Raw genomic sequence first — 71,125 nt, forward strand, 5'->3', positions numbered from 1 at the left:
ACTAATTTAGGCACATGAAAGGGTACAAATGAATCGGTGTGCTTCAGGAATGTTTTTTGCCTTTTGAGGTTTGCTGTTCTTGATCTTTGATAAAACAGCTACTGGCCATGACTATAATAATAATGATGAAGTGAACAAACACAAAACATATGTACTTTGATTGGCTGCTTGTTAGTTATGCCTTACATCAGATAAGTTGTGTATGTGATGCACACTTGTACCTCTTTCTGTTGAAGGAAAAGAGATTCCAGGCACTGTGTTTTGTGAAGTTATGTGGTCATTATGAGATGCACATCATGAGAGGAAACATGGTCCAAATAATATTTTAATAATGGAAGTAATAGTAACCACAAGAACCACAATAACATCATAATCAATATCACCATTTATGCAGAGTTGGCCACTAAGGACAAAAAGAAATCTTAAAATAAAAACAGTCAAATTATAATTTACATTGTTTACATTAGAAATGTTATGGAGAGGTTCATCACAATATGCCACTATACAAAAGTCATACAATACACGGAATAATGGTGTCCTCTTCCCTTTTTCTCCATTCAATTAGTCGATTGATTTAAAAAAGCCAAATATTCCCTGATTCTAGTTTCTAAAATGTGCTAGTGCTTTTTCTTTATCTTTTTTAATAGTAATCTAAATATTTAAATTGATCAACTTTGTTTGTTTTTGCTGTTGGTCGGACAAAACAAGACACTTATAGATGTCACCTTGGACATGTAGTAGAGTAAAGGAAAGTACAAAACTGGCAGATAAATCGATATAATGAAAATAGAAAACAATCTCCCCCAAAAAGTAACTAACAATGATCAAAAGATTAAACCAATCCAAATATAAAATGCAGCTTCTACTTTAAACCTTATAATATCATAGTCACTATAAAAGGTATTTATTAGGTGTACATTAGCCTGTCCTAGTGCTGAATAACGTTGGTAAAAAACATGTTTATCAAAGCATGCAGTATAACAAGTCAGTTGAATCAGTTTCTGTTGCCAAATGGCAGGCGGCATAAGAAATAGACATTACAAGATGACATTACAGGCAAAATGACTAGACTAAATGAGTTAAGCAAAATCTAGTGTAACTAGGTCGTGTAATCTGTACCAAAGATGGTCTTTGTGGTCATGTGCCCAGTTTTGTCATGTACACACATAATGGGATCAGTGGTAAGGGGAGAGTTGGTAAATTAATTTGCTATACGTCTGTCAGTGGTTCCTCATCACTGTGTCACACTGTAGATTCTTTATTATTACTCTTCAGTGCATTCGTTTGCAACCTACTATATTCTATGGCAAGAAATGCATTGTGTTCTTTGTCAAAATATTCTATTGAGGTGATGTGCCAGACTTTTAGATTATTAATATAGTCTACAACCTTGGCCTATAAACAACTAGGACTTGTTTTATTGCTGGTTTTCCTTGCCATCACATACAGGCTGGGGCATAATGTACTAATCAACATCTGGAATGTATGCGCGGGATGAAAAACATAAAGTTCCCTTTGTCAACCAAATCTTAGATACTTGTTGCTTGTGTTGCACAAATTAAACCATAAACTGATGTGATATCTATTTTCAAATTATGAAAAAGATGGCACAATACATATCCACTCGGTCTAGTATGGTAGAAACTAAGGATCCTGCTGTGAGTCAAATTGCAGCCAACATCAGGACTGTGAAGTGAAGAAGCACCATTGTTACTCAAAAGATGATTGTAGCCTTTTGCTCTGTAGGTTATTTAATTTGGGTAAAGTTGTCCTCATGTGTTTATTTATGCATGAATGTTATTGTATTTCTGGTTTCTCCCTTGTAAAGCTCTACATAAATAAGCCTCATTATTATTAATAAAAAATATTTTGCCTTTCCATAAATTAAAAATGCTTTATCCCACAAATGCATGACACATAGATCTAGAAGTCACTGTATAATATTACCATTTGTCTGCTCTACCAGATTGTAAATACTGTCGGTGAAGTTGCCAATTATAAGTCTCATATAAGTCAAACGGTAACAGGTGTCATGTTTCAATTTCAGATAATGTATACAGATCGCCTTGAGGGTCCTTTGATAAAAAACAACAACAACAGAAGCCAAGTCATTTGTTATATACAGTTACATTTGCTATTTACAGTTACAGTATTTGTTTTTTTTAAGCGCTGCTCATGATGGGACTGAGGGCAGGATTGTTTCCCGTGGAGCCCGGATGCTTTTATTCTTTCCTGATATTTAACTGAAGACTGGAGCATGTAGAGCAACAGGAAGTCGTTTCTTCCTGAGCGACTAGCGGACGCCTGAAATCACACTCAAACGTTTGGGTTTTGAGTCTTTGAGACGAGCCCGTTGCTTTTCCTTCACCCTTCATCATGAAGTCCTCGCCGCTCGTGGACCGGATCACGTTCTTCTGGATTCTTCCGTTTTCAACATGTCGCCCCCCCGTTCTCTGTTGCCTTTAATGAACATAATCTGTCACGTAACACACAGAGAGGCTTCATCTTCTGCAGTTTATATCTGAACAGACTGCTGGTTCTCTCTGCATACTAAGCTCCTTTATTTTCAGAGGTCAGAGGTCAGACCTGACTATTAAACCTGCACTGAGCTGCCAACACGTCGAGATGATTTCAGGCCCAGTTCCAAGTTGTATTACTTCGACAAAAAGAAAACGGACCAACACTACGTTATTGTTTTTTGCAATACTTATATAATAAGAGATCCATACTTGGCGTCCGTGTATCGATACAATATTGTTACGCAAGATATTAAGATATTATGCTGCATCAATTTCTTTCCCCCCCCGCCCTTCCTGTTTATGTACAAATCAAACAAACATGACATGTTCGTCAGTGATCTGTTGACGGGAGCGTTTTTAACTTTGGACAGAGCCAGGCTAGCTGTTTCCCCTTGCTTCCAGTCTTTATGCTAAGCTAAGCTAAGCTAACAGCTTGTTGTGCTGCGTCCAAGAACTAAATTTAAAGCTGCTGTAAACGGTCTCGACCGCCGTCCTACGACCTGAAGCTTGAGCGGTCTAATATCAGATGTACTGGGAGACTTTAACCAAGTGACATTAAACAAACGTTACATCGTTAGCGCCTCATCGTGATCTAAATACCGTTATTTTATTATTTGATGCATTTTAGAAAAAGGCAACAAAAAGTAAGTTACAAAGAATGTTTGACTTAAATGAATCAAAGCCGGATGGAACAATCTGTGTATTTGACTTTTTATTTTTATTAGAGACATGACCGTGTTCTTTCTTTTGCAGGTAAATGACTTCAGTTGTAACTAAAGCGATGCAAACATTATTAGTATGTTTTTCTGCTTGATGAATATTTAATTTTGCACTTTAACTCGACCGACGTCACACTGAGCCTCGTTCATCTCGTTCATTTGTAAAGAAAAAAAAAAAAAAGATTTCTAAAAAGTAACCTCAGCTTTGTTTTAATATTAATATTTGTGAACGATTTTACACAGACGAGTAGCGTGAGCCGCATCAACACAACGTTTTCTGCTCATTTACAGAAGCCGCAGAACGTTCTGGAGGGTTTCTGAGCGTCTTCATAACCACCGTTGTCTCCTCGTGAACAAACTTTATCGCTGTGCTTTTTCTTTCTACATGATGCCGCGGGAAACGACCACGTAACAGATTTATCATTGTGAAGTTTGATTTTGCTGTACAGATAAAAATTTGTCAATTTAATAAAACCGTCTGCTGACTTTCGTATCTTTGACTCGAGCTCAGTTTTTATTTTAATATTCCTGATGTCAGGGTTTATCAAACTGTTTTATTATAAACTAAATATCCATCAACCAGTCATGTAAAGTAACTAAGTACATTTACTAAAGTACAACATTGAGGTACTTTTTCCACTTCTACTCCTTTGTATTGTCGTACTTTTCAATAGTTACATTGCAGATTCTGATAAATATTAAAATCAACAAATACATTACGATGTCATATTATAGATTCAAATAAAACTTTATTGATCACAAAGAAAGTCATAAGCAGATAAAGTGAATAGTTATAAATTGCTCCACTTTTACCAGCAGCAACATTAAAATGAACTCATTTATGCATCAATAATTATAATCTAATATTATGAAATGATCCATTCTGCTCAATGTGTTGAAGTTTTGGTACATTTTGATGCTCCGAGTCTGCTGTCAAGTAAATATTTGAATGCAGGACTTTTAAGTAGTATTACTACTTTTACACAAGTAGAGTTGTGAGTACTTCCTCCGTCACAGAATAAGAACTTTCAGACGGTCTGAACATTTAACAATAGGTGATGTTGTTGTTATTTGAACCACCAGGTGTCACTGGTGTTTATGATCATTGTAATCAAGGTTAAGTTCAAACTATGATGCTCTAAATACTTGTTGGACATGTCAGGGTATATATATATATATATATATATATATATATATATATATATATCCAACTTTGAGTCCCGTAACATCATCAATGGAAACAATAGAAAACAACTTTTACCTCCAGAACCAGAGGCGCCTAAAATATCTCCTCCCAGCTCTAAACTCTACCACATGCTTACCTGAACACTCTGCAGGATGTTATATCATATATATATGTTATACTGTCACGACAGCACGAGGACAAAAGAGAAAAACCTCCAGCTGCAGAAAGCTCTTTATTGTTGCTTCCCGCTTTACGTTCTGTACACGTTATAGTTTCTTAAAGCAAAGGAAAGAATGAAGAAGCAGGTCTGTAGTGTTTTAATGATCCCTTAGGTGGGTTAGCTGTCGGGATGCTGACATCAGCAGGACAGAGGAGGCTCCTCACACACAAACCACAAACTTACACATAGAAAATACCCCAAAACCTGACAGAATATTATCACTTATTATTCCAGATGTTTGAAGTGCGTGTGCTTCGTGATCGCAAAACTAAACTAGCAACAAGAAAATCGAAACAGTCAGCTTTACTGAAATGAAGAGAGTTTGCTAAATTTAAGAGAATAAATTAGAAAGTAAGAAGATTTGACTATAAAAATGCTATTCTTTAAAAAAAAAAAGAACCGGTAGCGACAGTTTACAGGTCAATAATCAAAGTTGACTTCATATAAACATACAGCTAACACGTTAAAAAAAAGAGGGAAGAAAGTGAATTCAGTGTCGCGCCTAAAAACCTACAAAATAACTGAAGCGAACCGCCGTCGAGCTGAACGAGCCAATCAAAAGCTAGAACACTCTAAAGTCCAGGTACCGGGAGATTCTACTGGTTTCTACTGGGAGCGGTGGCTCCTCGGTCAGACACTTAAGGCACCGACAGTCTGTTCATCGGGTTTGTTTCGTCTCTTTTGATTCAAGCAGCTGAGCGGAGAGGATGATGAAGATGAAGCCTCAAGCTGCAGTTCCTCAAACGGCCACTAGGTCAAAGACTGAAAACTACTGAAAAAAGTCCCACATTTTCTTTTAAAATTATATTTTCCCCACAAGAAGTTCATTTTATTTAATAAAAATATAGTTTTATGCCGACGGGTTGAGAAAACTACAGCGAGCAGCCGGTTAGCTTAGCATAGCATTTGGACCGGAAACAGACGACGGATTGTTACACAAGTAGTTAAGCTTGTAACTGGGTCGTGACTAGAAGTTGACCCACGAGTTGCAAAAGATGAGCAATAAACTCGAATGGTTAACTTTGCGGTTGAGTTTTTGCAATTTTAGACACACGACCGTGTAACTGAGCATTCGCTAAGTCCCGCCTCTCGAACGCAGACTGGCCAATCATAGCGTAGCATCAGCCAGCTCCAACCAGGTTCCCGACAGCTGGGGGCGGGGCTTAGAGAAGGTTCAATTAGTTGTTTCTTGCCAAAATGCATCCTGGGAGTTTGAAACTTTGACTTTTTAAATCAGGGAACCAAATATTTTCTAAAACAGTAATCTTTTGTACCGGTGATTCAAATCAAGAGTTTCTGCAAGAGTTTTCTCGTTTAACATTCAATTAACAAAAATTAATAAGACTTTTAATTCCAAAAGAAAGTCTTTAAACTTCCAGTCTTTATGCTAAGCTAACAGGCTGCTGGCTTTAGTCTTACGTGAGATATGAAAGTGGTATCCAGCTTCTCATCCAACTCTGCAAGATTCATCAATTTCTTTCAAAATAAGCATGTGTTTGATTGACAGATGTTTCAACCAATCACAGTCAGCCCTGTTGATGACCTCACCCAGGTCTTGTCCTCTTTGTGTACATGTGGATTTTCTGACTCGAGTAAGTGAAAAAGATGCCGAAATCCACAACGTCCCGTGTTGTGTTGTTTGAGTGTCTGTTCGTGTCGGCAGGACTCCGGACTTCGACCTCGGTCTGAGGCTGATTTTCAAAAACACAGCTCAAAGAAAAGAAAAACAAACTCTGTGACGAGTTTTATAGTCAGTTGCACAAACCGTCTGGTTTCACCGTCTACACGTCAGCTTCTCATTGGTCCTGGCATCTCGAGTGTAGTTGTACCGTTGGCTGGGTGACCGGAGAGGGGCGGGCCATCAGGAGGCGGCGGCCTGGACGTAGTTGGCGGGGTAGAGGCCGGCCTGGCCGCCGCTCAGCTGTCCTTTACACCAGCCCTGCTCGTCCTCCTCACTCATCTTCAGCAGCTCCTCGCCTGGAGGGAAGACGGTGGTCAGAAACGTTCAAGCAAAGCATTTAGATACTGCGCACTGAAAGTGTGAGGATGCCATCTGTCCCTGTTCATCAGTGATCTGGACCTGGTTCAGGGTAAGCTTTTATAAACTAAGGTCCCTCCCTCTGCGGTCCCATCAGGTCCCATTAACTCGGTGTCCCTCTAAACTCACGAGGACGGACTACAGCTCCACAGAGCCGCCTGGTGAAACTCAACCAGGACGTCAGCTGAGAAGAGTCTCCACACAGACCTGAAGGAAGTGTTTTAGCCTCATCGTTGGTCTACATATTACTACGGAAGCCCTGTGAGGACAGTGAGAAAGATATTCTGGTGCTCAATTATCTCAACAGGTGAATACAACGTTTAGTCAGGATAATCTTTCAAAGTATCTCAAACGTTTTTTTAATCTATGAAATAAAAAACTTTTGTCAGAAACATTTTTAATGTTTGTTGTTGTAATACTCACTTTGGCCACAAGAGGCTGAAGTGCACCACTTTCCCATGTTCTAACTAAGACTATACGTTTTAACTTCTCCATGCACTCTAACCGTATACTATTGTTATTAACATATTGTGTGTTAGCAAGTTATGTAAATCAAAACTCACATGGAAGAGAGCACGATGCTTATAGTCTTACTCAGAACACGGTGTCGAGGTGCGCTTCAGCCTCTTGTGGCCAAAATGAGTATTACAACAGCAACCACTTAGAAAGATGATCCTGACAAAACTCACAGCTTTAAATATATAATAATAATAATAACAATAATAATCCTCCAAGCATCAGAACACACAAAGAAGAACAATCGTACACATCATTTGCTGATGAAAGCCATTCATCAAAACAACAAATAAACTGAAGTCTTATTGTTTTACATTGTATTTCTTCATAACTGTGCGTAAAGTCTTTATTCACATAAAAGAGACTTTACTTGACTCACAGACAGACGAGGATGTTTATTGATCGTTAGTTTAAAACATCCAGCGGAGGAAGTATTTAATAAAGTGTTTAAACTAAAACAGGAAACTAGAGCAGCAACTCACTCCATCAAAATAAAAGCATCAGTCCTCTGACTTTCTGCTTTTATTTCCAAAGACGACAGATGACGTGAAGCTGCTCACACATCGGTCACTCGCATCATGCAGAGAGTTAGAAATCATTTGACCATTTCTGCCATAATGAGCCAAGTCACAGAAATACATGAGTTTAATATCTTATGTATGAAGACTTATTCTCTTTGGTGCATTTGATCATCAGCACTCATGAAGCCACGTGTTCGACATGAGTGTGTGTGTGTGTGTGTGTGAAGGTGTTAAGACGAGGCATCACAGGCGAACAAAGAGACAAAATAAAATCATATTTTCAGGCTCTTAAATATTAACTTTCTTCTGTTCGGATGTGTAAATATGTTTGTTTTTGAAGCTGTGAATTCATAAAAATGTGCAAAGTTAATAGAAAGGAATTAATTCTCTCATTTAATTGTGATAAATATCTTTAAGGATAAACTAAATATCTTTTATATTCATCTTTTCAGAGTCACAGTATAAAGTACACAACAAGTTCACAACAAGTACACACGGCCATATGTAGTTTAAAAGTGCTACTTCCTGTCTTTACATTTACCTTATTATGTTATTAAGTCAAATTATTAACTACATCAATGTTTAAACAACATAAAGCAAACTGCATGGAAACTATTTATTAAAAATAATATCGTTTTTTGAGAATGAATTCAGTATCACAAAACATAAAACAGTATCTCAATATTTTCTTACATAGTATAACATCCTGAAAAGAGCCATTCTGCATAATGATTACTTTTAGTACTTTAAAATACTTTGGTGGTAATACTTTAGTACTTTTACTGAAGCACTGCGTGCAGGACTTTAACGTGTAACAGAGTATTTATATTCTCTGCTTTTAGTACTTTTATTTGGATGAAAAGTTTTATTCTGATGTTTTTAGTGCCGCTGATTATTTCCATTGTTTCTATCGTCTGTTTTGCACATTTTAATGAAAATGACAGAAGTCATAAAACTAAAACCGATCAATCAAACCAAAGATCCCCCCCCCCCCCCCCCCCTGTAAGCATTAGTAGGTGTTAATACCTGCTTTAAAGCTGAGCTCATCGGCCTCCTGGCCCGTGTAATCATAGAGCGCTCGGACTCGCACCCCCTCTACCTGATCCTCCTCCTCCTCCTCGTCCTCCTCCTCCCCCACGCCGTTCACCGCCAGCTCCTTCTTAGGACTCTCCTCGTCTGACCAGTCCGACGAATAATCTTTCACCCTGAGAGAGAGACAGGAAGTCACACAGACACAGATAAACCCGGTCCCAAATCTCCACAAAGAGAAAAACCATGTTTCAACAGCGTCACGAGTTACAGAAACACAACGTTCATCATGAAACATTCTCATCAGTAAAGGTGTCGATACTGTGAAACCTTTACTTTGAAATATTGTATGTTCTTAAAGTGAGACACGACACAAAAACATGAGACACTAGAAACGTGTTCTTGCACATTTAGCCACATTTGCATGAAGGCAGAACATCTAAACACACAGTGCTGTGATGCACCGCTGTACACCTGAAACCTGAAACGTCTCTTTGTGAAGCTAAAAGACCCGGAGCACAGGTTTAACACACTGTGTTATCAGTGTTTGGTGGAGTTTAATGTGACTGCTTCCTGTGTGAGACAAAGAGGACAACCTCTCCAGTGTCCTCCCCGCTCATTTGAGACTCCAGTCAAAAGAAATGAAGCTAAATGTGGACGTTTCACAGACGTCTCCTCCAGCAGAGGGAGGGCCGGTGGTGCGTCTGTGGAGCACCGTCAGCAGCAGACGTGATGGGATTAAAGAAAGAAGTAGAGCAAGTGAGTTACAGCCAAATGTCTGCTGCTTTGGAGGAAACGTCTCTCCTTTACGCACGCACGTGATATAATATATCATTAAAACTACCAATGACGACATTTGTTTTAATCCATAAAAATGTAATCTTTTGTTTCCTTATTATTAAATTGTTTTAATGAAGAAGAGAAACCCTTTAACTGACTATAACAGAGTAAAAGGTGAACATTTAGAATGTTCGCTGGTTTACTGACTTCAGCGCGTTGAGATGAATGTAGAGCAGCTGTTATAATCAAACAAAGACAGCCTGTGTCTGTTAATGTGGATCATTAATGATCAGCAATGAGCATCTGTGGCAAAGAAACGTGATCAGAGATCTAAAAGGTGTATTTTATACTTGGGTAGTCTCCATGCTACCCCTCCTACATGAGACACGGTGATCACGGCGGTGAAGGTTTGAGTGGAGGCGTCCTCCTACCTGCCGGTGTCCAGCGTGATGGGACTCGGTGGGACGTCCACTCCGCCCGAGGACACGATGTTGGTGAGGGTGACCACGTTGTCCTCGGAGTTTCCACCTCGCACCTTCCTGCTGATGGAGCGACTCGCCTCCGGAGACCACTCCTACACACACACACACACACATCAAATGATCACATGAACAGGACTTAACTTAAATAACGGATTCTTACTCTTACAGATGAAAAGGATTCAATACTGTGAAGTAAATATTCTCAGCTTTTAATTCTAATGCATCAATGTGTTCATCACTGTTTACGCTTTACATAAAATATGATCGGAGTCTGAGGGGATCAGAGCATCACACGGACACACTTCGGCCACGATAACAGGCTGCTGACAGAAGTAGGTGGCCGAGGATACAGTTACCGGTAACACCCTCAACTATCATCACTACAGGAAGTGTGTGTGTGTGTGTGTGTGTGTGTGTGTAAACTCAATGTCTTCACAGGCGTAGAATTCACACCACACAGGCAGACTGTACCTCTGATGTTACGGCTCCCTTTCTTACATTTTTAAAGTATAAATACTCAGCAGAGGAGTTACAGTTGGAGTTATGAATGAGTATACTCAACAGAGAGTCCTCACAAGTACAGAAAGACACACGTGTGTGTGTGTGTGTGTGTGTGTTGGACAATGGCTCTCTGTTAGCGTGTCGGTGGCGCTGTGGGAACGCCAAGAGGACATTCCTCAGAGGACAGAGAGATTCATTTCTTTCTGCCAACATCTCTCTTTCTCTTTCTAAACTCTTATTATTCAGTTCTGGAAACACTGTGGAAGGTAAACGGTGATAACTTTGTCCCGTTATGAAAGATTGTCCCTCCCGAGGTGTGAAGAAAATCTCTTTTGACACCTCAAGAAGAGTGATGAGGATGATGTTCCTCCTCCAGGAGACTTTGTTTCCTGCATGACTTTTAAAGAATCCAGATAGGTAAATAATATGTTTATTTAGTTTTATAGGACTAAATGTATTCCACTTTCAATTCTCTGGAAAGAATACAGAACAATTGGCCCCTCTGGCATGTTTTCATTCACTTATAAACGTTCCCCCTGCTTGAGTATTTGAGCCTCTTCGTCCTCTCCATCGCTGTCTCCGCCTCTCGAGGCCCCTTCAGAAACTACGTGACAATGGCACCACTGCTCTAAACCATAGAGGCTGTATTGTTGTACGGGTGGAAACAGTAGGGTGTGCACACGGTGTGCAGAGCTACAAACAGGTCGGTAACAGAAAGAAAAAAGGTGTGAAAATGTGTCAGAAATTCGAGAGAATAGAACAACACGAGTCTACAATCAGCTCACACACACACACACACACACACACACACACACACACACACACACACACACACACACACACACACAGTGTCTCTGCCTAAAGTAAAAGTGGAGGGCGGGAATCCAGGTGATTGCATCTCTATTGTGACTTGACATTGGGTCTGCAGATCTTTTCACAGACAACACATGGATTGAGGACCAGAGAGTGATGATGATGAGGGTGCAGAAACACCTGCGTGATGAATGATAATCAGTGATATCATCACTGAGGCTGGACTCTCAGAAACCTCCCAGCAGACGAAAGAACTGAGAGTTTGTATTTATTATGTTGGGGAGAGTCTGCAGAGCTGCAGTGAAATCTGTAGATTTCTACCACAACATGAGAGTGTGTGTGTGTGTGTGTGTGTGTGTGTGTGTGTTCAGACATTCCTGACCCCACACACAGCTCTCAGTCACACAACAAGGCTTTCACTGGAAGCCTGTTTGATATTCAGTCCGTCTCTCTGAAACACACACTGAACCACGACTGCAGTCCTCACAGTTCTCCTTCTGCTCAAGAAACGTGAAGGAAAAAAAGGAGGAATGAATGAAGTGATGTAAATAGTGCCAGGAGTAGATTAAAATAGTGTGTGTGTGTGTATATGTGTGTGTGTGTGTATATGTGTATATGTGTGTATATGTATGTGTGTATGTGTGTATATGTGTGTGTATATGTGTGTATATGTATGTGTGTATATGTATGTGTGTATATGTGTGTGTGTGTGTGTATATGTGTATATGTGTGTATATGTATGTGTGTATATGTGTGTGTGTGTGTATATGTGTATATGTGTGTGTATATGTGTGTGTGTGTGTATGTATATGTGTGTGTGTGTATGTGTGTGTATATGTGTGTGTGTGTGTGTATATGTGTGTGTGTATATGTGTGTGTGTGTATATGTGTATGTGTGTGTGTGTGTGTCCACACACACCTCAAACTGTGGCCAGTTCATGCTCATGCCCGGTCCGTGGGTGTTCCTCCACCATCGCAGATCTTCAGTGTCATTGGCTGCTTGGATGGTCTGACCCAGGTCCCGGTGCAGGCCTTTGAACCTATTGGACAAAATGACTGTCAGCCATCTTCATCATCCCCTCCTCCTCCTCCTCCTCCTCCTCCTTTAAGTTCTGTCATTACACATTTTAAATCCAAGTTTACCGTTCTTTTGTCTGACTTTGTGTCCTATACAAGGCCGACAGGAATGCTATTACATGCTAATACAACAACTGTTGAGGAGAGAACAGCAGAGGTTGTAAACATGTGAAGAGTTCAATGAATGTTTTGTTTTTTGACTTGTGGACACTTGGAAACATGTTGGATGAATAGATTGCAGTGTTTTCTATTCTTTGTAAAATAAATTAAATAAATTAAACTTTCTAACTGTGTTGTTCTGCACTGAAGACATGTTCTAGTTCTGGTCATGATGGTTCTGTTCCTCTAGAGCAGCAGGACTTTATGTTCTATGGAAACATCTGATCTGGTGGTTTGGTTGAGAGGCTTAACCCAAAACACCAGCGCTCACACGAGGATATTCACTTCAGGGACTCCTTCATGAGGAACCTGACCCGTCGCTCTCTACTTAAACTGGAATTGTTGATTTTGAAGAATAAATAATTTAACTTTAAAGTAGTGCTGGGCAACAATTAAAATATTTAATCGCAATTAATCGCATGGATTTTTTGCGATTAATCGCGATTAAATATTTAATCGCGATTAATCGCATTGTTATGGCAAAGTTCAATAATGAATTCAAAAGTAGTGTATTGCGCACTTTTATTTTAAAAGTACTGCTATATGAACAAAAGGGCAATAACCTTTGGTTCACGAGATGCAGGTAGCATGTTTTATACTTCATGTGAATATAATTCATACTTTGTTGGCATCTTATTCTGAAAACCGGATGTTCATCTGAAGAAACCGGATGTTGTCTCACGTTAATCTTTCCGCTAACGTTCAAAGTCCTTCGCTCGCTCCCGATCTGTGCCGTTTGAATGCGTTTACCGTGAATTTCAGCATATCGGTGCACTAAAGTGTAAGTGTCTGCTGAGTTGACCACGGAGATCTGAGTGTCTGCTGACTTTACCACAGCGATGTCCAGTAGTCTCCAGGGAGAGCAACAGCTGGTGCAGCTTCTCTCTTTATTTCTGCCCCCCCGACCAGAAGCGGAAGTCGCCTTTTCTCTACGGCAACCCTGAAGGGACATCACATCTCCAATACAAAACGATAAACATGAGACAGTCTGTTACAATATCCCACTGTTCTTGTCATCCTCTTGTTGTTATGTCTATGTATTGTCTCTTGTCTTTCAATAAAAAAAAATTAAAAAAAAAATTAATTAAAAATGCATTAACCCGCGATAAAATAATTGTCGGCGTTAATGAATGAATGCGTTAACGCGAAATTAACGCGTTAACTTGCCCAGCACTACTTTAAAGTAAAACAAGAAGACAATCAGTAAAATATTAATAACATCCCTGTGAAGAGGAAGTGATGATGGGAATGTACTTCAATCCAGAGTAAAGTTAAGAGGTGAAGTTTTTGTTCAATATTTGGACAAAGACCTCGTTGGACTTTACCCGTGGTGGTTACCGTGGTAACAGTGGCTTGTTTAAATAGAGCGAGAGGTCAAAGGTTAACGGCCAACACAGAGTTCTCCATTAACTCTTATGTACACACACTCGCACATTTAAACCTTCACAGTTCTACATAACTTCGCTCTGAGTCACGGATCATGAATCACCGAATCACTGTGTGTGTGTGTCCTACCAGTCTTTGGCGGACAGGTCGAGGTGTGTGTGGATGTCCAGCAGGACGTCTTTAAAGAAGCGCAGCCTCCTACGCTCGGCCTCCTGGGTCAGGTTGAACACCTGCTCCATGTAGCGGGGGTTACATCGGTTCAGCTCCTCCAGGGCCTTCGTGTAGCGCTGCTTCACCTGCAGCACACACACACACACACACACACACACACACACACACACACACACACACACACACACACACACACACACACACACACACACACACACACACACACACACACACACACACACACACACACACACAGCTACTGTACAACCCGTTGTCAACCTACATTCAGAAAGATGAATGGAATGTTCCTCTGCGTGGTTAAAGCTCAGGATTGATGTATTTTAGTGGGTGATGTACACACAGACCATGTGCACATGTCTTAAAATGCATCTTGTAAACGACCACCTTGACGCGCTGTGATCAGAGCACACAAAACCACCTGCACATTGGGCCAAATATCTTTTCCTACGCATCCAAGGTTGGCGGTTCGATCCCCGGCTCCTACTGTCTGCATGTTAATGGTGAGCTCACTGCTCCTGAATGCTAAGATTCACTTTGTCCACGACATCTGAACATGAATAAGCCCACATATATTACAAACATCTCAAGGGATTTGCTTCGCCTGGAACCAGACGGCAAGTGAAGCCGATGCAGAAGTGTTTTAAAACTGTGTCTCTACCGACCACCAGGGGGCGACACAACAATCTACCAGTCCAACCTTCATCTCAGTGAGTCAAAGCTTACTTTTTGTTTCACTGCTCTCTCAAATGTAAAGCTTGATAATGCTGCTGTGTGTACGTTTATAGCAAACCTGTTTGCTAATGAAGTGTTCTATAAATCAACTTAAGTATTCAAGAGGCATAATTGATGCCAGTCCGTCACCGTCCATGTGAATACGTTTCTTGTCGCTGTAATCCTCCCTCCTGTTCTAACAGACCGTGAAGAGTTCCTTTATTAATGTGATTTCAATACAAGTCTCAGTTCAGTGTTAAAATATGTCCTAAAGTTCAGCTGAACCTAAACTGAAGCCTCAGCGTCCTGAGTCACACACATCACGTTGATCTCTTCCAACGTTACGGCCTTTTTTAGTATCAAATTCCTTCTTTGTGTTTCCCCTGGACAGCGTTTCCTCGTAGAGCTGCACCAACAGAAAGAGGAGATCTGGTACTTAGAATTGTATTTAAATGTCCGACTGTAGTGCGTTTCTTTTGCATTTTGTCTCGTTTTGCTCTTGATGTTTTGTGTAAAGCGCTCTGAATAGCCTGTTGCTGAAATATGCCGATAAATAATGTCTTACATTATTATGTCATTGTGTGACTTTAGTGTTTTAAACAAACACAGTTACACAAACAGACGGAGGCAGCAGTAGAGCAGCAGCCGTTCTGAGAGGTAGAATCAGTGTTTCTGTGAAAGGAGTCTGGTGTGTTTGAAGAGAGCAGCGATCACAGCTTCGCTCCTCCTTATAAACACACACACCTCTGGACACTAGCTGACACACCCAGACTGGTTCAAGTGGAGCTACGCATGGGACTGTGTGTGTGTGTGTGTTCTTTATACTTTTTCGGCCTCCTCGCTGCAGCGCTCCGCCCGGGTTGTGAATTTGCGGACTTCCTCCTGAGACTTGGCCGGGTCGGCCTTGGCGTGCGTTTCTCTGGTAACCGCCGTCCACTCCTCCTTCCTGGTCTGATGGTAGCTCTTCTTACTGGCCTCCACCTTGACTGACACACACACACACACACACACACACACACACACACACTTTGATATTCTCCGATTACATTCACCTCATTATCGTTCTTAAAAATGCAAAACCACCGCCGCAGTGTAACATCGGCGTGTCGACACAGACAATAAAGTGACGAATACATAAACCCATAACTCCGGCTCCACCGACGTGCCGCTCACCTCTTTCAGTTTGCGGACCCAGGGTTTCTGTGCTTTGCGGAAGCCGTCGTCCGAGTCCTTGGTCTCCTTGAAGCCTCCCATCATCTGCTTGTGGAAGGCGTCCTGCCAGTTGCGCAGCTTCTCGCTGTCCTCGCCCGCCAGCCGCTCACGCAGCTCCAGATGCAGCTCGCTGAGCCGATCGGCCGCCTGCATAAAGGCGTGCCACGCTTTCTCCAGCGTCCCGTACTGAGGACCTGAAGGGACACGAGAGGCGAGAGGAGACACATTAACGGACAGATCAAATCGTCCCAGCTGGTTGATTTGTTTGCGTATGTTTTTGGGCCAAAGTCGAGATCGTAACTCACAGATTTATTTTGATCCAGGTTTGGTATCAAGAGTTTTTCAGCCAATGCTTTAAAATACACTTCCTGTAAATCAATTAAGCTGTGAACTGAGTGAATGATGTTTACACAAGGTAATCATTCGGTAGTCTTCTGCCATATTTCAAGATACAATTAGCTCTGAAACATTTGTATGATCAAACCATAGACTGTGTATAAGAAGTGGACGTAGTCATCGTCACTCATTTGGTTTGTGGACCGCCGTTTTGAAGCCTTGAGTCCAGTGTTTTGGCCCGTATTGCAACCGGTGAACAGGAAGTGACCATATTTGGACTGAGGAGGAGTGATGTAGGGACGCTGTATACGTCTCTGGTAGAGACCTGTCAATCACAGTAAGCCCCGCCCCTAAAGCATCCCCTGCTTTATGGTCTGTTTGACTCTAAATGGACCATAATGTACTAAATGAACATCATGCTGTATTGAAGAAGACTTGAAACTAGAGATTGAGACCATAAACTCATGTTTACAATGTTTACTGAGGTAATAAATCAAGGGAGAAGTAGAGTCATTTTCTCATAGACTTCTATACAACCAGAGGAGTCGCCCCCTGGTGGACACTAGAGAGAATGCAGCTTTAACACATGAAGCATCGGCTTCACTTTTCAGAACCGGAGGTTGCCGCCTCGTTCCAACACAACAGGTCTTTTTCTGTTGGTTGCTGGCTGAGCATTACTTTGCATTGCAGCCGGACCAATCAGCGTCCTGTGAGGAGCTACTGGCGTGGTTTAGGTGTGTGTGTGTGTGTGTGTGTGTGTGTGGTGACACGGAGAGGCGACTGTTCGTTCTAATGGCGGCTCCTGAAGAGGTTAGCGTAGATGCTGCAATAGCATCAGTTATATCTTCATTGAAAGAAGAGCACGGAAAAGACGTGTTCGCTCTTCTCCCGACTCGCTTCAGTAGGAGTTTGATTGACAGATGGTTCATCCTGCTATATATTTATTCCTTCCTTTTTTAATGATGGCTTCTCAGATGGAACAAACCACCTGGTGTCCTTTCTGTGGAGCTTCATAAAAATGAAGAGTGTTTTCTATTTGTTTACTTTTCTTCAGTGTTTTGAAAAATATGATATGGATGTGAGTGAAGCAGGTAAGAATCTTTACCCACAAATTAAATGTAATTATTGTGACATACTGCACTGTAAAAAGGTAAAATACTGGCAGCTGTGGTTGCCAGTACTTCAATGTGAAAAATTAACAATGTATAAAGCATCACGGTATGGTGGTTTCTTTGCAACCGTAGATTTCACAGTTGAGAACTGTTTTTTGACAGTGACAAACAGTTTTTGTTGTTTTTTACAAATTTTGAATGAAAAAAATACAGGGCTGGCTCTTAAATGTATAATAAGTTATATTTCCGTTGCCAGCACAATGGTCCGTATATTTAACAGTAACCAAATGTATTTTTCTTAAATTATAAATGCAAAAATGATGGTATTGATTGTTGTTCATATTACAGTGTATTTCTGTAATCAGTACAATGTTTAGTACAATTAACAATGACTAAATGTATTTTTTTCCAAGAAATAAATGCAGAAATTATTGTTTGGGCTGATACACATTTACGGTGTTTCACTGTCATAGAAACTGAATTTAACCTGTTTTAGAATTAACGATCTCTTACTGTAGTGATTTGCAGACATTTGTTACAGTGTGGTTGGAGTTCTCACCGGGCTTGTGTTTGTAAAGGTTTACCCTAAAACATGAATGTGTCTGAGGAGAAAGAGCACGGCGTCTCTGCCTCTGAGCAACATGACAGCCGGACTAGAGACAGGAGGTGAGATGCACTTTTCTCTCTGTTTATGACTGTTTGTCTTCTCAGGGCTGTAAAATGTAACTTGTACTCTCTATGTTGTGTTGAAGCCCAGTGAAGCAGGAGAGACCAGAGTCATATGGACCCAGCTGTTTGTCCATGAAGAGTGGCCGGTCTATTAGTGAACCTCCAGAATTCAAGAATGGAGGGCCGATTGTTGAGCCAAGGTAAGAATTTAAAGTTTGTTATCGCAGTTGACCTGTATTATAGCTGATTTAAAGTGAGCACAGAGAAACTTTCTGCTTCTGCAGATTCATGTGAACAGCCTCTTAGTGTTAAACTGTGCTCATTTATCATTCTGCACAGTGAAGCTTTTTGTAAATTTTGGTCTATTTTGTTTCCATAACTCGTCTTCTTTCAGACTAGTGGAAAGAAAACATCCATAATACACATTCAGTTAATTTTACCACATTCACCTGTAGTCCTAAATTTGACTGTATTAAATTCAAACCTGACTTTATCCAATGTTCACTTTTCTGTTCTGGAAATTAGCAAATTAGCACAAATTTGATGAGATAAATCCTCATTTGTACATTATAACATACATTTTCAGACAGCTTTAATACAAACAAATCTACTGGGGAAGCTTCATGGTAATCCATCTATTAGTTCAAATGTTTTAATAACTTATAATAAGCACTTCATCCTGCTGGTAACAACATACCTAATTGTTAAGTAGGCAGTGTGCAGTACATACAGTACGAGGATGTAACATGAAGTACGATTTCGAACACAACACCTGCATTCCTACCTGAGGTGACTTCAACAAAGCCGTATTATTTTAGTCGTCAGTTACTGGAAGGTACCTGCTGTCGGTCAACATTCTTCAGAAAAAACGAACGTTCATTTCCTCCAACAATTCAAAGTACGGGTTAATCGTCTTTTGCAAAGGTTGAGTGGGGGGAGATAATGGATGGATTTGTCAGGTGGACTGAAGATTGCAGACTTTAAAAAATTGAAATCAAATGTTTTTCACTCAAGACATCCACAAATACACAGCAGAATACAACACATCTGTGTGTGTGTGTGTGTGTGTGTGTGTGTGTGTGTGTGTGTGTGTGTGTGTGTGTGTGTGTGTGTGTGTGTGTGTGTGTATGTGTGTGCGTGTGCGTGTGTATGTGTGTGTGTGTGTGTGTGTGTGTGTGTGTGCGTGTGTATGTGTGTGAAATGACCTCATGTTTTCTGGGTCTGCAGACCTCACCGGAAGAGGTCAGAGGTTCTCAGTGAACGGCCTGACCTGAAGCACCATCAAAACCTGGTCTCTGTTTTCATGGTATGGAAAAGCACAAAAGCACTTTTTACTTTTACTTTTCAAACATTGAACCTTTGTGTTCGGAAATTGTACGCTCTGATTTTATATGAACATTTCTGTGTTTCTGTCGGATTTAAATACACACTTTCAACATTTTCAAGATCAACTAAAGAAGACTGAACTTCTTTTGTTCGTCTTTCTTTAGCACTGTCACTCAAAGGCATCCTCTGCCTGGAAAGCACCATGCAATCCAACCTGTTAAATCACATCGTGACAATCAGATACTGGTCACAAATTGGCTGAGCTGCAAGTTGATTATGTGCTAATGTGATACGGTTCATAGCGGTTGTGAAAAGCAGGTGTCACATGATGTGGCAGCTGTATTCATTCTCTATCAGCTGATAAACAACAGTAGGTATTTGGGCTGCAGTCAGTGCAGCAGTTGCAATAATAAAAAACATTTATATTTATTTAATAATATTTTTTGCTCACTTGGGCCTGAGGAACAAGCTTTGAGAAGGTGATGATGGTGAACTTGTTCGCAAACATTTGCTTTTTTACGGAGCATCATGATCTTTCATTTTTGAGTTGAGTTTATTTCCACCTGGTGAATGTAAGTTCAATCATCACTCTCTTTTAGCTCTGTTTTTGGTCTCAACCTATCTTATACAGCTGCCTCCTACAGCCAGAAGACAAAGCTATAATAGCAGTGAAAGTGAACTAAAGCAGTTCATTTGTGTTGTAAAACCAAAACAATGAAATGAAGGACACTGTGAAAGTTCTGCATGGTACCAAAGAAATCCAGGGCTGAATTTAGATTTGCATTAATTGACCCTTTGCTAAATCCCGCCCCTAAAACAAATACTGGCCAATCATAGCGTAGCATCGTCCAGCTCTGACAACTATCCGTCTCTGCTCCATTAACTCTCATCAATGGTTTCAGATGTTCTTCATGTTCAGGCTGGTTTGGTGGATTTGGAGCTCTTCGTGGTTAAACGTTGTGTAATAGTGATACTCGTTACCTGGAGAGGTTGGGAGGAGATACACGTTTATAAAACGTTACGTTTCTACGTAAAAACCTGTGGAGCTAACATAGTATGGTAGCACATCAATAACTAGCATTAGCACTTCTAAGCTTATTTTCTGTGATCAGTGTAGCATTACAGCAGGCTAACTAGAGAGCTATCCGCTTTAGCTAGCTAGCAGGCTAGCTTGTTAATTCCAACATGCTTTAATGCTATATTGATGGTCTTCATGTTATAGTTTTTAGATGAGTCGGCTATCAGCAGAGCCAGGTGGATATGATGTTTATTTCCATCATTGTGAGAACATTTTAAATGGTACTTTTTACTCTTTCAGCTTCTTGAAGAAAACATTGTGACTTTTGTCAAGGACGAGCTCAAGAAGTTCAAGAAAGTTCTGGGTCCAGAAGAGGGGCTGAAAGAAGATGATGACGTTATGGGTGGTGAAGATGACGAGCAAAGAAACAGCAACAGACATGCAGTTCTGAAACTCACACTGAACTTCCTGAGGAACATGAAGCAGAAGCAGCTGGCTGACTCTCTGCAGAGCAGTAAGATGCTTTTATAGAATTACATACCGCTTCTGGAAATATGTACTTTTTCTATTAGATCTATTGAACTCCAGATCTGAACCAACATTAGCCTAATGTCTGAATAATTTGTTCAAAATGTGAGGTTGGTGAGTAGTTTTCACTATGCATAATTATTGCAGATTAAGGTAATTTGTGTGTTGAGAAATGTATGCATTCGTCAAAAGGTGTAATTTTACATATTTACTGCAACATCCATTGACCATCTTTCCTGTTACTTCCTCAGAAACTCATGCTGCGATTTGCCAACGTAAACTAAAGTCTAAACTGAAGAACAAGTTTCAGTGTTTGTTTGAAGGAATTGCCAAAGCAGGAAACCCAACACTTCTAAATCAGATCTACACCGAACTCTACATCACAGAGGGAGGGAGTGGAGAGGTCAACGATCAACATGAGCTCAGACAGATAGAAGCAGCATCCCGAAAAACGGCAGGTTCAGAAAGAACAATCGGATGTGGGGATATATTTAAACCTTTACCCGGAAGAGATGAACCAGTCAGAACTCTGGTGACAAAGGGAGTGGCCGGCATTGGGAAAACAGTCCTAACGCAGAAGTACATCCTGGACTGGGCTGAAGACAAAGACAACAACAGTATACAGTTCATCTTTCCATTCTCTTTCCGAGAGCTAAACCTGCTGAAAGCAAAAGAATACAGTTTGGTGGAACTTCTTCATCAACTCTTTACTGAAACCAAAGAAGCAGGAATCTGCAGATTTGAAAAGTTCCAGGTTCTGTTCATCTTTGACGGTCTGGACGAGTGTCGACCTCCTCTGGACTTCCACAGCAACAAGATCCTAACTGACGTTACAGAGTCAACTTCAGTCGAAGTGCTGCTGACAAACCTCATTAGAGGTAAACTGCTTCCCTCTGCTCGCCTCTGGATAACCACAAGACCTGCAGCAGCCAATCAGATCCCTCCTGAATGCATTGATATGGTGACAGAGGTGAGAGGGTTCAGTGACCCACAGAAGGAGGAGTACTTCAGAAAGAGATTCAGAGACAATGAGCACGGCGGCAGAATCATCTCCCACATCGAGGAGTCACGAAGCCTCCACATCATGTGCCACATCCCGGTCTTCTGCTGGATCACTGCTACAGTCCTGGACCATGTGTTGAGAATCAGAGAGAGAGCGGAGCTGCCCAAGACCCTGACTGAGATGTACATCCACTTCCTGGTGGTTCAGACCAAACAAGGGAATGCAAAGTATCACAGCAGTGTGTCGACAGATCCAGTCTGGAACACAGAGACCAAGAAGACCATTCTCACTCTGGGAAAACTGGCTTTTGAGCAGCTAGAGAAAGGAAACCTCATCTTTTATGAAGCCGACCTGAAAGAGTGTGGCGTTGACATGGAAGCTGCCTGCATCCACTCTGGACTATTCTCAGAGATCTTCAAAGAGGAGCATGGGCTGAGCCAGGACAAGGTATTCTGCTTTGTCCATCTGAGCGTTCAGGAGTTTCTGGCTGCACTTTATGTCTTCGTGACGTTCATCAACACCGGCATCGATCTCCTGAGAAGAAGAAGCCGGTTCTCCTCAGTACAGCTTGTGCCATTACAACTCGATATCAAATTCAAACACCTCTACCAGATTGCAGTGGACAAGGCTTTCGAGAGTCCAAATGGACACTTGGACTTGTTTGTCCGCTTCCTCCTGGGCCTTTCACAGGAGACCAATCAGACTCTCCTACGAGGCCTGCTGAAAACCACAGGAAGTAAACAAGAAGTCAAAGAGATCTTAGTGCAGTATATCAAAAAGAAGATCAAGGCCAATCCGTCTCCAGAGAAGAGCATCAACCTGTTCCACTGTCTGAATGAGCTGGATGACCATTCTTTAGTGGATGAGATCCAACAGTACCTGAGATCAGGACGTCTCCTTGGAAACAAACTCTCTCCCTCTCAGTGGTCAGCGCTCGTCTTCATCTTACTGTCATCACAAAAGGATCTAGACGTGTTTGATCTGAGGAAATTCTCAGCTTCAGAGGAAGGTTTTCTGAGGCTTCTGCCAGTGGTCAAAGCATCCAAAACAGCTCGGTAGGTGTTCATATACATGAAAGCATAAAATGTGTTGAAAATGCTCATTTCTGTGGCAGAGTTCAAACTACTTTTTCTTCTTCAGGCTGAGAGGCTGTAACCTCTCACGGGAAAGCTGTGAAGCTCTGGCCACAGTTTTCATCACCAAGAAATCTAGTCTGAGAGAGCTGGACCTGAGTAACAATGACCTGCAGGATTTAGGTGTAAAGATGCTGTCAGCTGGACTCAGGAGTCCGCACTGTAGACTGGAGATTCTCAGGTCAGTCTTTGTTAAATAGTTTATCATTTGAATGGATTAATAACCATTCAGATTCACGTTATTTTTGAAGATTACTGATCTCTTGGGGAGGCTCATGGTGCTAAATCCAAAAATATTACAAAAAGTTTCTGACCAGCTGACCCTTTGCTGAGTCCCGTCCTCAAATGCAGACTGGCCGACCATAGCGTAGCATCGTCCAGCAACTATCCGTCTCTGCTCCACAGACTCTCATCAATGGTTTAAGATGTTCTTCATGTTCAGGCTGGTTTAGTGGATTTGGAGCTCGTCATAGTTAAACGTTGTGTAGTAGTGATAATTGTTACCTGCAGAGGTTAGAAGGAGATATTCACGTTTATGAAACGTTACGTTTCTACGTAAAAGCCTGTGGAGCTAACATTAGCAGAGTACATTAACACATCATTAACTAGCATTAGCGCTTCTATGCTACACTATCTACTGAAGGTATACTGAACGTTTACACACGCTGCTTTTGATTTTTATGTGAATAAAGACATACCCGGCTTTACAGGAATAGTATGGTTTCTTAATTTCATTGTCTTCTGTCTGGATCTCCAGGTGATGTGCTGGTTCACTTTTACACTCATCTGTAGCTTTAGCTTCTATCTTTATCTTTTTTACCTGTTTTCACTGCGGAATCATTTTGACATCCTGGAAATATCAATCAAAACCATATTTTAGACCCTTCTGTCTTGCTTCTCTCTGAAATTGCCTTTTCTGGTTTTACAAAAATATGATATTTATTCTGGGGTTGCAGTTAGTGACAGTGTGGGCTCCACGGTAACGTAGCTCTAACTGCTCGGTGGAGTGGCGGGGCCTAATCAAGGGTCAGTTGAGCTGAGCACAGTTTGACAGAAAGTCATACATTTTGTTAAAATGAGGGTAAGAGGAAGCATGAAATTTCCAAGCAGATTGTTGCAGGGTCGGAATTAATAATTAATGAAGGTGTGAATCTATTATGAAGCTTTTGATGTGTTTACAGGCTTTCGGAGTGTCAGGTCACAGAGATAGGCTGCACTTTTCTGGCTTCAGCTCTCATGTCCAACCCCTCCCATCTGAGAGAGCTGGACCTGAGCTTCAACCATCCTGGAGACTCAGGATTGACGCTGCTGCGTGCTGGACTGGTTGACCCCCGCTGGAAACTGGAAACTCTCAAGTAGCATAGATTATATACTTGTGCAAATACATTATGGTTGTTGTATATATGTGCATGTGTTAGAGTGCTTTCACACCTAAACTGCTTGGTAAGTACGGTTCATTTGGACTGTCAATTAAACCAAGATGCGGCACAAGTAGCCGAACCGAGGCCGCCTAAAAAGGTGGATCTCGATCCGCTTCTTAGCTGAATCTGCTGAGTTTGTGGTGAGAAAACCAACAAACCAACAACAAGACTTTATGATAGCAGATATGTGATTTTAGCACGATTTCAAAAGCTTAACAACAAATAAATTATTCGCACTATGCGTTCGCACCAGTCATCTTGGAGCATGTAAAGGGGCTTTTGTACAGTTCTACCTGTTAGTCACTATTCATTTATAACATGCAGTTTATTTTCACTCTAAGGATATTGATAATGCTTATATCTATTTTTTGTGAGCTATTTGTGACACCAAAGAACATAAATATACAAATCAGAAGCATTAAAGTGCTGCATAAACTTCCGCCAGTCACCAGAATTTGATTTCCCGTTGTGGGTCCTGATGACGCAAGATGAAAATTGCCATAACTGTCCGATCCACGAGTTACCTGTCAACTTCATGTTTTTTCCCTTGGTCCAAACCAAATGAACCCAACTACAGGTGTGAAAGCAAACTTAGTGTCTGTTTTGATTCGTCTTTCTCTGCCATTCACAAGTCTCTACCTTTTCCCACAGGATTGATCATTGTGGAAAGTGTCGGCTGAACCCACCACCTCTTAGGTGTAAGTTAAACTTTTCTAGCGTCACTGATCTGGTTGACTAAAACCTCATGTGATAAAGATCACTTTCTTGCAGAGAATAAGATGAGGTTTAAATTGACCTCTAATGTGTGTACGGTAATTATAAAGCTACAACAAGAAGAATTAGCTTAGCATGAAGACTGGTTTCGTCCAAAGGTAATAAAGACGTTATATTTCTACCCATACTAATTAGAAGCGAATGACATATAATGTACATCTAACCAACGTCATTTTCAATCAACATGGAAGCTGCGTTGGTGATTTCAAAGGGCAGTCAACTTAACGCTGTGTTTTTGTGTCTTATGTCCTCCATCAGATTTCTGTGAGCTTTCACTGGACCCAACCACAGCAGACCGAAACCTCTCACTCTCCGACGACAACAGAGGAGTGATGGTGGTGAAAGAGAAGCAGCCGTATCCCAATCATCCGGAGAGATTTGACAGCTGGAGACAGCTGCTGTGTAGAGAAGGTCTGACTGGGCGTTGTTACTGGGAGGTCCAGTGGAGAGGAAGGGTTCATATCGGAGTGACATACAGAGGAATCAACAGGAGAGGAGACGGTGATGACTGCTGTATCGGATGGAACGATCAGTCCTGGAGTCTGTTCTGCTCGGCTCAGGGTTACACGGCCTGGCACGATAACAAACCAGAAGACATAGCTACTGGCCCGCCGTCTGACTCCAACAGAGTAGCAGTGTATCTGGACTGGCCTGCCGGCACCGTGTCCTTCTACTGTCTCCCCTCCGTTGTCTCTTCGATCAAACAGATCCACCTCCACACCTTCCGCTGCACTTTCACTGGAGCCCTCTACCCTGCGTTTGGGTTTGGACGAATGGACCTCGGCACTGACTCGAGATTGTCACCATGCTCAGTTTATCTGTCACAGATTGAAGACTAAATGTGTCTTCCTGTGAAGAACAGTGGTTCCCAAACTGGGGGGCCTTAAGACAGACTAAAGCCCTGATCAGACAGGAGTGCGTTTTAGCAGCCTAAAACTTTTTGTGATTGTTCTCAATGAGAGTGAAGCATTTTGCGTATTACTTCTGCGTAGCTGAGCGCCTCACGTTTTTCCGCTCTCTGCTCCTTGTATTTTTGCAAGAGAGCCCCTAACAACACCTCTAACGGAAAAAAATTAACCGGGTTTTTATTTTTATCATTGTGGCGATGATACCCGGAGCTAAATGACTTTACCCGCCGTGGTTACTGTAACCAATGATTCACAGCAATTGGAAATAACTATGTTTTCATTCGAGTATAATCACCTGAACCTAAGAATCGTTGTACTATATATATTATGAGCTACATAAGGAGCAGGTCCGTTGCCGCTACGTTTCTACAGTAGCCCAGAACGGACAAACCAAACACTGAATCAAGAGAAAAGCTTTCACGCTTTTACGTTACCGTAAGGTCACTTTAGTTCTCCAACGCGCTTTGAAAGGCAGGAGTGAGCAGAGGAGTATTCAGATTCCACTAAATCTTACTAACAGCTCCTTTAAAATGTCATTGTGGTAATTACCTAACAACAACAACAACAACAACAACAAAAGACGCAGCAAATTGCAAAAACATTCTGTCTGATCGGGCAACTAAAAGGCAGTGCGGTGCGCCTCAAATCTTTTAACTGCAAAACGCTCTCTGTCTGATTATCACCATGGGGTGCAAATAAAGGTGCACCTCATTAAAACGTCAAAATCACTGTATGCATGTATATATATATATATATATAGATATGTGTGTTATATGTATGTATATGGGTTTCCAGGGGCACAGTAGTTAGAAATTGTGACTGTAAGAACAAGTGATAGATCAAAGAAATGGGATACCAACAAAGAAGTCCGATACAACAGACCTGAGCACGTTAAAAGAACTAAAATCCGACTGTGTGAATCATCAAAATGCCACATCTGCAGGTGAAAACTGATGCACCAATAAGCTCAAGAGACATCTCAGTATCACTCTTTAGCAGAGCTACTGAACACTACACAGAAGCAGTTGTCTGCTGTCTGTTGGGAGTGATTGATGCAGGCCTCAGACCAATGTTTTTCTAAGCCATTGGAGCATAATCAATGGCTGATTTTAGAAATGGATTGATAAAAAAATGCAATGGGAATTTGTGAAAGGACGTCACAGAGTGTCTTGTTGTAACTGCGTAGTCAACTGCTCCGCCCTGAGGTTGGATTGGGTGAGACAGTCAGAAACAACAACAGCTGGAGTTGTGTGCCGGCTGCAGGTTTTATATTACGTTGCATTATCGACTAAAATAGTAGCGACACATAATCTGATGTCTTCATTTAACAACTTGCAACAAAGAACGCCTTGAAAGACGTCTGGCATGTGTGGGAGCAGGGTTTACGCTGGACCTTTCTTTCACATCATGTCTAACGAAATGTTCTTTTTCAACCCAGATCTGTTGGCGTTTAGCCTTTCAAAAACAATGTTTGCACTGTCGTCACAAAAATGTCATAAACTATGCTTCATTCTGAAAAAACCCACATTCGGTAAAATCTAAAATGTAATCTCATTTTATATAAAAGCATTGAATCATTTAACCTTACATCATACTTTTTATTCATTGTTTAATATCCGTATTTATCTGCACAGCATTATAATCTGAAACTGCTGACTGAGTGATTAATTATTTCTCCTTTTATTGATATTAGTTATACTGATACAAGAACTCTCAACTCTGTGAGGAAATGCTGACATGAGCACAAACAGTAACGGACGGATAGAAGGATTCATTTAAACTAACTATAGAAATGTGTTTATTTGCTACAACATGATTTAATGTCATGAATGTGTTGCTATTTCATTTGAAAAACTAACACGAATTAAAGATTCAACCAAACTGAAATATGTTGTTAGTGACGTTTAATTTGTACATTAAATTGAGTCTAACAAAGTGTGATAGTCTCAGTGTAGTTTAGTTTAAAACCATCCATCAGCTCTTTCCTACGCTCGGGGTTAATGATGTCCCAAACTAACATCATTATGAAATGTTATTGACTGATGTTCTCACTTCTAGCGTGGTGTATATACTATTGTATTGATCTAATGTATAATGATCAAGAGGGAGGAATGTAATGCTATTTTTACTTAGTATATGTTTCTACTTAGTATAGATATTTCTACATAGTATAGTATACGTAGTATAGTATATATACTTAGTTTACTCTGAACTCAGCTGAACTTCACTGTGTTAGCGTACAGGCCCAGATGTATCTTTCTTATTGTTGCAAAGAAGAGTTCCCTGTTGATAACAGAGATAACTGTAACTGTGTTGTACGGGAATGTTCCAGCCCCAAGGCCGTCGGGCCGCTTCTTCTGGTTGCTGGCCTTTTGTTTCTCATTGTTGTTTCCATCCGTCTGAGACCAAAATGTCTGCAACATCGGCCCCCACCGTCGCTCCTTCTGTATAAAGAAAGCGCGTTCACTCTACACCTGGTTCTTCCTCACTGAGACGTACGCACTCTGCTGTGATGACTGAACCTTCTCTGTGCAGAGAATAAATAAAAGACAACCTCTATAAAGGTAGGTAAAGTATTTACTTTATTTATTCATATAAAATAGTTATTATATTATATAATATTTGTATTATACATTATTATTATTATCTGACCTCAGCATCCCTACCCCTCGTTATCCTACTTCAGGGTGGACTCTTCAAATTTTATGAATTATTGTTAAATTCTAATGAAGTCTCTCCTGATTGAAATATGGATCAAGCTCCGAAAATGCACTTCCTACGATGCAACGACAAAGAATTGTTCTCGAGACCCTCTGTGTCCGGCAAACATCGACATCTTTCAAACGCCCTGCCCCTTATAATGCAGGTTTCCATTCATATTCTGAGCCAATAGTCACGCAAGTCATTTTCTCAAGTCAGGCCACTTTGTTAAACAGCTATTATTCTGCTTTCTTGTAATCTTTTGTAGATCCCATTGTGTATGGTGTTATTTCGTGTTTTTGTACGGCTGCTACCTGAGGCAGGCTTCCTGGTAGGACAAAGGTCAAATAAAATAAATGATTATAAAAGCTTAGAAAAGGCAGTTTTTCCCTGGTACTACCAGGTTATCTGTATATTACCCAGCTGTTGGCTGCTGAGCTTGTCAGTGTCGTACAGCTCCTCACGCTGTTCAGACTTATCTTTAAGAGGTGGAACTGTAGAAAAACGTATTCAAACCACTGACTGCACCTCACGTTATGGGGCAGCGAGTCATCCGTGTCCTCCACACAGAGCTACTGTTTCATTTTGCTTCTTTACAGTTTAAAAAGGTTTTGATCACTTTTGGTTCTTTAGTTTGTTGTAGTTTTGGTATCTTAGTTCAATTGTGTCCATTCGGATGTCTGAGAGGATGACGTATGTTTGAACGGTCTTTCATGCTTGAGGTTGCAGAAAGTCTTCTTTACAAACAGATATAGTTTGTTTAAAGGGTTTGTTTAGAAGACGGAGAAGTTGGTGGTTTTAGGTGCACCGTCCTCATAATGAATCATAACACACATTGATGTTACACCTGATCAGAAATACTCCACATGTGTATTTAACTGTGCGGTAACAAGGGTCGCATGGAGTCATTCATCATTTCATACACCCTCATTTAATGTGGCTGTTGGAACTTTGACGCAGTGTGACTGGAGGTGAGAGGCACATATGATTCCTGTCATTCATAAACACGTTGTGTTTTCAGTTACGCACGAGGCATGAATGACTAGTTTTAAAATTTCAAGTCACGCAAGTAAAAAATGGGAATCTAAGAAATTAAATAGTGCAAAGTTTAAATATCGGGATGATGTCTCAACACAATGTGGGTGGAATACATATAAAATGTATACAAATGTATATTCACAAGTTTGCTATTCTGCATGCCTCTGCCTCAGCCTTATCGAAATCATTACAATCTTACTCTTTGTTTTTAATTGGACTTCATAACCTTTCATGCAATGCGGCTACATTTGTGATATTTGACCAAGTAAAGTATTTTGATCACAGTTGTGATACATAAAGCATCCTGAATGGCAGCATCTCTTATGACTGATGATTGTGTTGAAATGAGTAATGAGTAAGCTTCAAACACACAATAACCGTAATGTCGTTACACTGTTACACAGCAGAATGAGATACATGTTGATGCTGTTAAAAGTATTTGGTTATTAGACTTAAAGCAATGTGAAATAGTGACGCTGCAGTTTGTTTCCCTACAGGACAAAATGAAGAAAGACTTTTCTCTGGAGAGGAGCGACAGTCGAGGAGTTTCTTTTGTAAGTTATGAACAAACACCAGCTCACTGCTGGCCTCTTCATGTGGCGTTCACTGCCTGAGATCTTTTCCTCTTCTACTGTTTCTCCTGCAGCCTGTGTTGATGCAAACTTGTTTGATCCACTTTTGGAGACTCTCTTTAGTTGGAATATTGACAAAAGGCGCTCTCTCTCTCTCTCTCGCTCTCTCTCTCTCTCTCCTCTCTCTCTCTCTCTCTCTCTCTCTCTGTCTTCTCTCTCTCTCTCTCTCTCTCTCTCTCTGTCTCTCTCTCTCTCTCTCTCTGTCTTTCTCTCTCTCTCTCTCTCTCTCTGTCTCTCTCTCTCTCTCTCTCTCTCTCTCTCTCTCTCTCTCTCTCTCTCTCTCTGTCTTTCTCTCTCTCTCTCTCTCTCTCTCTCTCTCTCTCTGTCTCTCTGTCTCTCTCTCTCTCTCTCTCTCTCTCTCTCTCTCTCTCTCTCTCTCTCTCTCTCTCTCTCTCTCTCTCTCTCTCTCTCTCTCTCTCTTTGTGTCTATGACTCTTCAGCAGGAAGATGTTTTCCGATGGAGAACTGGATCTGTGGCCTCCGTACCAGAACATACTGATTTGGACAGCAGAGTAGAATCCTACCCGACCCTGTTTGGAAAATACAGCCAGAGCCTTCAGACCCTCAAACCCTTCCGCCGGTCCTCATCTCAGTCAGTGTCATCGATGACATCATTTCTCTTGTTTTGATGCTCTTATATTCCACTTGATAAATACATGTAAGGTGACATGTTAGCAGACAGATACTGTACCAATGTCTCCATGTCCAGGTCCCACCCTATGGACAGTGCAGGTTTCCTGTCCTTTGCAACCTTTGCCTGGATGACCCCCATGATGTGGGCCTTCTTCAAGAATAAGCTGGATGTGAGCTCTCCCGAACTGTCTCCTTTGGATGTAGCCGACACCAGCGGAGAAAGGTTGGACACTCTTGTTGATTCATGCCCCCCCCCCCATGTCTCTACTGTCATTTGATGCAATGAAGTACAGGACAGTATATTTACAGATTTATAGATATTTAAGTATAGCTGCTGAAATTCTTATCTGGAAAATGACTCGTGAAATTGCGAGGAAGTTATGAATTAAGAGGTCATGTGTGTGTGTCACTGTTTTACTCGAGTAATAATTGAATAAGGCTCACATTGTGTGTTGTGCACAGACTCCACAGACTGTGGGAGGAAGAGGTGGCCAAGGTGGGCCTGCAGAAGGCCTCTCTGGTCCGAGTATTCCTTCGCTTTCAAAGAACCAGGCTGATTCTCTCCGTCACTGTTGGTGTCCTTGTCATGGTGACACTGTTTCTGGGCCCGGTAATTACATTAGAAGCTGCATATCAGTGCCAGTACCAGTGCTTCCTCTATTGGATACCAGATCCAGGAGCCTTTTCTGAGGTTGTCGCTAATGTCACATTCAATGTAAATGTGCACAAAGGTTTTATGACACAAATGTAAAGGTTGTTTAATATTGAATGCTCTTTTGTGTGTCACAAACGTCTCTGTCCTCTCAGGCTGTTCTGGTCTATGAGATACTGAACTATACTGCGGACCCAGAGAAGTCCACAGTATTCTACGGTGTTGGTCTGTCCTTCGCTTTGTTCGCCTCTGAGTTCTCCAAAGCCTTCCTGGTATCCTTGATGTGGACGTTGAACCTGCGCACTGCAGTCAGACTGAAGGGAGCCTTCTCTTCAGTGGCCTTTCAGAAAGTCATCTCTCTGCGGGTGCACAGCGACATCTCAATGGGAGAGGTAGGGTGCCTGCATTTCTCTAGGAAACCGATCTCACACACCAAAATCGCTTTGTCCATCGTCAGAGAGATCTTCTTACTCTTGGTGAACTGTACAAAGTAGTCTAAAGAAAATATATTTTCAATATACCTCGTGTCTGTTAGATTTGTGGAGTTTAACATGTAGACTGGGGTCAGTCCAAGTCTTCAGCAGCTGAAGTGAAGGCAGGAATTAAATGTTGATGGTGTGGTTATTTGTAATGTGGACATACATCAAGTGCACATCTAGTTGGAGTGACAGGGGACGACTGCATAATGCCTTTCTTCAATATATAGATTTATTTTATCAAACATTTTGGTCGACAGTTTTGCATTTTTAGGGTTCTAGCTCCGAAGGGATAACCCGTGAGCTGGAAACAGCAAGAAACAGAAACTTGGCCCAATAACTGGACACGATGTGCTTACAAGAAATCTGACTTCAATCGGCCAAAGGATGGCGCTGGAACGTGCCAACACACAAAAACACATTTTGGGAGATTCAGTCAGATTGAATTGAAATTTGACAAATTTGAAACTTCACCCACTACATTTATCTCCATTTGGATTTTTTAAAACATACATTTGTATCATCTTCTCCTTAAATGTAGATCTAATTGTTACCAAACTTTCTGTGGATCATTATTGGACCAAAGTAAACAAACAGATCAAAACCTTCTTGATATCTTATAATGTTTTCAAGATATTGACGAATGAACTTCAAGGGGGCCTGCCTCAGCATAATAATAGACCTAACTCAACAATCATCCTGCAGGGTATGTCTACAAGAGCAGCTGAAACACCCTGAAAGTTCCAGTCGAATCGACCACTAGGTGGCGCTTCTACTACAATAGATGAGCGTGGCACAACCCAAATTGGACAATAGATCAGAAACCGTTGATCCAATCAATACAAAACTCCTCGGACATGTTTCATGACGATGTTAGAGCACGTGTGTGAAACTACTTCAAAATCACTCAATAGGGGTCGGGACTAGTTCATGTGTTCATAGTTCATGTGCATGGGGCAAATCTGTCCATAAATCAATGACAGTTTGTCCAAACATCACCAAACTTGCTGCATATTTTTGATGTCAAATGTAACAAAAAGTATGACTGGTGGACTTTGAGTGTGTATTTCTGAAAGGCTGCTACGTGGTCATGAATGGTCTCACTTTGTCTTTAAACAAGATTAAACCAGTTGAATTGACTTTGCTCAACTTTGTTCAGCTAAATACTTTGTCCCCTGGAACCTGGAATGGCCCCTTGTGGCTATATGTGTTCTTGTTTCCTGCACAACTTTGTTTTTGATCCTGTTTTACAAGGCCGCACTTCTTTGTCATAAACATCCGGTGGAATTCATTTGTTCTCACCATTAGTTCAAGCAACTTGCCTTGGCAAAGCAATCTTGGCAAATGTATTTTACATCTCTCTCTCTCTCCTCTCTCCCATCCAGATGATTGGTGTTTTGACCAACGATGGCCACAAATTATTCGAGGCAGCATTGTCTGGCAGCTTCATGCTGTCCACCCCGGTGCTCTTTATTGTGTGTATTGTCTATGCCTGCTACATTCTGGGCTACACCGCACTGACTGGAGTCTGCACCTACCTCATCTTCATCCCAGTACAGGTCTGTATGTTAGAAACCGCACAAACAGTTATTAGATCTATTTTCATGAGCAGTGTAAAATTAATGGATTGAGATTTAATCGAGCCACATCACAATCAGAGCTAAAAGGAGGCACTGCAATAATCACAGGTTATAAACAAAAATGCATTTTAATTAGTTAGCAAATAATTAAAGCTTTCCAATTCATTCATTCTAACTAATTCAGCCATCAACGTGGAAAACACTAACATATCTGTATTTTCCTTTTTGCGGCATGTTTTCAATTGACACCGTTGTGTTTTTTTCCATCGATGATGATCCTCGGCTGTTAAAACTCAAAACCTACCGGCTGGCTCAGTCACCGTTCTCTGTCTGACTCGTGTTGAGACACCACAGCATCTCACTGTTAGGAGCTCAGTAACGAACACCCACAGAACACACCAGAGGATTTTCTTCAGTTCACGCAGATGCAGCAAACCGAGCTGTCCGGAGTCAACTCACTTCACAATAGCTTTGTACACACGTGGCCAAAAGTTTTGAGAGTGACTAAAATATGAATTTTCACAAAGTCTGCTGCCTCAGTTTTTATGATGGTAATTTGCATATACTCCAGAATGAGTGATCAGATGAATTGTTAGTAAGATTGCACCTAAATCAACCATTTATCAGATCATCAAGAACTTCAAGGACAAAGGTTCAAATGTTGTGAAGAAGGCTTCAGGGCACCCAACAAGTCCAGCAAGCGCCAGGACCGTCTCCTGAAGCTGATTCAGCTGCGGGATCGGGGCACCACCAGAGCAGAGCTTGCTCAGGAATGGCAGCAGGCAGATGTGAGTACATCTGCACGCACAGTGAGGCGAAGACTTTTGGAGGATGGCCTGGAGTCAGGAAGAGCAGCAAAGAAGCCACTTCTCTCCAGGAGAAACATCAGGGACAGACTGATGTTGTGCAGAAGGTACAGGGATTGGACTGCTGAGGGGTAAAGTCAATTTCTCTGATGAATCCCCTCTCCGATTGTTTGGGGGATTCAGAAAAAAGCTTGTCCGGAGAAGAAAAGGTGAGCGCTACAATCAGTCCTGTGTCATGCCAACAGTAAAGCATCCTGAGACCATTCATGTGTGGGTTGCTTCTCAGCCAAGGGAGTGGGCTCACTCACAATGTAGCCTCAGAACACAGAATAAAGAATGGTACCACAACATCCTTCGAGAGCAACTTATCGTCAACACTGCAAATATTGACTCTTTGCATAAACTTACTGTAATTGTCAATAAAAGCCTTTGACATTTATGAAATGCTTGTAATTATACTTCAGTAACCAAAGTAACATCGGACAAAAAGATCTAAAGACACTGAAGCAGAAAACTTTTGAATCAAATATATTTCAAGACACAAATACATTTTTCTCCCCAAACACAAAGATTAATATTGTTTTTTTCTGCTTTCAGTTTGGCTTGGCCAATCTCATGAACAAGTTCAGATGGAAAACCATGTTGATAACAGACAGCCGTGTTCGCACAATGAATGAGATTCTCAACAGTATCAAGCTCATCAAGATGTACGCCTGGGAAGACTCCTTTGAAGAGAAGATCACAGGTATGAAGTTCGACAGACTTCGTCGTCCAGTCAAACGTGGTTTTAATCTTTCTTGGTAGCAGGGGATGGACCCAAAGGCAGAGAGACACGGGGGACAGAGGGATGAATAACGGTGGCTTTAATTGTTACGAAAATGTTCAAAACTAAACTTGCAGAGCTGGGGAGTCAAAAAATGTGTCCAAGAAATCAAAACTACTAAACAGGGAACACAGCAGAGAAGAGCAGGGATCACCCCAGGAATCACTGCAGATCAGAACAGGGAGCAGAGCAGGGAGCACGACAGACCAACCGACGCTGAGACACTGTGGAGGTGCAGATGATTAGACACAGGAGGATCCAGATGATTAGACACAGGAGGATCCAATCAGGGGCGGGACAGACAATCACACAGAACATACAAACGCAGGTAGTGAAGTGAACACAGGACACACGAGGCACGGACATTCTAAACAAAACAGGAAACCAACTAAACAGACATTTCTTGAATAACAAATATCATGTTTATCATTTATACAGTGGCTTTGTATGAACACAAACCCAATCTTGAAAGTCGGGTGTGCTACCTTCCATTGAGCAAAGCAGGAACCTAGGGTTGAGTTCCCATGTGCCCTTGCCTCCACCAGTCCATGCTCGTTTGGTGTCAGCTAATAGAAGTAGAGTAAAAAACCCTGAAACTGTTCTGTTGATGCCGTCTCTCTTATAGGCTTACGGAAAGATGAGAAGAAAGAACTGCGGAAGGTCAGTTACGTCCAGAACGCCAATACCAGCATCACCAGCATCATCCCCTCCTTTTCCATCATTCTCACCTTCCTCGTACACACTTCGTTGAGCTTGAAGCTCAACACAACCGATGTGAGTACTGCAGTAGTGCAGCACATGCAGCACAACAACCCTTGCCATCATGCCCACTGTGGGATTTACATGGTTGAGGTGTACTGAATAACAAAGTGTTATATAGTGTGAGCGTCATTCTTCTTCATGAACAGGCCTTCACCACCATCGCCATCTTCAACTCCTTGAGGTTCTGCTTGGATATTATGCCCATGTCTGCCAAGGTCCTGGCTGAGGCTGCTGTGTCACTAAAACGACTGAAGGTAAACTCTCTCTCTGTTGAGCTGTAATCGTGATCTTGTATGAAGTACATACTGCAGTGAAAGCCAACATGCAGCAGACCTGACTCACTAAAAAACACCGTTTTCCAAAAGTTGTTTTTACTATTAAGTTAACTGAATTAAATATTCAAAGCTCTGTTGAAGACACTATACGTCGCTGTCCCTTCACTTTACCTCATTGTCCTCCTCCACAGATACAGCAGAGTTGTGGAGGTCTGCAGTCTCAGAGCTGACCTGGATGTCCTCCCACATGGTGATCAAACTGAGGTGGTCTGCTGTACTCAAAACCCCCCGAGCTGAATGTTTGTTCTGCTTTTGAATGATTTCTTACAAGCTGAGTGGAACTTTTACTACTAACACCCTCCGATGTGGGGTTGGAAACCCCTAGCGGACATTACCATTAAACGATAGATAAAGGTAAACATTAGTTGGAACAATCAATAATCAACTTCGCTTTTCTTTCTTTGAACTCTTTTAAAGCCCGTTTTAATCTTGTGTTTTCGTTAGTAACGACATCATTTTATTTTGAATATTTTGCATTGAAATATCAAAACAAAATACCTCAAACTCTGCCAACTATGTTATTTTTGACTGTCTCCTAGCAACTCATTCATGAAACTGACTGAACCCGAAAAATCATCTACTGTGTCATTTTACAACAAACAAAGTATTGCATGAGTCAGAACTAAATAATTGCAAGTTGAATACCAGTAAATTTATTCAGGCGGTTTGTTTGATTTGGGATCAGTTCCAAGTCTGACGGATGTTTCTGAGTTAATCTTAAGCTCTGATTAGTTTTATTTCTTCTATATTGTTGTAATTTAGTAAAAGGGAAGAGCAGATTGTGTGATGCACCTCACCATGCTGTCAGGGATCTTATCAGCTTTCTGCTGTTCTGTTGGCAGATCGGAGAGCGAGGGCTGAATCTGTCGGGGGGGCAGAAGCAGAGGATCAGTCTGGCCAGAGCTGTCTACTCCGATAAGGACATCTTCCTCCTTGACGATCCGCTAGCTGCTGTCGACGCCCATGTGGGGAAACACATCTTTGAGGAATGCATTAAGAAAGAGCTCCGGGGGAAATCCATCATACTGATTACACACCAGCTCCAGGTAGACACCGCTTCATTCTTCAGCAGATAGTGAATCCTAAATAGCTTAATATTAAGAATCACATTTCTCAATTAAATTCACATACTTGTTTAAAACACATCAAAAATGATTTGAAGATCCTATTGTGGTAAACCCCAAAGTACCAGAACATCGAGCACCAGTTGGTGGTTTCTGATTGCAGGCATCAGCTGTTTAGATGCCACGTGTCATACATGTGAACACGTGCTGTTTGGACTGCGTTCGGTAGAACTCGGGCCTCAGTGCTGAGATGGTTTGTTGACATGGTTGTCCTCACTTGTGTCTGTCAGTATCTGGAGTTCTGTGATGACATTATGCTTTTGGATGATGGCGAGGTGCAGGAGGCTGGGAACCACCAGGACCTGATGAAAGCCAATGCACGCTATGCTCAGCTCATCATCAACTCCCAGATGGAGCCCGAGGTAAAAAAATCAATCTACAGTACAAAACTCTAGTGTACTTATTTATGTGTCTCTCCTCCATGTTTTACCAGCTGCAAAACCCTTTCACCGGTTCTTTATGAGGTTTTTAGCTTAAAAACAATAAACCGATACACGTGAGCTGTAAACCAGATGTGTCAGAGGTTCATAGGAGGCAGAAACAAGTCTTCTACTTGGCCACGAGTTAACGATTCATCATTTACTTCAGGGTAGAAGTGAGTTGTCGTCAACTTGTCCAGACTCAGCAGCATCACTGCGTTTTTGCTTTGTCAGAATGAGGAGGAGGAAGTGTCTCCCCAAGAAGCTGCCCAGCTGAGGGACATTGAGCGGAGACAAAGCACCGGCGGTGGGCTAGTGAACCCAGGTACGCAAACCAGGAAAACATCTTTGTTTGTGTAATGAACTAAAATAGATTCACAATTCATCACATAATAATTTATATTTAACGAAAACAAGGCTGGAGATTATTAGAGTTTAGTACAAAGACACATTATTTATTAACAGAAGCAGTCAGGGGGCGTTCTAGAAAATCCTGCTTTACTTTTGACACAATTCTCTGTGAACTCGTCAACAAAAGAAAAGACAATGAACTTTGTAAAAGCTTTGTAAAACAATAGAAGACAGGGCAACACATCTACAATCCTGACTGTTAATATACTCTTATCAGTGTTTCATACGGGCGTGTGTGTGTCTACAGGTCTAGATGACAGATATTTCTTCTGTCATTTTATTGATATCTCCCTTCCACATCCGTGCTCTCTTTCAGCATTTGACATGTCGGATGAAAAGGACGATGGAATGACAACTAACCAAAGATGTGAGTCTGGAAAACGTATTCAATTATAGCTCTGATGTCGGTGAAGTTCAGATCTAATCCAGCAAGGATGTCAGACTCATTTGGTTCCATTTCAATGTGTTAAAGACAAAGGGTGTGTGCGTTAAGTGGCCAGAAGTGCTGGCTGGATGGTCGAGCAGCTTCTCTCTCAAGATCTCTTTCTTCATTTTTCACTTGTGAAGCACTTTGAATTACCTTGTTGTTGAAATGTGCTATACAAATAAACTTGCCTTGCCTCTTCCTCTTCAGCACCTGTCGATGACCAGCTGGTCAGTCAGGAGTCCACCACAGAAGGTGCCGTCTCCTGGAGAGTCTACCAGCAATACTGCAAGGCAGCTGGAGGTTTGAACACCGACAGCACACACACACACATGCATGCATTGGCATGATCGTATGCAATAATACACAATTCACACATGGACAACCTGGTTGATGATGTTTGATGTGACTGTGCTGCAGGCTACATAGTGAGCTTCCTCACCTTCCTCAACTTGGTCCTGATGATTGGAACCACAGCCTTCAGCAACTGGTGGCTCAGCATCTGGCTGGGGCAGGGTGACGGGGTGAGAACCATATCTCTCTCTCTCTCTCGCTCTCTCTCTCGCTCTTTTCCTCTCTCTCTCTCTTCCTCTCTCCCTCTCCATCTCTCTCTCTCTCTTTCCTCCCTCTCTCTCTCTCTCTCTCTCTCATACACACACACACACCTACACACACACAAACACATACAGCCCTGGTTGCATTTGAATGTGTTTTCAGTAAGTGTGTGACTTCCCACAGCTGGAAAGACTATTTAATGCTCCAATGGGCATGTTTTATAAGAAGTCTGAGGGATGTGAATAGCTCTCTTCAAAGAATCAGAATCAGAATCAGAACCGTTTATTGCCATGTATGTTGAGCATACAAGGAATTTGGCGTGATGGGAGGTGCAAACATTTAACAATCAACAACAATCAGTGCAAGTAGAAACATATTCAAATTTACAAGAGATATAAAGTAAAGTAAGATATAAAATAAATGAAATATAAAATAAAGATGAAATATAAAATAAAGTGAAATATAAAATAAAGTGCACAAACGAACAGATAACAGGACTATAAACAACGAACAGATGACAGGACTATAAACAAGTGAGATGTAAGTCTAGTGTAAAGTGTCGAGTGTAATAGAAGGGATGCAGGGGAGTGACCGGTAGGAATTTGTCCTGGGGTGACAGAGTCAGTGGGGAGTCAGTGGGGCTCTGTTAATGAGCCCGACTGCGGACGCGAAGAAGCTGTTCGTGTGGCGTGAGGTCTTGGTCCTGATGGACCTCAGCCTCCTACCAGATGGAAGGGGCACAAACAGTTTGTGTCCAGGGTGAGAGGGGTTGGCTACAATCTTCCTTGCTCGCTTCAGGGTCCTTGAAGCGAACAAGTCCTGGAGGGACGGCAGATTGCAGCCAATCACCCTCTCGGCAGAGCGGATGATGCGTTGCAGTCTGCCCTTGTCCTTGGCTGTGGCTGCAGCGTACCAGACTGTGATGGAAGAGCAGAGGATGGACTCAATGATGGCTGTGTAGAGAGTGTCTGTTTAACCTTTTCCAAACCGACAAACCAACAGCCACACACCCTTTTCACATGGTCGGTCAGATGTGCACAGATGTTGGTATTGCTGCATGTGCACTGCAAATTCTTTTACTTCACATAACTTCGCTGTGTTTACGGCTGAACCAAACTGGTTTTGTCTCCACCGGCAGCGATAGAGGAGGTGTGCTGTAGAGAACAGATAGAACTTAACTGCATAACTGTATAACTGTAGTACGTTGTGTTGATGAACTGTCTCTCTGGACCTGGTTTGTAACATGATATATTTTCTGTTTTTTTAAGTCATCCAATAACACAACCTCAAACCAAGGAGACATCTCACAAAACCCACACCTGCACTTCTACCAAAGTATTTATGGCCTGCTGGTGGTGGTCATGGTGACACTTGCCGTCACCAAATGCTTCTTCTACACTTGGGTGACTTTGAATGCGGCCACCAAACTCCACGACACCATGTTCAAGAAGGTACTGATGGATGGCCATACCATCAAACACAACCATGTTTACTGAATTGAAGATACGATCTGTTAGGATTTTTCCATATAGTTTACTGTTACGACTGATGGAACCGCAGAGAAAGACACAGGACTCAAATGCACGTCAGGTAATCAGACAAAACACACAGGGGCAGGAAGTGAAGCATCTGAAACGAGAGGAGAGGTGAGTAACACAAAATAAAACAAGAAATAATGAAATGTCAAAACAAAGGAAAACATAACCAACGGACAAAGTATTACAGACAGAAGGGAGGGACCAGGAGAAAAAGTCACAAATATAAATCCGTCTACGTCTTCAAAGACAGATTTATATTTCATAGCCATGGTCGGAGCCACGGATTCTTTCCCCGACTTCAAAACCTCAGTGAGATCAATTAGTGAGACGGACTAGACTAAGATATTCAACTGAGCAGCCCCTCTGGCCCCGCCCTCTCTCTGCTACGGGGGGATGGAGAGGAGGGATGGGAGGTAACAAGGGGCATGCTTTATGTTCATATAATGAACAAGTACAATGCCTTTATGTTTTCCTTCCTCAGATCTTCTCCAGTCCCATGAGTTTCTTTGACACGACGCCAACAGGACGCATTCTCAACCGCTTCTCCAAAGATCAAGAGGAGGTGGACGCGGTGCTTCCCCTCACCATAGACCCTTTCTTGCAGTTTGCTCTGCTGTTCACCTTCACCGTTATCACCATCTCGGCAGTCTTTCCCCCGATACTGGCAGCTGTGGTGTTCATTGGAGCGTTGTTCACCCTCATTCTCTTGTGAGTTGATACCAGTTTAAACATGAAATAAACGCCTTGTATGGCTACCTGCTGATCACACGTTGAGTTCATTTTATGACATTTATTTAGATGCAGATTTTCATTTAAATGGTTGCACGTCTTAAAAGCAGGTACAGTACAAGAGTTCTTTAAAGCTTTACTAAATATATCAGTTGTGATTGATCTGCAGTATCTTCCAGAGGAGTATCCGTCAGATGAAGAGGAATGAGAACATCAGTCGTTCTCCCTGCATCTCTCTCACCACCTCCACCCTGCAGGGCCTCAGCACCATCCACGCCTACAACATCAGAGACAGACACATCGAACTGTAAGATAGCAAAGTTCCTCCACATGACTCTCCACTGCGTCGCTCCTCATATTGTTGTTTGCAGCGTTGTCTGGGTGACAATTTGGACACAATTTAAAATGGCAGAAAATTGATCTTGATGCAATATTTCTTGTTTTTGACGCACATTTTTTAAATCATAGTGTACTATAATTCCCATAGTTCTAATACATTAGAGAGTTAGAGTAACGCATTGTAATAGCTGCTATAATGCATAATAACCTGATTTTAAGTTACACTAAGAGGTCATTGTTTGCTTTCAGTAAAGTGAAAAAATATGATTAAATCTATGACAGAACAACAAACAAAACGTTGGGACTTTGTCACTTACAGCTCCAAAGTTTAGGGCCAAAACGCAAAGTTTGTTGTTATAGTGCCACCAACATTTGACACCGCATTCCCTTGGGTCCCCAGCAATACACAAGTAGATCAAATGAACAGTTCTCGAGATAAGCAAAGCACACTCACTCATAGAGTTTCCTGCAAAGTCAGAGTCTCTGAACCTGGTCTGCCTTTTAAATGCTGTGTTACGGATCATTGGGGTGAGGCGGTACAGTATGTTCACAAACCTGCATGTCCTTTATCACGTTGTAGGTTCAAGTCACTGAGTGACATCAACTCCAACCACTATTTATTGTTTCTCTCCGGAACACGTTGGCTCTCCTTCTGCCTGGACTCCATGGCGCTGACCATGACGTTGTTGGTGTCTCTGTTCGTAGTGCTCAGCAGCAATGACGTCATCAGTCCGTCTTTGAAAGGCTTGGCCTTGTGCAGCACCATACAGGTGAATTTGGAACAGAACATGAATGAACCTTTGGTTTCTTTTTGTAAAGATACGTTGAAAGCAACTGCAACGTGTGTGTTTAAAGATGTTGATGTGTTGTCCAGCTGACTGGCCTGCTTCAGTATGCAGTGAGGCTGGCGACGGAGGTGGAGGCTAGATTCAACTCGGTGGAGCGGCTGCAGGAATACATCACGGTCAGACTCTAAACTTCTCTGCCTCTTTATAAAGCTAATCATTTCTCTTCTATAAAGTACATTTTTCTCTGACGCACCTCCTTTCCTCTCCTTCACAGTAGTTGTTGTTTATTGTGTACAGGGTTGTACGTCTGAGGCCCCCGGGCCAATAAAGGAGGCCCGAGTCCCAGAGGATTGGCCGAAGAGCGGAACCATCACCTTCCAGGACTATAAGATGAGGTACCGAGAAAACACACCCATTGTCCTGAACGGACTCGATTTCTTCATCCGAGCTGGAGAGAAGCTGGGCATTGTGGGAAGGACAGGCTCTGGTAAGACCTTGACTCCAGCAGCTTTTACTCATAACTTTTTTTTTTTACATGCAGGTTGATTTTAGTGTAAATGTCAAGATGACTCAGACATATTGACATGATTGATTGATTGAGGGAAACTATCACTAATTATCAGAGTTGAATCTTGAACCTAAATACGCACACAATTTTATCTATTTCAACAAAACCTATCGTCGATATTGATCATAATGTAGCTTCTACAATGCACATGTAGAAAGTCCAGTGTTACAAGAGCACCTTTGGATTTAAATGTGTAAATGAAAGAACTGACTTGGATTAGAGTGTTAACTTGTAGAGGCATGGTAGGGAACCCTGCCTCTGTACACCATTAGAGTTACTGTTGTGCTTTGTTTCTGCAGGGAAGTCCTCTCTAGGCGTGGCTCTGTTCAGGCTGGTGGAGCCGGCATCAGGGACCATCCTGATAGATGGTGTGGAGGCTGAAATCTTCCCCACCGAGAGAAGGCCGGAGAGCACGCTCCACTGTTTTACAGTAGAGTTGCTTCTTAATAAATCTACCATAAACTGGTTAACAATTAAAAAGTATTTAATCCTACCGAAGCTAATACAATTACAGAATGAAGTACACTACTAACAGAATATATAATAATATGATCCGCGCGGAAAAGCTATTCATTCGCGACTCAGCCTGGAAACACAGATGTTTCCAGGCTCAGAGCCGAGGAGAAAGAGCGTGAATTCCTTTCCAGCACTTCCCCTTACAGTTTGAAATCCCCTCCCTTTTGTCCATCTTAATTCCTATTGGCTAATTTCGGTTGCCTCCTCCTGGCGTCAGGCTTCCGAAAACCCTCGCGCGGGCACAACCTGCAAATGTCTGTCTGGAAGTCTGACTTTCCCTTGGCTATTCTTCACAGTTTAATACATTCAATGACTGTCTTTTATGGCTTAACACTTCTATGATAAACATTCTATATAAAGATAAGGATTTGCAACTTTTGGCAAAAACTTCACAAGTTTCACAAACCGATATAAAGGTGCTACTAAGATACACTTCTAACTACAAATCACTTCTACAATTATGAATCTTCTAATTATGTATTCCAAAACACTTCTAATTATGATTTCTTAATTATGAATCATTAAACACTTCTATTATGATTTCTTAAAACATTTCTAAACCCAAATTTCCTACAATGGCGTGGACATTACGGCCATTGGTCTGCAGGATCTGCGCAGCAAATTGTCTATCATCCCCCAGGATCCTGTGCTATTCATTGGAACAGTCAGGTAACCTAAGCTAACGCCTAACTCCATGTAGCTTTATGTTTCCACACGGGTACACACTGCTCTCACTGTGGTGGGTTAGTCACTGGCTGCATGTCCTTCCCTCCAGGTACAACCTAGACCCCTTCAATAACTTCAATGATGAGGAGATCTGGGCGGCGCTGGAGAAGACCTACATGAAGGACTCGGTATGTTGGCTGGACAATATGAAGCACATTCACAGCTTCATTAGAGCGTGTGCTCAGTCATCTTGAATTGAAATGTTATCTGACCAGATAGTAGCTGTCTTAGTGGTGCATTGGTGTTATTGAACCCTTATTTTCAAATATATTATGAACCGTAGCATTGGTGGAAGAAGTATTCAATCCTTTACTTCAGTAAAAGTAGCAATACCACGCTGTGAAAGTACTCCATCACAAGTAAAGTCACTGCATGTAAGATCTTACTTGAGTTAAAGTACTGAAGTATTATGAGCTTTGTGTACTTAATGTATCAAAGTAAAAGTACACAAAGTAGAAAAATGCACCCTGTGAGTGTTACGCAATGATATCATTAGATTATTATTGCCGATACATTAATGTGAAAGTAGCAATTTTATGTTTTAGTTGGTAGCTTTGACTATTCTACAAACCGTTGGGTTTTATATCCTGATTGTATCGTAGTCAGTATCAGTGTAGGTTACTCTTAGAGGTGAGGTAGCAGCAGACATGAAGGTGGTTCTATGAGGATTGTTTTGTTTCCTTAGATCTCCAGACTGGAGGGGAAACTACAGGCAACCGTGCTGGAGAACGGAGAGAACTTCTCTGTAGGAGAGAGACAACTCGTATGTATGGCGAGAGCACTACTACGCAACTCCAAGGTTTGTACATGAATTTCTGTCTTCTGACTTCTTGTTATTTACACACTTGCCAGTTTTTCAGCTGCTCTACTGCCACATCTGTGGTGGTTCTGTTCTGATCAGCTGTCAGTGGGCTTTAACAGCTGCAGAGACTTCTGATGGAGTTTGTGTCTGCACACAGGATCACTGTACTAATACTAACTAAGACACGCAGTTACCATCACTGCCAGAGCAGCAGTGCTTCCTGCTGACATTTCCTGAGACATGGTGTCTCTTGAACACTGGAAAGACTTTATTAGGCTAAATGTTTTGGGGAAATTTAAAAATATGTAACTTATTAAACCTGACCAGTAATTATCAGCCTCACGTGACTGAATGAATTGAAAACAAAAGATGTAAAAGGTTCTTCTTGCTGACAGACAGACAGTCTCTCAGCTCTCTCTGACTTTAAGTGTTTCCATCATAAAGGTTATTGAGGGAAACAACAGATCATAAAAGGCAAATCTTTCTAAAAAATGAAGAAAGTTGTTTGTGGTCCTTTTGTTGTTCAGACCTACAATTAACATATATTTTAACCAGATGGTGAAAAAGTAACCAAATCAAATATACAACTTGAGTTTATTCTGTGATTTCACTCTGGTATGAAATCTCAGTAACGTTAAGAAATATCAGATCAGTCCGATCGGCTGAAGCGTCCAATCAAATAACTGATAAACAATAAGGGGGCGTGTCGTTCCGTGAAGGCTGCTCTTCCTCGCCCATGGCTCCTCAGATAACCATCTTCGCTCAGATAACAGAGCAGACAGAAGAGCTTTGGGACGGCCGTCAAGATGGCGGCGCAGAACAACAAGTGAGGAGTGAGGAAATGACAAATAAGAGACTGAAGATGTACCAATAGTCCTGTCTTCTCACTGTTGGTTGTCGTCTCGTCTTTCATTCCTTCCTTGTTGCATGGAGTTCTGTTTGTGTACCTGCCTAACAGACCACCTGCTTTATTTGGACTCTGAAAGCCATTTAAATACAGTCACTGAATTGTTCCTGCTGCCTCCTCATCTGGGACTGTGTTTGGGTCCTTCCCCTGCTCCCTGCATCTGCATGTGTTGCAAAACCAACCAAACTAACTGCCTGTGATATTGATATTATTCACAATTGCATCAATTAACCCACCACGACCAGTATTCCTCTCTTCGTCTGGACTAACTGTCCCTCCTGTTGTCCAACAGATCATTCTTTTGGATGAGGCAACAGCATCCATCGATGCAGAGACCGACGCCTTGATCCAGACCACCATCAGTGAAGCCTTCCAGGACTGCACCATGCTCACCATCGCCCATCGCATCAACACTGTGATGCACGCCGACCGTATTCTGGTCATGGACAACGGAGAGGTAACAGATTAAAGATAAGATAAAGATGACGTTTACGTGCTTCTAAACCTAGACTAACAGTCAGTGATTTGTCCGACAGGTGGCCGAGTTTGACCATCCAGATGTGCTGAAGCAAAGACCGGACTCTCTGTTCTCCTCACTCCTCGCTGCTGCCAACACTGTGAACACCTGAACCACACAGGCCCTGCTACACACTAAACACTGTAACATAATAATATTATAATATAATAAATATATTTTCACAAACATATCTTAATCAGTCCTGTCATATTGTAATCTTGATTAACAAAGTGGTAATCATGAAAATGTGTCAGCTTCAGTCACACTGTGTGCTGTTTGCTGACACATGTTTCTTCTTCCTGTCCAGAATGTGCATTTCAAAGGTGTTCAAACACATTAGCTTTGTATGTAATGATACTCATTACTGTGTCTACAGGCTACAGGGCGGCTTGTTTTGATCCGACACCAACGATCCTCTTCAGTGAAGCCATAAGGAAATATGGATTGAATAGCTGGTGGTGGCTAATGCTCTTATAGTTTTGCAAAGTCTGTGAATTTGTTTAAAGATCAGGTCATAGAGAGAGTTTGCCACAACAGGTCTTTTAAAAGAGAATTCCACACACACGGGCGTCATAATCTCAGCAGTGTGTTATGAGGAAGAGGGTTGTCTTCTCTGTGAAATGCTGTTAAGGACTTTCCCTTCATCTGCGGTTACTATGTTTTACTGGCGAGGCCCGTCCTCAGCCTGCTCTTACAATCCCTCCTATTCTCCATCCTCACGATATAAACGATGAGGATGCACAATATACAGATGAAGATGTATAATCTTTACACATGAACATTTAAAGGGATGCCTCACTTAAAATCATTTCACAGGTAAGCCTGTTTCTTGTTGTATAGAATGTTGAAGATTCTGTGAAAATGGCATTTTGTGTTGAATTAGGAGAAACCACTTGTAACATTAGTTGTGTTGAGCTATTTAAATTGTCCTTGTTTGAGTTGTTTATTGAAAACAGCTGAAAGTTTTTAAATTTTGCCAATGAACCTAATTTGCAATGTGGGTTAAATACCTTTGAGTGCAACTGTATGCACACACGAACTATAAGGTTGCCCAAAAGAGCTACATGAAACTAAGTCAACTGTAGAACTGTTGTGAGCTTGTGATTGTGCAACTCTTTGCCCTTTGTGTTCGTGTTCTCCTGAAGATACGCCTTCTCCTCCAGCAACGGGCAGCCAACCATCGTCTCGAAGAGCGACCCAGACCTTGAGTTTGGACGCGCCACAGAGATGAGCGACAACGACATCGCTCGCGTCAACAACCTTTACAAATGCAGTGAGTTGAAAATGAACACGATACTGTAAAACAAGGTGAACACAACTACTGATCGTGTTTCTAAAGAGCAAAGTAGGGTCGAAATATTATAAATCAGATGTGAATTTAATTGTTTTGTTTTTTCCTCAATCTGAAGTTTAATGACGGCCTCCAGATACTTCACCCCTCAGACTGTCAGGGTTACAACCGGAGACCCAGATCTGATGGACTGAGTATAGAGTGCTGCAGGAACGAGTCCTAAAACAGGAAATGAGTCAGCATTTGTTCACTTCCTGTTGTTTATCATCAATGTTTGTCTGACACAGAGATTATTTCCTGCAATAATCCAAAATAAAAAATCTTATTTGACTTTTTGTCGAGAGAACTGCTGACTTTACTCAACCCTTATTGTAATTTCATTTAAAACATTTGCTCACCTCTTTATTGGTTTTTAAAATGAACAACCTTTATGATTTGGTTTTGGTTTCATCGAGTGGGCTCACAAAGAGCTGAAGATGTGATGATCGTTAATAATGACAAACAAATAAAAAATAATCAATTTACCAAAGAAACTGATAAAAACAGAAGTTCTGAATAAGTCAAAAGTTAGAATGTGATGGCACACGGAAAGTTGTTTTTCATATCTTAAAACAAAGAATGGCTTCTTCTGATTGCAGGAAATTAAGCACCGACATCACCAGCTATGAGTGGTGGAAGACACATTTCACCTTTTACTCTAGTAAAGGTTGCAACACACTAATGTAAAAATACTCCATTACAAGTAAAAGTCCTGTAATCATAATTAATTGAAGTAAAAATACAGTGTGCATAATGTGTCCTCGAAATCTGAAATAAGACATTTTAGAAAATGATTGTGTGTTTAGATGAGCAGCAGAGAATTCAATCTGTAACTACCTCAAAACTGTGAATGGAATGGTACAAATATACTTTGTCACAGATATTGGAAATTGAGTGCAAACACAAGCAGGAAGGATCCAATAGCAATCATTGAGTTCAAATCAATATTCTGAATGGCCTGGCAATAATAATTAATAATATTAAACAGATGTGATTTTGTATTTCCACCAAAAAGAGGCAGTGGCCCTCCATCGGTTTAACGGGACATACATGAGAGTTTTAGACCGAGACTCTTCACGGACTCGCAGAATAAATCTAATCGCAGGTTAAAGCCACGTTTCAGTAGCTGTTTGGCTTAAAACGGCACATTGATAGAAAGAACAGCTTTGGTCAAAATTAGGAGTTATTTACATTTATTTTTATGGGGAAACTAGGTTGTCCCCACTCTTAATGCCACTACTGTAGATGCACATATGCATGTATATGAAAATGTTCCTCTTTTCATGCTGTATAGTTTGACTTTTTTTATTGTTTAGTTGACTTGTTGCATTAGCAGAATGAATATTTATCAGGATCAGAATCAGAAATTTAGTTTATTTCCAATGTATGTTGCACATACAAGGAATGTGTAATGGCGGCTGGTGCATAACATTAAACAATCAACAAGAAATAGAAACATATTAAAATGTACAATAGAGTATGAAAGAATATAAAATAAAGTGCACAACAAACAGATAACAGTACTATAAACAAGTATGATGAAGTGTAATGTAAAGTGTCAAGTGTTTAAATGAAGAAATAAATATATATATATATATATATACAGACATACAGTAGATATCCTGATGCACACTCCATACCAGTTGGTGGCGGTTATGCACCAATCATTGTTTGCCAACCGCCAATGGAAGGTTCCATGCATGTCACCTTTTCACAGTAAACTGTCCATGAAATGCACAGTCTTGTGTAAGCACTACGAGGAGGCCTGTTTGGCAGTTTTACTGGTAAGCGAGCTTTATTTTTTATTTGTATTTATGTTAATTAATTATTCAAGCTAACGTCAGAAAGTGTAGCTAGCAAAAAGCTAACCCTAGCTATGATACAGCAGATAAGCCAATCTATAATGCTGAAGCTAAAATCGCTCCTTTAAGACATGAATATGCATATTGGTATGTGATTAACTTAAGGTAATAACTCTATTGTTATCTGCACATTATAGTGTCACGTCTGTGATTACGGTATTGTATGATTTTGCTAGCTGAGTGACGTGAGAGGAAAGTTAGCTTAACGTTAGCTAGCTAACATAAACAGCAGCATCATTTGACAATATTAACGGTTAATTGTTTTTTCCGCACGCGCTGGTAAAGGCTGCTGTTAACCGTTTCTTGTGTGATGTCATGTTTTTAAATTTTAGCAGTTGGTGATAATCACCATGTTTGCCGTTGGTGATAAACTGCCCTTCTAATCTGACACAACAAGCAGGTTAGCACAAAGCTAACTGTCTAATATCACCGGTGGTTAGGTAAGTTATTTATTTAAGTGCTAACAACTTCAGCTAAGATAAAAATGAAAAACAAATTAATTAATGCATTGGGCTGTGGCTGCAAGATGACTTGTCCAGTTAGCGTAGCTAGCTAGCTAACTGGACAGTTGGTACGATTACAATATGATTGGTCGGTTAGCAGCTAGCTAACCAGTAGAAACTAATATTTAAAAAGTAGAAACCAGTAGAAACTAATATTTAAAAAAATAGAAACCAGTAGAAATGAATATAAAAACCAGTAGAAATAATATTAAAAAAACAATAGAAACCAGTAGAAATTAATATAAAAAACAATAGAAACCAGTAGAAATTAATATAAAAACCAGTAGAAATAATATAAAAAAACAATAGAAATCAGTAGAAATTAATATAAAAAAATTGAAACCAGTAGAAGCTAATATAAAAATAGAAACCAGTAGAAATTGATATAAGAAACCAGTAGAAATGAATCTAAAAAACAATAGAATAAAACAATATTGTTTACCTAAACAACTGCAATGTCAAAGATAAAATAAAATAATCCTTTATTAGTCCCGCTGTGGGGACATTTACAGGATTACAGCAGCATAGTGGTGTGTGTGTGTGTGTGTGTGTGTGTGTGTGTGTGTGTGTGTATATATATATATATATATATATATATATATATACACACACACACACACACAGGAAAGTGCAAACAAGAGACATAGAATAAACCCCAAAATAAAATCAAGTATTATAAATAAGTAAGAAAACAGTAAAGAATATTAAATAAGTAAAAAATCCACAATAACTAAAATAGGTATTAATATAGTTATTATTAATACACATTTGACTACAGTGCTGTTTTTCTACTACTAAATAATAATGAGTAATATTCATAATTTGCATTAAATCCCGTAATTGATTCTGATGATTGGTCGGTTAGCAGCTAGCTAGCTAGCTATCAGAATCAGCTTTATTGAATTTGACTCCGGTTTTCACATTGCTCTCAACGTACATACATGGAATATACAAATAAACAAGAAAAATATAAAATCAAGGACATTAAAGACAACAAAGTAACTAAGCATAAACAAACAACTACTATGTACAATATAAATATACATCGAAGAATATATATGAACATAAAGAACAATGGACAATGGATTTGGGATATTGGTGTAGAATGGTGGTAATAGTGCAAATGGAGGTGCAGTATTTCTTCACTTGTTCGTGAGAGTATCATGAACAATCACAACTACAATATGATTGTAAACAACTGCAGTGTTGAGCCTGTAGCCTCACCAGTGTGTCTGCAGAAAGTTGCTCACCTTCACTGTAAACTGGAGCAAAGCATTTAGCTGGATTACAAAATGTCAACGATAAACATGGTATTTGTTTATACAACAGGTATGATGGAAGAAGGTTATCTCATTTATATAGCACATACAAGCAGAGAGACATCCGGTGTATATGTGGAAATAAAGCAAGATTACAATTGGAAACGAGTTTAAACACAATCAAACACGGGTTGAACACACTTGAAAGCCCGAGAATAACGGTGGATTTTAAGGTGCATCTTAAAAGCATCAATAGACTCCACCTTTCTCCACGAACAGTGCACAGCCAGTTGGCCACATTGGGCGGATCCGATGGGTCTGGTGCTGTAAGGGCTGAGAGACTCTGAAGAATATGTAAGGGTGAGAACATGTAGGGATTTGTGTAAGGATGCAAGGATAGGAGTGAAGTGGTCACGTTTCTTGGACTTTGTTAGCGGGCAGCAGCGCTTTGACCCACACGTTACTCATCTTTACACCTGGCGTACCTCAACTTAAACCCAGAGGCAGTAAGGTTACCTACAGAGAACCCTTTCTAGATTGCAACTGGTGTCAAAAAGAAGCATGCCTTTAGTTTCCAGTTATGGATTCTTTGAAGCAGAGTTTGGACTTCTCTGACCTGTTATGCACGGGTCAACATGTGTGTAGTGTTTACAATACAGACTGGAGCGAGGCTAGTCTGTAAATGTATGGCTAAACTTCACAAACGACTAAACATCATGAAATAGAATGTAATCAGTGTGCATATAAAATATTGGTACAAGTAATAATACAACTTTAAATCGCACGATAAAGCATTAAAAAAAACCTTTATTCAACCAGGCTAGTTTTCACTGAGAGCAGTGCTCTATTATCGGGCAGATTTAGATATTATTTTCTGTTTTGATATATATTAGGTCATATTTACATAGATTACCTCATCTGTGTTATTAGCACATAAGTCCATAATGTTTGTTTCTTCATCTTGATTCACGATATTATCCAGTGAAGAAGTGTTGAATGGATCAAGGTCTGTGCCAATTTTGCAAACTGGAAACTATTAATAACCTCAAACTGAAGATTATTGTGTTTTTCCCCAACATTTTAAATAGCGTTGAGAAAAGACAGCCTTTGCGAACACAAATTGCTGTTCACAAGCTTGATATTAACAATTTGTCTGATGTTTTCAGGACTGATGGCTCCAGAGTGACATGCCATGGCTCTGATGATCCCCCCGGTGAAGCTCAAATGGCTGGAGCACCTGAACAGCTCGTGGATCACGGAGGACAGCGAGTCGATCGCCACACGGGAGGGAGTGTCGGTGCTGTACTCGAAGCTGCTGGTCAACAAAGAGGCCGTGCTGCTGCCCCAGCAGGTGCTGTGTCTGAAAGGGCCCCAGCTCCCGGACTTTGAGCGTGAATCCCTCTCCAGCGATGAGCAGGAGCACTACCTGGACGCGCTACTCAGCAGCCAGTTGGCCTTGGCCAAGATGGTCTGCTCCGACTCTCCCTTCGCTGCAGCCCTGCGCAAACGTGTGCTGGTGCTCCAGCGCATCTTCTACGCACTTTCCAACAAGTACCACGACAAAGGAAAGGTCAAGCAGCAGCAGCACTCTCCAGAGAACAACTCGGGCTCGGCCGATCTGCACTCTGTCAGCGAGCGGCCGCGCTCCAGCACGGACGCCCTCATCGAGATGGGCGTCCGCACGGGCCTCAGCCTTCTTTTTGCTCTGCTGCGCCAGAGCTGGATGATGCCTCCTCCACCCAGCCCCAGCGGAGGTGCCGGAGGCAACATAAACTTGTGTAACGATGTCATTCACACGGCCATCGACGTGGTCAGCTCCCTGCCGCCCCTCTCTCTGGCCAACGAGAGCAAGATCCCGCCAATGGGCCTGGACTGCCTGGCCCAGGTCACCACTTTCCTGAAGGGGGTAACCATGCCAAACTCTGGGGCGGACATTTTAGGGCGGCGGCTTGCCTCCGAGCTGCTGCTGGGGCTGGCCTCCCAGAGGGGCTCCCTGCGCTACCTGCTGGAGTGGATCGAGATGGCCTTGGCTGCATCAGCCCTGGTCAGTGCTATGGAGGAGAATAAGGTGCTACAGAACCAAGAAGGGCTCATCGGATATGATTGTTTCATGAACATCCTCATGCAGATGAGGCGCTCTTTGGTAAGTAAACATCAACACTGCTGGCAGATTGGAAGTGTGGTTTAATAACTCAAACCAGAACTGTTATAACTTCTGCTTAAACAAGGACTCAGTAGCCTCGGCAGCTTTACTTTGCTCATCCAACCACGTCTTTCTTGTCTCTATGGAAAACACTATAAACTAACAATAATTCATCCATCTGTATGCTTTATAGTGCAGCTATTATGATCTTAAGGGGTGATAACTGAAAACACTACTGACATTCTGCACCAACCAAATACAAACATGCTGGTAAATAAACAATGATGATGTCATAGGCTTTCAAACGAGTTATTTACGTTTTTTTCAAAGTTTTCGGGGTTGTCTAAAATGTATCACATGGTTTTTGGATTCCTATCAGATTTAAAGGTGCATAGGTTGTTTAACGTTTCCTTTTGGTGGTCTGTGACAAAGGCCCCCTGTTGAGTGTGATGATTGTAATTGTTTTGAAGTCATTATGGTCTGAACATTTATATATTTAAATGCGTTTCTTCTGTCTCAGGGCTCCTCAGCAGATCGCAGCCAGTGGAGAGAACCCACACGGACCACTGATGGCTTGTGCTCATTGTATGAGGCAGCACTCTGTCTCTTAGAAGAAGTAAGACATTTTAGAAGTATTCTACGTATCATTATACTCTAAATAATACACCTCAACATGCTTATTTAAAGGAGTGGATAGCCTTCACTTCGATCCATACGAGTAACTCCTGTAAGTTACTAGTCAAAAATATGTTGGAAGGAAAAGGGAGGAGATGTCATTTTAAGAAACTCGTCAGACACAAATGATTATTCAAAGATGTCCGGAGCGGTTCTTAACTCGCGTCCTTTTCTTCCAGGTATGTCGAATGGCGTCGGACTACTCTCGCACCTGCGTCAGCCCAGACAGCATCCAGACCGGCGAGACGCCCGTGGTGTCTGAGACCTGTGAGGTCTACGTGTGGGGCAGTAACAGCAGCCACGCTGCAGCCAGCATCCAGCAGCCCAAGCTGGCCACGAGCTTCGCCGACGCACAGACCGTAAGAGAACAACAGTTCACAAGTCTTCTGTAGAGCTGTGTGTCTGCACATGTTTAGAGAGGCAGCATCTGAAGCTTTCTGACACTGTGGTGGCTAGATTTTAAATTGAGCACATTTTAAAGTTAAACGCACCAATCTGGTTCCCTTTAGAGCAGAATTAAGAAGAACTTTGTGCTCTTGTAAACAATTTCACTTCTGCAATTTACTTGTTGTAGCATGGGATGGAATGTAACTTTGTACACGTTTTGAGGTACTTGTACTTAAGTATTTCCATTTTATGTAACTTTATACTTCTACTCCACTACATCTCAGAGGGAAATATTATACTTTTAATTTCATAACATTTATTAGACAGTATTAGGCACTAGTTTGGCTATTTTGCAGATTCATGTTCTTAACACAAAATATAAATAACCTTATGAACTATGAACTATTATTAAGTAGTATATTATGAAGTATATAAAGTAGTTCAAATGAGCTTCACCAGCTGCAACATTAAAGTGATGAACACATTAATGCATCAATAATTATAATCCAATGATACATATAGTATTTGAGTGCATATTGAGTGTACTTTTACTTCTGGTACTTAAAGTGTATTTTGATGCTAATACTTTTACTTCAGGAACATTTTTAATGCAGGACGTTTAGTATTTTTACACTGCGTGCCAGTAAACATTTCTACCATAAACACATTGGTGGTATAAATATTAACCGTGATGACGCGGCACAAAGTCACAAAGCATGACCGAGGTAATTAATGTAAAAATGACCTCGGTTCAAAATTAAATTAGCTATGTTTTGTCAAATGGGTTAAGTTTTAAGGGGGAAATGTTGTTTTTCTTCAGAGCATGAATTTTACTGATCAGCATGATCACAAAAAGAGCATTTCATAAACACGTGTGACATCATGCATTAACAGCACTGGTTCTCCCTTCAGCGGAACTACAGCTGTGTATCAAAACAATGTGACATGCTGTGTTAGACGGATCGATGGTATGAGACAATTATCTTACCCACATAACCTTTGTTCATCTGTTTATAATGTCAGGGGCCTCTCTGCAAGATGAAGTTGCACAAAATCATTTTTCCTAATGTGCTGCTGAATTTGCAGGAAATTAAATCAAATAATCATCAGAAACTAGCTCAGCCTGGTCTCTTGAAAACTGCCTTTTTCAATTGCATTTCCCAGATGACCTACTTAATTTAAGATACGTAACAAACATTTGTTTTAAGCCAAAGCAAGATCTTTTACTAAAGTATTTTTTTTCAGTAGTTTTTGTTTTGTTTTGTGTCAGGTTGAAATTCACAACGTTAAAAATGTGTTTAAAACTGTAAATACGTTTCCCTCAAAAACATAATTGAGAAAGCAGTTCAGTTGTATGGGAACATCATTTCTTGGAGACCGGGTGTTGTATCCAGGCGGCAACCTCCAGGTCTATAAAGAGCCTTAAAGCTGCATTCTCTCTAGAGTCCACCAGGGGGCGACTCCTCTGGTTGTATAGAAGTCTATGAGAAAATGACTCTACTTCTCTCTTGATTTATTACCTCAGTAAACATTGTAAACATGAGTTTATGGTCTCAATCTCTAGTTTCAAGTCTTCTTCAATACAGCATGATGTTCATTTAGTACATTATGGTCCATTTAGAGTCAGACAGACCATAAAGCAGGGGATGCTTTAGGGCGGGGCTACACGGTGATTGACAGGTCTCTACCAGAGACGTATATGTTGCGTCTACGTCCAAATCATTCTTGCCAACAAGGTTAAATTAGTTTTAATATTTTAGTTAGTTAATGGAAATACTATTGTCAACAAAAGTGTTTGATCATAGCTTCTGTTGATGAAAACCAGTGTACTCCGTGTATTATTATAAAGCAGGGGATGCTTTAGGGGCGGGGCTACACAGTGATTGACAGGTCTCTACCAGAGACGTATACGGCGTCTCTACGTCACTCCTCCTCAGTCCAGATATGGTCACTTCCTGTTCACTGGTTGCAAAATAACCCACTCAGATTTCGATGGCCAAAATTCTGAAAAACCGTAGTCCACCAACCAATGAGACAACTACGCCCTTCACAGCTGTAGTTTAGCGCCACAGGATTTTACCACAGCGCTGGTCACTCACTCACTCACTCACTCACTCACTCACTCTCTCTCTCTGCAGATTGAGGCGGGCCAGTACTGCACTTTTGTGATCTCGTCCGATGGCTCCGTCCGGGCCTGCGGTGAAGGCAGCTACGGCCGTCTGGGCCTCGGAGACTCCAGCAACCAGTGGACGCTCAAGAAGCTCACCTTTGAGCCCCACCGCGCCATCAAGAAGGTGTCGTCGTCCAAGGGCTCCGACGGCCACACGCTGGCCTTCACCACGGAGGGCGAGGTGTTCAGCTGGGGCGACGGTGACTACGGCAAACTGGGTCACGGGAACAGCTCAACACAGAAATACCCCAAACTGATCCAGGGGCCACTCCAGGGGAAGGTAGGGCTATTCTATTCACATGGTGCACATTATTTCATCTTTTAAATCCAGTAACCGATGATTAAGTCTGATGTGTGTCTGTTGTTCTGTGTCAGGTGGTGGTGTGTGTGTCTGCCGGCTACAGACACAGTGCTGCAGTCAGTGAGGATGGAGAGCTGTACACGTGGGGTGAAGGAAATTTTGGAAGATTAGGTAAGTTGCTGAACTCATTTAGGATCTCTTTTAATGTACGGCTGTTACTTTTAAGTAGTTCCCAGTACAACCGGGGGGATTGTCAATGCTCTTAGATTCTCTTCTTACTCTTCTCACTCATGGTTATAACTTTGTAACACTTTGTAACTTATTTTATTGTCTCGCTTTTTCTGCTTTGTCTGTCAAAGCACTTTGTAAACTCTGTTTCTGAAGTTGCTATATAAATAAAGTTATTATTATTATTAATAACCCCTCAAGCTAACTCTCGTTAACACGGTAAAACACCATGACGCACAACAATTTGTGACTCATAAATTTGTTTAACTAATAACTGGCCATTTACAAAGTTCCACTACTGCACGGCATTCTGGGTAACGCTGTAGCTGACAGCTAGTAGCATGTCTGTTGACAGATGGGAGCGGCTCCGTCGCTACCGCACAGAAAAGAGAGATGTGGTCCGTTTATAGATGCAAATATCTTAAAATATTTTATTTAGAAAAAGAAAGCTGTTGGTTTTCTAACTGATTTATTTATAAGTTATTTTATTTACTATTTTGCAGTTTGCACGATAATAATTGTTTACGTTCTGATTTCTTTATATTTGGAATGATTTTGTAATAATAATAATAATTATTATTATTATTATTATTATTAGTAATTAAAGCCTTCAGTATATACATGATGACATTAAATGTTTTAGTTTAGTTTAGTATTCTATGTACTCCTGACTGCAGAATGAGCCACCATGAACACATGAACCTGTAAAGGCCCAGTCATGACAGGAAGAAGTGCTGTGAACTAATACTCGAGAGAACAACCTCGTTCTGCTCTGTGTGCCGGATGCTCCGCGTGGACTTTTTTTAACCCTCCACTCAGACGAGCTAAATAAAACTCCACATTTGTAATTTCCGTGCGTAAGCAGTCTGACGTTTTCTTTCATTGTTTGGGGGGATGCAGGTCACGGTGACAGCAACAGCCGAAACATTCCTACCCTGGTTAAAGACATCAGTAACGTGGGAGAGGTGTCGTGTGGCAGCTCTCATACCATCGCTCTGTCCAAGGATGGACGCACCGTGTGGTCCTTCGGAAGAGGAGACAACGGTGAGGAAACCCTTCACCAAGACTTTGTTGTTAAACGTCATCAGTGATCTTGTAAATTGAATTTAAATTGGAGCCTTCACATAATTCTTGCAGTTTTGTCTTGTATTTCTTCAAATTGTACTACAGTGTGAGTACATGCTCTCATACAAGTGAAACCACGTGTTGTCCCGCAGGAAAACTCGGTCACGGTGATACCAATCGAGTCTACAAGCCAAAAGTAGTGGAAGCCCTGCAGGGAATGTTCATCAGGAAAGTGTGTGCAGGAAGCCAGTCGTCTCTCGCCTTAACCTCCACCGGACAGGTATGACAGCAGTCCTAAAGGGTTAACCAAGACGGGACAAAAGCCCGGTTTGTTGAGGAATAAATGAAGGCTCTTTGTCCCAAAGAGGGAATTTCATACTGCTGTTTATGCATTTCTGCTGACAGCCGGTTGGACGTTGACAGTGATGACTTGTTACGTAACGGAGCTCTTCTTTCTCAGGCTTTGTCTCAAAGATACAGTCTCACTGTTTTTACTCCTGGAGACCAAAATTAAATGATTTGCGATGTGAGCAGCGGAAGAACTCCTCTGCTGATGTTGATTGGTGCCACTTGTTCTTTAGGTGTACGCGTGGGGCTGCGGTGCTTGTCTGGGATGTGGTTCCTCTGAGGCCACAGCTCTCAGACCCAAACTGATCGAGGAGCTGGCTACCACCAGGGTGGTGGACATCTCTATCGGGGACAGTCACTGCCTGGCCCTGTCGCATGGTTTGTCTTTTGCTCTTCTCTTTCGGGAGCTTTTTGTCACAGTTTCTCTCTGTAGTCTTGATTTTCTCTGTAATATAAAAGTCCTGCAGCTCTATAGAAACAGAACAATCATGACTAGAAGTAGAGAGAACTAGAACATGTCTTTTGTGCAGAAGTTTCACGGATTTTTGTTGTCACATGATTGTTGGTCTCAGATGAATCAATCATGACTTCATAGTTTCACTGAGGAGCTCACAATTTAATGTTTTTTACAGAAAAAAGCAAAGCTTTATTTGTGGCGAGATTTTAAAGGAGACATGTAGAATAAAATGTTGTTGATGAAATTTCACAATTTTAAGCTTTGTTTCGGTTTCTTTTTCAGACGGAAGTGTTTGTCGCACATGATGTGTTCAAGGGCCGTCAGAAAGACGATAATGGTGTTTTTTTTTTTACAGCTGGCTGTGATAAACGGTGTAGTTTCTGCGATTGTTTAGAGGAAACATGCTTTTCAGTCCCGCTGGCGGGTTTTGGGGATTTAGAGGGTCGGTAACTCTGAGCAGCTGCTGCTGCATTAAAACACGTTAGCATGGTGTCGGGGATCAATGTGGCTGAACATGCTAAATCCACGGCCTCTTGTCAAGTCACAGTGTGATCATGATTTTATGTTTGTTAAACAAGTGACAGAGCTGTCGCAAGTAGCGTGATGTAATAGCAAAATACATAGACCCTGTTTGTTTAGGCTAATGCTTAACTGAAGCTAGACCGTATATTTCAGATCAGTGTAGTACAGATTCTATATCTAATCTTGTATTACTTCTCCAGACAATGAAGTGTACGCATGGGGCAACAACTCCATGGGCCAGTGTGGCCAGGGGAACTCCACGGGGCCGATCACCAAACCCAAGAAGGTGGTGGGTCTGGACGGAGTCGCTATTCAGCAGATCTCAGCCGGAACGTCCCACAGCCTGGCGTGGACCGCCCTGCCCAGAGACAGGTCAGCTCAACATCAGAGTAACTGCTGTAGCGACGGTAGCATTGAACATAAACATAGCCACACAGGGAGGGGAGGGGGGAGGGGGGTGGGGGGGGGGGGGGTTTGATAGGATTGCACAATAGAGGTCAAAGGTCAGTGACTGCACGTGAAATGGCAGCAGTTTCTTTTTCCTTCTGTGTGATGTTAATGTCATGTTGACTGTGTTACTGACGTAAAGTACAGAGTGTCTCAGTGAGTCTCAAGGAGGTTAGATCTTGATAAACATGCAGTTCTTTTAGATGAAAGTCACTCTGTCTCCTAATGTGTAAAAGTTATAAATATAATAAGAGATGATATAGTCAAAACATTATAAACACCATGTCAACGGTACATCAGTGTTATGAAAAAAAAATCTGATAATCTTTTAAAGTAAAGTGTTAAATGTTCGAGAAAAACCAAATTAACAAGAAAAAAATGTAATATTCTCTGAGATTGAGCTCTCAAATTAGTGAGAAAAAAAATCTGAATGTTTGACTTTGCAATGTTGGATTAAACTTCATCACACCACAGTGGAGTACCACACATGTACTGATCCAATGTTTATGATAATATTGTGATTCCTTTTGATAAATCTGATGAGGTCATTACCGGAGGAACAATACGCAGCGTCTGTGGTGTGATGATGTCGATTCAACCTTCAAAGTAAAGTGATGAGATTTCTTGACAAAAAAAAAACAGGAAACCACATTGCCAACTCTCACATGTGTCACATTTATTTTGATATGCAGTGTTCACAGGAAGTGCATTCTTTAGATAGATCGGTAGAAAACTAACATTCATTAGAAAACAGGAGTAAGGCAGAACTTTGTTGAAGTGGTTTTGAGGCACGGCATCGATTCTACACATAAAGTTCAGTTAACGTTTCATCACGACGAGCACGACTAACCCGACGTTATTCCTGCTGGTTTAAATCAGTGGAGAAATGCTTCAAGCTTCATCAGTTTAGTGGACAAAGTGTTTGAATGACAACAACAGCATGTCCCTCCAGAGCTTTGATGTTTGACATTCATTCCACTGGAGCACCTATGAAGCACTAGAGCTCTTCATATTCATATTAATATTAATATATGAATACTTACTCCCTGTGGCTCTGTAGGCAGGTGGTGGCTTGGCACAGGCCCTACTGTGTCGACCTGGAGGAAAGCACCTTCTCCCACTTGCGCTCCTTCCTCGAGCGCTACTGCGACGGCATCAACAGTGAAGTCCCTCCTCTTCCGTTCCCCTCATCCAGGTAAACACACACGGCCACCATCACTGCACTGACCGGTGTGGAGAAAACACAGAGAAATAACCGTGTATAATTAAGCACCTCCTCTCCAGGAAAGAGGGTTGTTATTATCAGATTCACGGTTAATTACTAACATCTCTATTTAAAATGACAAATCTGCTCTTTTGATTCACAGAGTATGATTGTAAAGGAAAACATATTGATAGAAGAATTACATGTTCACACAAAGGCTGTGATATGTGTAAATAATTAACAAATGATTTAACTATAGCACGTTTATTTTTTTTTTGTCTTTGAGCTTTTTGGGCGTTAACTTTAGTAACAATGGTCTGAAATGACATAAAGTTGCATAGTTAAGTAAAAAAACTAAGGACACCTTAATTACCCTCCAGTAGCATGAGAAGCTTGATATTGGGCTCTATGTGGTACCAGAGACGTCGGATGATTGTTTGTGACAAGTTCAAAATATATATATATATATATATATATATATATATATATATATATATATATATATATATATATATATATATATATATATATATATATATATATATATTAGTTTACTGGATTGTTTTAAGTCTCTCGTCTCTTTTTTATCTTGTTTTTAACTTTTTTGTTTTTTTAAGTCTGTGATTTTTACGTGTGAAACTTTCACACCGTCATCTTGGCAATAAGATTCAATAGTCGTGGCTAAAATTAAATACATTTAAAAAAATGTATTTGCAGGGAGCATCATAACTTCCTCAAGCTGTGCCTTCGGCTTTTGTCCAATCATCTGGCTCTGGCTGGGGGCGTGGCCACCAGTATCTTAGGTCGGCAGGCCAGACCCCTGACGAAACTGCTCTTCAGACTGATGGACTCCTCAGTGCCTGACGAGATTCAGGAGGTAAGAAGATGCAGGGGGGGGGGGGATTATCAGCATAGTAAAGACCAAGATAGATAGTAGAAATAATAAAACAGAGACACTTTGTGAACAAACACAACATATTTAGGATGAAGTTCTCACTTAAAGAAACACGGAGCTGCAGCAGCATCTCTGTCACCTTTTCCATGCCTGTAATTAAAGCTGTTTTATTCTATTTTATCTGAATCGTCACTCCTCAGCTGTTCTCTTGTGTATGTAATCATTGAGATTAGCTCAGTGGACATTAAAGAGACAGTAGTGATGTTTAGAAGTGTGTTTGTATGAGGTTCTTCTCCAGAGTCACAGTTCTACTACAGTAGTTTATAGAAACACACAAATCAATGTTCTGCTGAGGACGTATTCCAGACTCCTAACAGAATCTATTGCAGTTTAAGTGAACGCTATATTTAGAATGTCTTCCCCTCTTTACCTTGCTGTCAAATTGCTGACACAAATGAACCAACAGATAGAGGCAGTGATAGACCAGCCACTCCTGTGATCTGTGAGGTAGAACGACTGGAGTCTGGTGTCTTTAAAGAGAGCGTAGAACGGCTTCACTTCTCTGTTCCCTTGTTTATTTTGTGTGACTTTGGTGAATCCGAACCAGCCAAAGTCACAGAATAACACAAACTGATCTTAATTTATTTAAGTGTCTACACATACACTGATGATGGAAATGTACTTCATGCAACCCTACTTCAAAACATCCAAACAGTACTTTCTTAACATGTCAACAAACTCTGGATCTGTTGCCCCACCTGAAGCTTTGTGTTGTGTGTGTGTTGTGTGTGTCTCCATCAGGCGGTGATCGAGACTCTGTCGGTGGGGGCGACCATGCTGCTGCCTCCGCTGAGAGAGAGGATGGAGCTCCTTCACTCCTTGCTGCCTCAGGGCCCTGACAAATGGGAGAGTCTCTCCAAAGGACAGGTACGCTATGCTTCCTGATACACACACCTGTCAGGATCCATGACTCTGGATGCATGTGTAGAGTTTTATTTTCTGAATTCCAGTGGAGACGTATATGCTTAAAACTGAGCACTTTTTTTATACATTAATCTCATTGTTAGACATTAAAAGCCGGTCACAGCCGCTGGTTTACATTAATGTACTTGAGGTTTGTGTAGATTAACAAATGGTTGGTTGATGGCTCACGTTGTGGTGTTGGTGGAGTAAAAGGCTGGTTTGGTTCCTCTAAGTGGTCAGCCGGTTAGCTTAGCGTGTTTCTGGCTAAGTTTAGCGGCTGTAGCCTGACGTTGATGTAGAGATATAAAAGTGATATCGATCGTATCAGTTAACTCTTGGCAAGAAAGCAAATTTAGTGTCTTTTACAAAATATCAAACCGTTCCTTTAAAAGTACAAATTTGCTGTTAATTTATGGAACATTTCTGCACATGCAAAAAATGTGCAGTTACCTCAATAATTAAAAACCTAGTGTTTCATGAAATATGACTAAAACAGAAGAGCTGTGATAACCGCCGCCGAGGCTAGCTTGTTGACTGCACATTGGACTATTTCCCCTCAGTATGAACCTCCATGTTTACCAGTTTAACACCGAGTGCTGTTTGTCGGCTTGTTTTTTCTGTCTAGGTCAGCAGTCTCATTTTAAACGTGTGTGTTTTTGTGCCACAGAGGATGCAGCTCGACATAATCCTGACCAGCCTCCAGGACCACACCCACGTGGCCTCGCTCCTGGGCTACAGCTCTCCGGCCGACGGGCCCGAGGGGCTCTGCTCTGGCCCGGGCTTCGCGGCCGCCCCGGACCCGACGTACAGCGACACGGCGGGACACCCTGACACCCACCTGGCCGAGATCCTCATGAAGACGCTGCTCAGGAACCTGGGCTTCTATACCGTGAGTAGATGTTTGCTGCAGCTCTTATCGGAGAGTTCGCTCTTATTGATTTCAGTGTGTGTGCCGCTCGATAACAAACCATTATCTGAGAGATCATTAACGATCTGTTTGGAATAGACCAAGGCAGACGTTACTCAGGAAGGAAGCGCTGTTGTTTCACCCTCTCCAAGTCTTCACAAGCTTTTCACACACTGTTGCTGGTATTTTGGCCCATTCCTCCATGCAGATCTCCTCTAGAGCAGTGATGTTTTGGGGCTGTTGCTGGGCAACACGGACTTTCAACTCCCTCCACAGATTTTCTATGGGTTGAGATCTGGAGACTGGCTAGGCCACTCCAGGACCTTGAAATGCTTCTTACGAAGCCACTCCTTCGATGCCCGGGCGGTGTGTTTGGGATCATTGTCATGCTGAAAGACCCAGCCACGTTTCATCTTCAATGCCCTTGCTGATGGAAGGAGGTTTCCACTCAAAATCTCACGATACATGGCCCCATTCATTCTTTCCTTTACACGGATCAGTCGTCCTGGTCCCCTTGCAGAAAAACAGCCCCAAAGCATGATGTTTCCACCCCCATGCTTCACAGTAGGTATAATGTTCTTTGGATGCAACTCTGCATTCTTTCTCCTCCAAACACGACGAGTTGAGTTTTTACCAAAAAGTTCTATTTTGGTTTCATCTGACCATATGACATTCTCCCAATCCTCTTCTGGATCATCCAAATGCTCTCTAGCAAACTTCAGACGGGCCTGGACATGTACTGGCTTAAGCAGGGGGACACGTGTGGCACTGCAGGATTTGAGTCCCTGGCAGCGTAGTGTGTTACTGATGGTAGCCTTTGTTACTTTGGTCCCAGCTCTCTGCAGGTCATTCACTAGGTCCCCCCGTGTGGTTCTGGGATTTTTGTTCACCGTTCTTGTGATCATTTTGACCCCACGGGGTGAGATCTTGCGTGGAGCCCCAGATCGAGGGAGACTATCAGTGGTCTTGTATGTCTTCCATTTTCTAATAATTGCTCCCACAGTTGATTTCTTCACACCAAGCTGCTTACCTATTGCAGATTCAGTCTTCCCAGCCTGGTGCAGGTCTACAATTTTGTTTCTGGTGTCCTTTGACAGCTCTTTGGTCTTGGCCATAGTGGAGTTTGGAGTGTGACTGTTTGAGGTTGTGGACAGGTGTCTTTTATACTGATAACGAGTTCAAACAGGTGCCATTAATACAGGTAACGAGTGGAGGACAGAGGAGCCTCTTAAAGAAGAAGTTACAGGTCTGTGAGAGCCAGAAATCTTGCTTGTTTGTAGGTGACCAAATACTTATTTTACCGAGGAATTTACCAATTAATTCATTAAAAATCCTACAATGTGATTTCCTGGATTCTTTCCCCCCATTCTGTCTCTCATAGTTGAAGTGTACCTATGATGAAAATGACAGGCATCTCTCATCTTTTTAAGTGGGAGAACTTGCACAATTGGTGGCTGACTAAATACTTTTTTCTTTGCATGCATATACTGCCAGGAATCTTGTGGAATAAAGTTTTACATTATTTATCTGAATCTGCAAAATAAATTAAGTTTTCAAAGAAATGTAGTGGCGTAAAAAGTATAAAGCAGAATAATATGAATGTGAATACTTTAGTGTAAGTATAAGTACCTCAGGTCAAAAGGTGGTTTGCCGAACATTTTCTGCTTTGAAAACACGTCTTTCGTGTTCAATGTTCAATTCATTCTTTTATTCTTCAAGTAATGTGTCGTATTTGATCAGAATACTGAAAGCAGCAGAACTGAGTACACGTTGTCTGTTTATTTATCACAAGTAAACTGCGTTGCGATATATATTCAACGTTCTCACGTTCCCCTGGTTCTTAATGTAAAATGCCGACCAGATTATCTGCCCAGAGAATCGTTTGTTTACATTCATCCTGATGCAAAATAAAAAAAGGTTTTTCTTGTGTAGCAAATGAACTCTCGTCGTGCAGCCCTGTGTTGCATAATGACAATAAACTATACCCTGACCGTGAGTCCTTGAATGTATCCCTCACATCGTACTTGTGTTGTTGTTGTGCAGGATCAGGCGTTCGGTGAGCTGGAGAAGAACAGCAATAAGCTGCAGCAGGGCACGTCCTCCTCCGACAGCAGCCAGCCGGCTCACCTCCACCAGCTCCTGTGCTCCCTGCAGAAGCAGCTGTTGGCGTACTGCCACATCAACTCAGTCACCGAGGTACGGACACTCGGCTCGTCTTGTTCAAAAACGCCGACTCTCTCTTCCACGGATAGCGGCTTTATTATGTGGAAAATCACGGAGTTATTCAAACCTCTTGGTCCGGTGCCAATCGGATCATGTGTTTTAGGTTTTTTTTCTTAACACTGGTGAGATTATAGCTTCACCATTGAAAGGCAGAAGCCCTCTGATGTCCAAGCTGATGAAGTTATTTACTCTTTAATGCACATCTAATCTCAGAACTCACATGGTCTTCTTCATGAAGCGTAAAAACTAGTGCTGGGCAAGTTAACGCGTTAATTTCGCGTTAACGCATTCATTAATTAACGCCAACAATTATTTTATCGCGCGTTAACGCATTTTTTAAATTTATTATATATATTTTTTTTTTCTTTTTTTTAAATTGAAAGACAAGAGACAATATATATACATAACAACAAGAGGATGACAAGAACAGTGGGATAAAAGCCAGCAAACATCCTATAGTCAGTAATGTTAGTGCACCTATATGCTGAAATTCACGGTAAACGCATTTAAACAGCACAGATCGGGAACGAGCGAAGGACTTTGAAAGTTAGCGGAAAGATTAACGTGAGACAACATCCGGTTTCTTCAGACGCACATCCGGTTTTCAGAATAAGATGCTAACAAAGTATGAATTATATTCACATTAAGTATAAAACATGCTACCTGCATCTCGTGAACCAAAGGTTATTGACCTTTTGTTCATATAGCAGTACTTTTAAAATAAAAGTGCGCAATACACTACTTTTGAATTCATTATTGAACTTTTCCATAACAATGCGATTCATCGCAAAAAATCCATGCGATTAAATGTTTTAATCGTTGCCCAGCACTAGTAAAAACACATTATTTTCAGAACTGATGCATGAAAGTAACTCTCTGTATGCTCTGTGATAATGTGACGATGTTCAGCAGCCTTCAAGCCAGATATTTGAATTTAGATTAAATGAATTAAGCGTCTTGAGACATTACGGTCCTCGTGCTTTCTCTCTGCAGAACTGCAGCAGTGTGGCTTTACTCCACAAGCATCTGCAGCTCCTGCTGCCTCACGCCACCGACATCTTCTCCCGCTCTGCTGCTCTGATCAAAGAGAGTTCCTGGAACGGCAGCATACGAGAGAAGCTGCAAGGTGAAGAGGATCGGTTCATCTCTTGTGGCTGAATCTCTCTCTCTCTCTCTCTCTCTCTCTCTCTGTCTCTCTGTCTCTGTCTCTCTCTCTGTCTCTCTCTGTGTGTGTGTGTGTGTGTCCTCCGCTTGTCCACTTCTGCCTCTTCGTCACAAAACACTTTCATTATTTCTCTTCTTCTCACGCTACTCACTTAAAGACTGTGCAGGTTAAACTGCATAAAACATGTAAATCATTTAGGTTATATGTTTTGATATGAAACATGATCATTTATTCAAAGTAAACAGAAAAGATCTTTGGAATAAAACGTTTTATTACTTTTCAATATCGTGCACAATTGTCTATTTGAGCTTCTGTTAGGTGCTGGTGTCAGTATTACTTCTCATTCACTGAATACTTATTACTCTATTGTTTATATATATTTATAGTCTTCCTCTATTGTTTTCTTCTTGTTCTTCTGTTGTAATCTTTGATCAATAATTTCCTTTGGGATTAATAGATTTCTATCACATCTTTTATTTCTACCGACCCTTTTCTCACCCTTTTAACCAATATTTCTTTGTTTTTTTTTCATTATTTCTTTGTTTTTTTTCATAATTTCCTGTGTTTTTCAACCTCCGTGTCTCCATCTCCAGATGTGATCTACGTGTCGGCGGCAGGCAGCATGCTGTGCCAGATCATCAACTCGTTGCTGCTGCTGCCGGTGTCGGTGGCGAGGCCTCTGCTGAGCCACCTGCTGGACCTGCTGCCTCCTCTGGACCGCCTCAACAGGCTGCTGCCTGCTGCCTCCCCTCTGGAGGACCAGGAGCTGCAGTGGCCCCTGCATGGTGAGCAAGAAGCTAAAGAAACCCTGACCCTGCTTTGTAATCTATATCGTCTTTATATAATGAGTTTTATCATCTGGCAAAGACATGTCTAAGGAATTCAAAGCATGTACTCTATCATCACACGAACAAAGTTCCCCTTGTGGGATGAATAAAGTAACTATCTCTCTATTATCTAATAGCATTCACACCGTATCAACATTGATTAGCTGTTTGGTAATATGAAAAAAAAAAAACAATGAAGCAAACATTCCTGTGAAGTTAAAAAGTGTGTTTCGCCCCTAAAAATGTAAATAAACTAACGTTACTCAGAGTAATAGGTTATTATTTCATGACTAAAAATGTTTTCTATTTTAACAGTGTTGTGTATTATATACACTGGGTCACCAGGTTTGTTTTAGCTGTTCTATCACTAGAGATCAAAAACTAATTTACTGCACATTAATGTGATTCTCTTTGAATGAAAAGTAGGTTGAATATATTTAGTTTGGATTTGGTCGGTCTTTGTTCCGTACGGAATCCCTTTGGGTTATAATGTGGTGACAGATTTAAGGATAACATGGATGCGTGTCAGCCTCGAACCCTCGTCTTGATTGTGACAAAACTTTTAACAGTATTGTGCTTTTCCCTCAAAGCTGGGTGGCAGTTTATTTTGCACTGGCTCTATACAAAGATTTAGCATCTCACTATTTAGCATTTACTCATTTTGTCCTCTAGACGTTTTGAGGCTTGTGAGCCACAAATGTAATATATAACTCTTGTTTTTCTAGTTTTCGATATAATTCACGGCTGTAAGTCTGCACAAATCAAAGGCTGTGTAGAGCTCCCAAGACCTTATTTTCCCTGAAAGTGTAAACTTTCATTCATACTGTCCTACACCACCACACAACCTTCACTGTCCAGGTACGTCTGACTTTGCTGAGCCGGCCTCGGGGATGTCGCTGCCACAGCCGGCGCTCTCCTGGGTGTGGCTCGTGGACCTGGAGAGGACGGTCGCCCTCCTCGTGGGCCGTTGCCTCGGTGGGATGCTGCAGGGGGCTGCTACCTCGCTGGAGGAGCAGGTTACCGCCTACTGGCTCAAAACTCCCCTCTTCAGCAACGGCTTGGAAATGGACATCCCACAGCTCGGTAGGGAGGGGCGGGTATGGTGCTGTGACGGCCGGGTTTAACATGTTCATCGCTGGCAGTAACCTTTCAGCTGTTGAGGGCAGTTTGTGTTTCTTCTTTTTGCCCTTGTATACTTGAGACGATGAATGTTTGTCCACTTGTGTCTTTCAGACTCGTGCATCAGCTCATTGCTGGAGGCAGCACTGTCCGATGATGAAGAGCAGAAGCCCTTTGACTCCACACTGTGTCCCGGCTTGAGTGTCTTGGTGGATTTGGCGCTGTGTTCCTCTAAAGAACCTGCCAACAGCCTCTGGATCAACATGCAGGACTATGGCATGAGCAAAGGTCCCCTTTTTGACTCAGCATGTAATGAATTATATTGTCTCTGTGCCAGAGGTGTCAGTCTTGACAGTGAACTGTACTGTGTGTTCTGTTACAGACTGGGACAATGCGTCTCTCAGTAACGAGTCCCTGTTGGACACTGTGTCCACGTTTGTGTTGGCAGCCTTATTGAAGCACACAGGGCTGCTGGGCCAAGCCTGTGGAGAGGGCAGGTACCGTAACATCCTATTTATGATGTGTTAAAGGTCTGCACATTGTCCCACAGTGCCAGAATAGATTAAAAATCACATGTCACAAGTATATTTTTGTTTTCCCCGTCAGGTACCAACCATCTAAGAACCTGGCGGAGGTCTATCGCAGTGTCTACAAGGTGCGGAACCGCCTGCTGGCCTGTAAGAACATGGACTTCGTCCAGACCAGATCCTCTTCACGTGAGAGGAGGGTGAGTTTGCATTTAAAGTCTCACAAACTGCTTTTTATAATTAGAAGATTAAACAAGTCTTCTCATACAAATAGTTCTGATAGATACCACTCTATCGCGGACTCCTCTTATAGAATTAGTAGTGTAACGGGCCGTAGTTGATCCGTACGGATAATGTGAACAAATCCGTGTTTAGATCAGCAGGAGGAGAGCTAGTTACGTTAGCAGCACAGCTAACGGCTAACGCAGGGAGGTTCCATTCAATTACGTTATGATGCGTTCAGGCTTTGGAGTTTTCCACAGTTTACAATGCTTCAGAGCGGTTGGAAT

The 71,125-nt window shown here is 41.5% G+C and overlaps 4 protein-coding genes across 4 annotated transcripts in view; 3 read left to right on the forward strand and 1 right to left on the reverse strand.

Moving 5' to 3' along the window:
- Positions 1–4,639: 4,639 nt before the first annotated feature.
- On the reverse strand, positions 4,640–16,481 carry LOC142943553 (protein kinase C and casein kinase II substrate protein 3-like). The gene is made up of 9 exons (XM_076085118.1): positions 16,367–16,481; positions 16,023–16,255; positions 15,675–15,830; positions 14,076–14,242; positions 13,393–13,500; positions 12,244–12,364; positions 9,960–10,102; positions 8,746–8,924; positions 4,640–6,621 (listed from the first exon to the last, which is right to left on the reverse strand). The coding sequence occupies exons 2-9, from the start codon at positions 16,212–16,214 to the stop codon at positions 6,506–6,508; spliced, it is 1,182 nt and encodes a 393-aa protein (XP_075941233.1). The 5' UTR covers positions 16,215–16,255; positions 16,367–16,481; the 3' UTR covers positions 4,640–6,505.
- Positions 16,482–18,268: 1,787 nt separating this feature from the next.
- Positions 18,269–26,220, forward strand: LOC142943550 (protein NLRC3-like). The gene is made up of 8 exons (XM_076085115.1): positions 18,269–18,378; positions 19,406–19,484; positions 20,823–21,036; positions 21,302–23,108; positions 23,194–23,367; positions 24,368–24,541; positions 25,259–25,305; positions 25,640–26,220. Exons 1-8 carry the CDS (start codon positions 18,311–18,313, stop codon positions 26,218–26,220), a joined length of 3,144 nt encoding a protein of 1,047 aa, XP_075941230.1. The 5' UTR covers positions 18,269–18,310.
- Positions 26,221–30,530: 4,310 nt separating this feature from the next.
- Positions 30,531–47,201, forward strand: LOC142943543 (ATP-binding cassette sub-family C member 12-like). The gene is made up of 28 exons (XM_076085108.1): positions 30,531–30,581; positions 31,100–31,251; positions 31,369–31,515; positions 31,755–31,902; positions 32,100–32,336; positions 33,806–33,979; positions 35,404–35,551; positions 36,255–36,403; positions 36,538–36,668; positions 36,858–36,930; positions 37,569–37,772; positions 38,081–38,212; positions 38,504–38,594; positions 38,997–39,047; positions 39,315–39,407; positions 39,525–39,628; positions 40,928–41,110; positions 41,679–41,905; positions 42,096–42,233; positions 42,846–43,035; positions 43,140–43,229; positions 43,351–43,540; positions 43,921–43,986; positions 44,713–44,806; positions 44,913–44,991; positions 45,549–45,662; positions 46,865–47,029; positions 47,109–47,201. Exons 1-28 carry the CDS (start codon positions 30,531–30,533, stop codon positions 47,199–47,201), a joined length of 3,714 nt encoding a protein of 1,237 aa, XP_075941223.1.
- Positions 47,202–50,104: 2,903 nt separating this feature from the next.
- LOC142943544 (putative E3 ubiquitin-protein ligase HERC1) overlaps positions 50,105–71,125 on the forward strand; it is a 67,418-nt gene continuing 46,397 nt past the window's right edge. The window contains exons 1-21 of the mRNA XM_076085109.1: positions 50,105–50,203; positions 53,210–54,186; positions 54,707–54,802; positions 55,041–55,220; positions 57,387–57,698; positions 57,794–57,890; positions 58,848–58,991; positions 59,165–59,292; positions 59,594–59,738; positions 60,540–60,711; positions 61,847–61,981; positions 62,708–62,867; positions 63,687–63,812; positions 64,516–64,737; positions 66,799–66,951; positions 67,972–68,104; positions 68,737–68,928; positions 69,829–70,053; positions 70,204–70,377; positions 70,472–70,586; positions 70,696–70,816. Of these exons, the coding sequence (XP_075941224.1) occupies positions 53,236–54,186; positions 54,707–54,802; positions 55,041–55,220; positions 57,387–57,698; positions 57,794–57,890; positions 58,848–58,991; positions 59,165–59,292; positions 59,594–59,738; positions 60,540–60,711; positions 61,847–61,981; positions 62,708–62,867; positions 63,687–63,812; positions 64,516–64,737; positions 66,799–66,951; positions 67,972–68,104; positions 68,737–68,928; positions 69,829–70,053; positions 70,204–70,377; positions 70,472–70,586; positions 70,696–70,816 (3,981 nt within the window). The 5' untranslated portion in view covers positions 50,105–50,203; positions 53,210–53,235. The remainder of the gene's footprint in view (positions 50,204–53,209; positions 54,187–54,706; positions 54,803–55,040; positions 55,221–57,386; positions 57,699–57,793; positions 57,891–58,847; positions 58,992–59,164; positions 59,293–59,593; positions 59,739–60,539; positions 60,712–61,846; positions 61,982–62,707; positions 62,868–63,686; positions 63,813–64,515; positions 64,738–66,798; positions 66,952–67,971; positions 68,105–68,736; positions 68,929–69,828; positions 70,054–70,203; positions 70,378–70,471; positions 70,587–70,695; positions 70,817–71,125) is intronic.

The sequence above is a fragment of the Anarhichas minor genome, unplaced genomic scaffold (genome assembly GCF_050575085.1).
Source record: "Anarhichas minor isolate MPS153535 unplaced genomic scaffold, ASM5057508v1 ptg000139l, whole genome shotgun sequence".
NCBI lineage: Eukaryota > Metazoa > Chordata > Actinopteri > Perciformes > Anarhichadidae > Anarhichas > Anarhichas minor.

Coding starts and splice junctions, on each gene's coding strand:
- LOC142943553 (XM_076085118.1), bottom strand. CDS start 16,214: ATGCAGGCGGCCGATCGGCTCAGCGAGCTGCATCTGGAGCTGCGTGAG. Junction 15,831..16,022: donor GGGTCCGCAAACTGAAAGAG/GTGAGCGGCACG, acceptor GTGTCAGTCAAG/GTGGAGGCCAGTAAGAAGAG. Junction 10,103..12,243: donor TGAACTGGCCACAGTTTGAG/GTGTGTGTGGAC, acceptor GTGTGTGTGTAG/GAGTGGTCTCCGGAGGCGAG.
- LOC142943550 (XM_076085115.1), top strand. CDS start 18,311: ATGAAGAGTGGCCGGTCTATTAGTGAACCTCCAGAATTCAAGAATGGA. Junction 18,379..19,405: donor GGGCCGATTGTTGAGCCAAG/GTAAGAATTTAA, acceptor CTGGGTCTGCAG/ACCTCACCGGAAGAGGTCAG. Junction 24,542..25,258: donor TGGAAACTGGAAACTCTCAA/GTAGCATAGATT, acceptor CTTTTCCCACAG/GATTGATCATTGTGGAAAGT.
- LOC142943543 (XM_076085108.1), top strand. CDS start 30,531: ATGAAGAAAGACTTTTCTCTGGAGAGGAGCGACAGTCGAGGAGTTTCT. Junction 35,552..36,254: donor CTTTGAAGAGAAGATCACAG/GTATGAAGTTCG, acceptor TCTCTCTTATAG/GCTTACGGAAAGATGAGAAG. Junction 38,213..38,503: donor ACTCCCAGATGGAGCCCGAG/GTAAAAAAATCA, acceptor TTGCTTTGTCAG/AATGAGGAGGAGGAAGTGTC.